This window comes from Acomys minous, assembly GCF_964271855.1.
Source record: "Acomys minous genome assembly, chromosome: 5".
Taxonomy (NCBI): Eukaryota; Metazoa; Chordata; class Mammalia; order Rodentia; family Muridae; genus Acomys; species Acomys minous.
In genome coordinates, this window is record NC_140494.1 from 97,135,761 (window position 1) to 97,206,454 (window position 70,694).

A 70,694-nucleotide genomic window follows, 5' to 3' on the forward strand; every position below is an offset into this window, starting at 1 on the left:
GGGTGGGGGAGGTGGCAGGAGAGGGACAAAGGGTAAGACAGAAGAATGTCTAGTGTCTGTAGACCCTGTGGGAAACGCTGCCAGGTGGAGCTTACCAAAGGCTCTTGTGGTGAAAGGGACCTGCGGAGGCCTTACCAGAGATCTGCCCTGGAAAGGGTGTGCATGTGTCATTTATTTAGGATTCACCAAGGCTGAGCTGAGTGGGATGGAGGGCCTGACTCATTTCTCAAATAGTGAGACAGAAATACCTTGTTTATCCTGTGACTTATGACTGGGGTTCACAACTAGGGAAGATGCTACTGGCTGAGCAGACAGCTTTTTGCTAGGTACTAGGAGAGCAGCAGCTATTCATGGAGGTGCTCTCATGGGTAGCATGACGGGTGAGGTACTGTGTCCACAAGACTGGCAGTCTCCAGTCACCGAGAGGAAAGTAGACGCAGTGTAAACAATGGCGCCGATGTTCCCAAATGACGCCTCCAGGATGAACTGGGCCTGGAACGCTGCCTCGGGGGACCCATGTTAGGAGACGGCCCCACCCCTCTGTAGGCCTAGGACAGCTTATCTACAGCTGGCCTACAGGCCAATAGGGACCCATCTGTGTGACCCTAGATACATATGCTCTCCTTTAGCTTTGCTGATGCTGGCTTGCGCTGGGTCTCTGCTGGTACACTGTCTGCTGGGGTGTCCTGAATCTTATTTATTTCCATTTTCATGCCTTGTGCTGCATGAAGCAGGCTGTGAGTCTCCCGTTTCTGAGCCCTGTACTTAGGGATCAACATGGGCACAGTGATATCAAAATAGGTAAGTCCCGAAGCACATCCACAGCATGGTGGCAGTAAGGCCCACTGGCAGCTTGGGGTGTGGCAGTGTGGTGGGCTTCTGGCACAAGTGAACCAGCTTTGTGAGAATCTAACCTTCACTCCATGTTTTCAAAATCACGATTTAATTTCTAAGTAGCAAATGTGGAAATTAAGAACAATCTTGTGTGCCGGGCGTGGTGGCACATGCTTTTAATCCCAGCACTTGGGAGGCAGAGGCAGGTGGATTGCTGTGAGTTCGAGGCCAGCCTGATCTACACAGTGAGTCCAGGACAGCCAAGGCTATACAGAGAGACCCTGTCTTGAAAAACAAAACAATTTTGCTCATAGAAAATGCCCATGTAAGATTTAAAAATTTCCTTAAAACCCCTGTCTGTCTGTCTTCTTTCCTTCCATTTTGGGACAGGGTCTTGATGTGTTGACTAGGCTGACTTCAGACTTGTGGGAATCCACAGACAGTTTCCTAATGCTGGGATTACAAGTTTGCACCACCATAATGTTTTTATAAACAAACTCTTTGACTCCCTGGGCTTATTTTGATTTTGCTTAATTCTTTTGTGTTTTCATGTAATGCATGCGAGGGTATGCATGCATGTGTGAGTGTGCTCATGGGTGCATGTGTATGGGGGTGTGCACACACGTGTGTGTGTATGTGTGTGTGTGTGTGTGTGCAAATGCTTGTGGGCATGTGAAGGACCTCGAGGTTGGTGCCACTCTTCACCTTGTTTTCTGGGGCAGCGTCTCTCACTGAACCTGGAGCTTGCCCTGTCAGAGAGAATGACTCAGCCTGTGAGCTCCCTGATCTATGTCTCTGTGCAGACCCATTCTCCTAGGTCTGGCCTTTCCACTGGTGCTGGGGATATGAACTCAGACCCTCACAGTCAACCCAGCCAGAGCGGTACCCGCTGAACCTTCTCCCCAGCTCCTGCCTTGTTGTTGTTAAAACCTTCAGTGATCACTTTTTGGAACTATCTAGGATAAAGCCACATTTTTAAAGCCTATGAGATAACATTACAGAATAAGTATTTTCTAATATGTAGACAGTAACAAGCAAAAGAGGGAAATATTCATAAGTTCTGGGTGTCACCTGAAGTATTAGAAGGCAAAATGCTCTTCTCCCCCGCAAAGTTTTACAGTATATGTTCGCCTGAGAACATGGGGAGGGAATGGGAAAATGACTTACGCAGAAAGGGCAGCCTGTGAGTGAGGCCTGAAAATGGGTGGCTTTTCTTATCTGTTGTGTTAGTTTACATTCTAAAATTGGTGATGTTCTGCTGCCCCCTTGTGTCCAGGTTCACACACAGGCATGATCTACACAGCGTACAAACTAAATAGAATGCCAGCTAAGAAGCCCAGGTAAACAGGTTAGAAGAAAGGAATCTTGCATTCTCAGTTAAAAGGATCACATGCTTTGAAATCAATTTGGTTTCAAAAAGACCTCAGGTCTTAGAATGAAGGGTACCATGTCATTTATTTTGTCATCTGTGACAGTGTCGCCTTGACAGAGCCTCAACATAGAAAATTATCTTCAAAACCGGCTGGAGCATTCTCACATCAACTAGGGGAGCCCACCGACAACGAGGACCTCTCTTCAGTATTCGATCTTCTCAATCTCATCCATGTCTTCTGGGTCGAGTTGCTTAATATTGCTGTCTGAAAGAAAGAGAGAGAAAGGAACCAGTTTCATCCTTGGTCCTAAATGGAAGTTCAGGCCAGCAGTGATGCATTTCTGAAGACAGTGACACCTTTGAAAATACACACCCAAAGCAGGGTGTGTGGCGCACACCTTTAATCCAAGCACTGAGGAAGCAGAGGCAGGTGGATCTCAGTGAGTTTGAAGCCAGGCTGGTCTCCAGAGCGAGCTCCAGGACAGCCAAGACTATATAGTGAGACCCTGTCTGAAGAAATGAAGAAAAAGCCCTCCTCCTGTGGCATTTTGTACAGAAAGGCCAAGATGAGTAACCCACACTCGCCAAATAGCTGACCCACATAAACAAAAACAGCAGCAAATGGACTACATCCATAAAGTGCATATCTGGGTCCCTTGAGCAAAAAAGAGGCTCAGTAAGAAAAGCCGGGGAGGCCCAAGCCTTCTCACTGTAGTTACTTCAGCACAGCAGTCGTGGCCTTCGTGGGTGCACCTCACCCTGCCACTCCAGGTATCTCAAGATGGGGAGCCTGAGCAATTTATTGAAGGGTCAGTGGGATGTGCAGCAGTCGGCCTGAAGACCTTTACAAATCCTGTGCCAAGTGTCCCATGAGCCAGTTCCTGGGGGCTGCCCACTGCTTCCATCAAAGATCCATTCAAGATGATGGGACTTCATGGCTTTTAGCCTTGTGCCCTGCCCATGTCTGTGCTCTCTTGGGCTTAGGGTAAATTTTTGTTTGTTTTCTTTCAATACCGACTATCACTATGTAGCTCTGCCTGTCTTTGAACTCACAGAGATCCTCCTACCTCTGCCTCCTGAGTGCCAGCATTAAAAGCATGTGCCACTACACTTGGCTTTGGGCACAGGCAGGGAGGAGGTGGAGCTATCGGGTGACACAACCCTGGATGTAGCCGTGAGTGCACTCTGCCAGTCTGGGGCCCGGCAGGAGAGCTGAGCCTGCTTGTTAGGTGTGGGGCTGGAAAAGAAGTCAGGACTGTCCTGTCTGAGAGGGTGAGACAAAGAAGGGGAAACCACACATAAAACAGGAAGTTGGGACACGATAAATCCTAAAGTGCACCATTACTTTGTGGTATCATTCTATGGGCAGAAAAGTCCACAGATTGTAGAATGCGCTCCTGTGAATTCTAATTGACACTCAAGCTTCTGTTCAGCAAGCATAAGGGAGCTGTGTAACCACCTGACCTGGGCTACGACTCTCATCCTATGAGTTAGAAGCTTTCTCCTCATGGACTCTGTGTGACACAAGCCCCCTCACAGCCCAACTGCACCTACTGTGGCCGTGAAAGCCTGCTACTTACTGAAGTGGTCCTGTATTTTCATAAGCAGCGGCAGCTTGTCCACTTCAATCATGTTGAAGGCGAGACCTTTTTTCCCAAAGCGTCCTGTCCGCCCTATACGGTGGAGGTAGGTCTCATAGTCTGGCTCTTCTGATTGGTTTACAGGAAGGTCAAAGTTCACAACAATGGTAACCTGCTTCACATCAATTCCTAAGAGAAAAAAAAAAAACTATAGCATTTTCTTCCAATATTTTCTCTAGGACAAATCCACCAAGAACTGCATTTGCCAAAGGAATTCTCACCAGTAGAGAAAATTTGAAAATCCAAACTGTCATAAAATAGCTCAGTTTGGTTATAAGCTGTGATGTCTGTAAAGCTAGTAAGAGTGATAATGAAGGTTAATTCTGCATAAATCTAAATAGGTACAAAGCATGTATATGTATACACTGAGTGGGGGAGCGGGGCCCTTCCTACTTCTGTGGGGCTATGCCCCCTGCAGGCCTGCAGGTCCAGAGTTTCCTGACTCATTACAGGTGGCAGCTCCATTCCATAACACAGCTATGTTTTCTTTCTTTTCTTTTAGTTTTTTTTCAAGACAGGGTTTCTTTGTGTAACAGTCCTGCCTGTCCTGGACTCGCTTTGTAGACCAAGCTCCTCGAATTCACAGCGATCCATCTGCCTCTGCCTCCCGAGTGCTGGGATTAAAGGCGTGCACCCCCCCCCCCCCCAGCTCACAGCTATGTTTTCATCAGGTTCTCCTTCTTCCTCTTTTTTTAAATCTCTCGTCTCTTCTCCCATTCCCCTAACGTCTCATAGGATGGTCAGCACCCAGGGCCAGAGCACTTGTGCTCAGAGCCTGGAATACATGTTCCTCAAGCCCTCGCGTTCTATCTCAGTTACAAGGACTAGCCATTTTCTTGCCTACTGAACTGCTCTACTGGCTAGTGATGTGGCTCAGTGGAAGCATATCCACCTAGCAAGCACAGGACCCTGGACTAAAAAAAAGTCTGCTGGGTATGGTGGCACATGCCTTTAATCCCAGAGGCAGGCAGATCGATGTGAGTTCAAGGACAGCTTGGTGGTCTACAATGCAAGTCCAGGACAGCCAAGGCTACACAGAGAAACCCTGTGTTGAAAGAAAAAAAAAGTCTGAACTGTTTTCCTTTCTTCAATACCTATCAGCCTTAGCGCTGCCTAGGGTACTTCCACGCTCTTGGGGCCTTCCACGCCCACTGATGGGCTGCCCACATCACGATCTTGCCCTCTCTGCTCTGAGCCTTCATCTTGGAGCATCCCTTGCACCCCGACTCTTTTTCCCCCCTAGGGCCCAGGATTGTTCAGTCCAGAAAGAAAACCACAAAACCTTATATGACCATTCATACTTAGTCAATTTAAAAAAAAAATGCAGTTCCTCAGTCATACTACAGTGTTTCAAATGCTCAAGAGCTGATACAGTTAATGGCCACCATCCAGTGAGCACAAAGTCCCTCGGGGGTAGCCCCAGGCAAGAACAGTTCCCAAGGGTCAGTGGCTTCACCCTTTTTCAGGCAGGCTACGCTTTCAAAAGACAAAGGCTTCAGATACAGCAGGCCCTTCCTTCTATTTGCTAAACTCCAAATGACCTATAGAACACGGTCCAAGCAAGGATGTGGGGAGGATGAAGAAAGAGGCAGCTCCCTTTCTTACTAAACCCCATCCCGCAACTGTAGGTTTAAAACCTGAAATAACTGAGATAACTGAGATAGTAATAATGTTGGCATTGTTTGTTATTAGTGAAATCAAAACCATGTGGAGATACTATACATGTGCATCTGAATTGCTGAAACAAACTGACGAGGTTAGTGAAGGACAAGACTGGGAAGCAATACAGTGGGAGCGCACCCTGCTGCTGGGAGGGCACAACGGCTGCAGCATGGTGGAGGAGCTGTGCAGTTTTCTTAGAAGCAGTCACACTGCGAGATACTTACCCAAGAGAAAGGAAAACGTTTTCGTGGATACAAGTGCCTGCATCTGAGTACTATAGATGCATTCAAAGTAACCCCTAGCCGCAGGCAATTCAAATGCCCAACTGGTAAATGACTATTAGTGGGGTACTATTCCCAATGAAAAACAACAAACTACTGTTGCATGTGACAAACAAAGCTAGATCAGCAGCATCATGTTACTTGGAAAAAGTCAGAGACAAAGGCTATAACTGTATGATTCAACTTAGGCGTCAGTGTGGAAGAGACAAAAATACACACAGCAACCTCATCGGCAGTTGCCAAAGGCTATGCCGAGAGGACATGACTGCTGAGAAAAAGGAGGCGAGGTTGGGGAGGAGGCAGGTGTAATGTGATTTTGCTTACAGAGGTGTTTACATGACTGTGCATGCAGCCCAACTCTACATTGCATTACACATACATTTCACGGGTAACACCCAACTTTCACATACCTCGGGCACAGACATTGGTTGTTATAAGAACCTTCTCTTTGCCATCTCGGAACCTCTGAATGATGGAAGCTCGCTGCTCCACTGTGAGTTCCCCACTTAGCAAGGACACCTGGTGGCCATCCTGCATCATCTCCACAGTCAGCCACTTGGCATTCCGGCGAGTCTATGAGAGAAATAAAAGCAGTGGTCAAAACAGACTGGCTCTTCCTGTTATGGTCATAGGCGCAGGGCATTCGCTGACTGGAAGTCTTAAGAGTCATGTTCTCTTAACCCAGTCAAGCTTTGGCCTTCTCTTCCACAAACTGATGACAGCAAACCAAACCAACACACACTGCCAGAGTTCTTTGCATGACCATTTGACTAACATCTTTATGTACACAAGAAGATGGCTACCCAATTTCCATTTCTCCCTCTTCTTTTTTGTTTCTGCTTCCGCTTCCTCCACCACCACCTCCTCTTCTTTCACTTCCTCTCCTTTTTCTTCCTCTTCTTCTTCCATTTCCTCTCCTCCTTCTTCTCTTCCTTCTTCCTACTTCCATTATCATCGTCCATCGTCGTCATCATCATCATCTCTTGGCCAGTTTACATGGCTATCCTGGGCAGAGCTCATCTTGTTTTCATTCTACAAAGGATTTCAGTTCTGTCCACATGCCAGTAGATGCCTAGTTCAGGGGATAAGTCTCAAGACCCTGCTCATAATGTTTAGTATGTTTACATGGTAGGGACGCAAATAAACCATATGTGCATGAAAAGTGTCAGAAAGAAGCAAAACACAAACCCACATTAAATAAGCACAGTGAGATATCAGTATTGAGTAACATCATAGATGTGGAGAAGCTGCAGGGAACTTTATGGTAGGAGCAGGGCCTCTAAGAGGAACCTTGTTTAACATCACACTTAAGGTCCTACCCCATCATCCAGCCCTCCTAAGTTTTACCCCAGAACTGGAGACTCCATTCAGAGATGTCTGAGGATGAAACTGATCACAGTGCCCGGCTAGAAGGCATTTATTAACAGTAGCGTCTCCCCATCCACTTGTATGAACATCTGTCCATGGCAAAGACACAGGCAGCAGGCTTACCTGGCAGAAGATGATGGCCTGGCCAATGGTGATGCCACCATAGATGTTACACAGCGCTTGGTATTTGTCTTTCCTGTTCTCACACAGCACATAATACTGCCGGATGTTGTTCAGGGTCAGTTCCTCTTTTCGCAACTTGATAACATTGGGGTCAGGAATGATTCGCTCAGCAAACTGCCATACAGAGTCCTCAAAGGTGGCTGAAAAGAGGAGCATCTGACATTCGGAGGGTAAAGCTCTGAAAGAAAGAAAGGAAGATGGCCATGGCCCAGCTACCCGACTGTCACTCTTCAAGCACTGCCATCAGCTGCTCTGTGCATACTTGTACATGTGCAGTACTGTGTGGCGTGATCAGTTCCACTTTCATGCAAAAGCCAAACATCCTGACTGTGAATCTCAGAGCAAAGCTTAGGAATACATTCTGGAGGGTCAACAGTCACTCAGGTCAATCTCCTGCCACTGTAAGATTCAGCAATCTCACACTGGATATATATCGAAAGGGAATGAAATGAACCACTTATTTAATTGTTTTAACTAAAAGAAAGGAAACGGAATCGAGGGAGGTATTGAGCAACTAACACAAATGCTCTAATTAGGATATAGTATTTTCCTGAGTTGGAAATAAAAGGGTCCTTTAAGAAGCTTCCCTTTGCCTCCTAAATTGTTCACTCTAAGACATAAACACATTAACTTGCTGGTTAGAGGCTGGCAAGAGGGAGTCTTCCTTGGCCTCTGGCCATAAGGAACAGTTGGATCCATTAACTTCAGGCAACTAAGCACATACTATCAGGAGACTAGGGCAGAAACTCCAGATTTGGAGATACCTTAATGGTAGGAAGAGATAAAATCACATGGCTGAAGGGAATGAGTCATAGGAAAACATGCATATTTCCTGGAATCCTCCTATCACCCCAGTCTGCCAGCAGCCAAGCCTTATGTCCTGAAAGGAGATCAGAGCACCACATAGTTCTAATGCCCCACCTGACAATCATCCTGGGATAAAGCTTCCAAGTTACATGTACACTGGGTTGTCTACTGGGATCCTCAGATTATCAAAGAATGGGCAAGCACTGCCAGATAGGAAGAAGTGGGGTCCACCTTCTGTGAAATACAGACGCAGCAGCAGCAAACAAACAAAACAGGAGAACTGGGCTGGAGAGACTCAGAGGTTAAGAGCACTGGCTTCTAAAGGCCCTAAGTTCAATTCCCAGTAACCACATGGTGGCTCACAATCATCTATAATGAAATCTGGTGCCCTCTTCTGGCATGCAGGCACACATGCAGACAGAATACTGTATAAATAATAAACAAAACTTTAAAAAACAAAACAACAACACAACAACAACCGGAGAACTGGCCAATTCAGAAATGATGTTGAAAATGGAGGGGGATAGCTAAACCAAGACACCAACAACATGGCCCTGCAAAAAAATACTGAAATTAGCATCCTCAGAAGGGAAGGCAGATGTTGTATGTGTAGCACAAGAAAAGGAAATGATGGGAAAGAAAGAAGTAGAAAATGCCACCAGTAGGATCCAGGCAGGAAAGAGAAAGCTAAACTGCCATTTTAACTACAGACAGAAAATGCACAACAAAACAGATTAACATAGCACCCGGACTAACAGGCTTTAGGATGAGGCATTACAGACAGGGCCAATGTAGAGACAGACGTGTAGGTTTAGGGAAAGGAAGGCAGTGCTTCCAAAATTCTAAATCTGGCTTCCCCAAGACGCCAGTGCTGAGGGGAAAACAGTAGTCTGTCAGTTGTCTCAGCCACCGCACCCAAATGAGCATGCGTGACTGTGCTGTCCCTAGTCTCTATCTCCGTAACACTTTATAGCACAGCTTCCTAAACTGTGGGCTGTGGCCCCATCTGGGGTTGTGTCCTGCATGTGGGGGATGTGAAATAGTCTGCAACTCAGTAAAAGGTATATGAGCAGACAAAGATCAACAATTAATTCAAACTCAAGCACATGTTTCTATCAGAGCTTGCCTGGGCTGCACAGTGACCTCACTCTCGTCTTGTTTCTGAGCACGTGGCATGTGCACTTGGTGCTGTGCATGCCACCAAAGCCACACAAAATGCTGACAAATGCTGCCCGGGACACGTGGCTCCAATTGGTCTCCTCTGTATGCTTTTGAGTTCCCTACGCAGCTTCCTGCTCTTATGGACACATCCCTTCGTTATGTTCTTATCACATTAGGGTGTTATAATTGTTGCACTGTTTGATTTTTAAGACTGCTGAGCTTCTGACTTGAGCTTGATTTAAAAAAAAATATTAACTGTGGCTTGGGGTTAGGAAAAAAATTTCTAGAAATTTCCAAAATGGCACGAGACATATTTGCTATTTGTATTACATACTTATGCAAAGTGGTATTCTCAGCATTGGCAATTAAAAAATCAATCAATTTCGGAAAAATATTGAATATATTTTTAGACAAGATTTAATTCTTAATATAAAGACAAAAGGCATATCCATCTCATCACTATGCAAATTTGTTTTATATGCATACTAACACACTGTTTTTTAAATAAATCTGTTTATGACCTATTTTCAGTAAATGCTTGATATATATACTTATATCATGTACCTAAATATCTGGAGTCATGTAAAAATTTCTTCCATGAAAATGAGTCCCAAGTAGAGAAATTTTAGGAGCTGGTTTATACAACTCTAAATGGGATGTTGCCATCAGATCCTTCACATCAGAGCTCAGACAACAGGAAAGTAGATGCAGAAAGAGTGTAAATCCAGAGGGGACAGAGGACAACAGGAGACCAAGGTCCTCTTGAGTAAGGCTCATATGTACTCACAGAGACAGAAGCAGCAAGCACAGGGCTGATATGGGTCTACACCAGATCCTTTGCACATATATATATAAAATAGCTTTCAGCTTAGAATTTTTATGGGAGTCTGAGTGTGAGAACAAGTGGGTCTCTGATTCTTGTGCCTGCACTTGGGACTCTTCCCTCCATTGGTTTGCCTTGTCCAGCCTCCATGTGATGGGTTTCACTTTATCCTATTATATTTTATTTTGTTCTATTTGGTTGTTATCTTTTAGAGGCCTGTTCTATTCTAATGAGAGACAGAAAGGGAGTAGATGGGAGGGCAGGGAAAGGGAGGAGAGGAGGAACAGGGAGGAGTGGATGGAGGGAAAACTGTCATCAGGATGTACTGCATGAGAAAAGAATCTATTTTTAATAAAAAGAAAAAAGAGGCCTCATCTATGGATCTAAATAAAATGTCTTTCAAGTAAACAAATGCAGAAGTGCTGGTAACAGGTGACACATTTCTTTCAGTGTGAGAACTGACTGACTCAAATCTATGATGATTTCGACCACCCTTTCATACACGCATATCCCGACCACAGAAACATGCCCATGTCAAACATGTCGGTCATGCCTGTGATCTTAGCATTTAGGAGGCTGAGCTAGGACTGCCATGAGTTTGAGGACAAGCTGGGTTATACAGTTAGTCCCAGATCAGCCTGGGGTACAGAGAAAGAGTCTTTCTTCACACACAGACAGACAGACAGACAGACAGACAGACAGACAGACACACACACACACACACACACACACACACACACAGAGTAAGAGACTTCATTTTTAAGAATAGAGATGATATTTATGAACTTTTCATAAACAAAATGAAAAACAGGTCTGCTCATGCCTTATCCAAATATAAACTAGCAGTAGAGTATAAATACAAATTCTGGCAAATTCTATTCACCTAAGGAGTTTATGAAAGTCCTTAGCAATCCAAACAAAACCAGTACCAACAGCTTCATGACTTGCATACTTTGCAACTGACATCTTACAAAGCAGCTAATATCTGACCCTCAATACTGGGCCTTTCATTATCAAATGCTCTGGCCACTTTTCAGTTTAAAGTTTGAACTTGGTAAGATCTTTGAACTGTGAAGACATGTGCTCATATGCTGACTATCACTGTTGGTGGCTCTGGCCTGGAATTGCTCTGCTTGGCCTCAAACTAACTCATCAATCTGTTCTAATCTTCTGGCTTCTTCTCATTTTCTGGTTTGTTCTATCTTCACCTGAGTTCTCTCTCTCTCTGCAATCCAACTCTCTGTTCCTGTCCTGGTAAAAACTGCCTCATCTCTCTGGAAAAACTGCCTCTTAAGTAGCTCCCTTTCCCCTCTCTTCTCCTGAGAACGGGGTGTACTCTATTCTGTCAAATCTTCTCTGATTCATCACCTTTTCTGCCACTCAATTAGACATCACTTTTAAACACAGGTGCTTCCTTCTACAGGCTAATTTTACCTTTGTTTGGGATTAAAGGCATGTACCACCACACCTGGACCTAAGCTTTTCTTTACCTGATACCTGCTCTATACCAGGCTGACCTTGAATTCAGATCTGCTTGCCCCTGTCTCCTGGATTAAAGGCGTGTTTGTATTCCAGCTGGATCACACAGACCTAGAAGAAGATCTTTGGATGTGATCTCTTGCCAGCTGGAGCACATAGCCCTAGGAGGTCTTTGGATGTGATATCTTGCCAGAACAGCCATGTCCTGAATGAATATTTTTCTGCAAAAGCCCAGAGCCAAATTGGAGGTGAAGATGGCAAGAAATTAAGCAGTGAAAGTAATTAGGAAGAGGAGACACAGACACACACACAATTCGCCACTTGAGACAAGAGTGCCCAGGAGGAAAGGATGAATGTAAAGATTACCTTTGGATACGAATACTCTGGTCCGAGAATCCTTGGGTGTCGATCATCACATCTGCTTCATCCAGGACAAACACACGAATCTTAGTCAAATCAATCAATTTTCGCTTGAAACACCAATCTAGGACAGTCCCGGGAGTACCGATTATAATCTGTTTGGTGACTTCAGTGCCTCTAGGAACTGTGGAGAAAGGGGTTTTAAGTGTTCCCATAGATGAAAACAACCACACTCAACTCTAACCGGACACAAGTCAGGGTGACATGTGCAAGCCCTGAAGGCTATGGGCGTAGTTAAATTCTGCAGAATTTTAGGATAGATTTCCAAGTTTCTAGGTTTATGGTACTAAAAGCCCTATATATTTGGTTGTGCTCTGTGGTCGTTTAAGCTATGCTTGGATACGCAGGATATAGTGGCGTCCTGTAGGCCCAGCCCCTCAGGAGGCTGATGTGAGAGGATCACTTGCTCACGTAAGTTTAGGGCCACCCTGGGCAACACAGTGAGACCCTGTCTCATAGCAACCAAGCAACCAAAACAAAACAAAGCAAAAAAACACCCACCCCCACCACCCCCACCGCCACCCCCACCAAACCTCAAACCAAAAGCAAAGCAAACAAACAGAAACCACATTTGGCATTTCTATTGTTCTATGGAGACAATGGCACAAAGGTGGGGAAACCAGTTAGGTATGGCAGTACAGGGAGGGAAGGAACAGCCAGCTGCTCTGGAGGGGTGAAGCTCATGGCCAGCCCGCTACTGCATGAGCTGAGAGACCCCATTTCAGCTACAGGGATGACATACACTGTGTGGGATACACTGAGGATGGGAGCACTCACCTACCCTGCACAAGGCCCCAGCGTTTTTCTACAGCACCCTCACCCCCCGAAATAAAACAAAACTCTACAAACTGCAAAGCTTTTCCAAATGGGAAACAAGGATAATGTTTTCAGTAACCGGCCAGATGTAAAAACCACGGGATGCTGTGAGGCTACGCAGGAGGCGGTGGGCTATGCTTCCATTTTGTGAACTCTCACTGCAGATAGAGGAGCTCAAAGAGTGAAGGCTGGCTTTTTGCCTTTCTCTGGAGGGCAAAGAAGGGCAAACTTCCATCTCCTAATCTTCCATCCTTTAAAGTTTCATTTTACATGACAAGCATGTAATATTTTAATGGGAAAAAAATCTCCAGATAAAACTTGTGTGGCACAAAATCACCAAGTTTCAAGAAGCAGACTATAGGAAAGCCAGCCTCTTGCAAGATGTGGAAATAAGGTACTGCCTGCTGTGTACTCGTTACACTTCAGGCTGTGCCAGTGCTACAGTCTGTGTCCCCGATTTACTGACACCACCCCGCTTCAGAGACGGGAAGGCAGAGAAGTTATAACCACTTTGCGAGGTGTCAAGGCAGGGTTTAACAAACAGCCAGGACAGGCTGATTGGTACATACTTCGATTTCCTCGAATGGCATACATCACTTCAACATCCACACAGAATTTCCCCATCCTTTCAACCACACGGCCAGTCTGCAGAGCCAGTTCATAGGTAGGAGCCAGGCAGAGGCACTGCGGGATAGAAGAGGGGAGGAGGAAGAGTCACACAAGCCACTGTTCACATTGGAATCGCCGTGAAATGCTGTATATGAGGAGGCATAGAAATGACACTGAGGAGTTATGCTGTGGGAAGCATTTTAATTTGAGTATGATTTGACAGCTGATAAGTACTTGTTAGGTTTGAGGTGAATACACACACACACACACACATATGAGAGAGAGAGAGAGAGAGAGAGAGAGAGAGAGAGAGAGAGAGAGAGAGAGAGAGAGAGAGAGAGAGATGGGGTGCTGAAGGACAGAGAAATAGCAACTTTATACATTCCTCTCTACAAGGCTATTCCAAAACACAAGTGTCTGGTCACTGTGTTTTGATGGAGAGAAAAAGGATGTAGGGAGCAGGGAATCCACAAGGAAGGCAAGACAAATCACAGCTTGGGCAACACCTAGCACCTCTTGCTTGCCCGTCAGAGTCTGCCTGTTTCCAGCACGCTGTGCTTAACTCACATTGTAAGTATGTACTCCCGCCAGAATAATATGGCCCCTACTCCCATTTGCTAGGCCACCTCCCACAGAAGTCGTGATCGTTGAATGAAGACGCTGATTAAAGAAACGGGTGGTATTTTGTGCGTCATGTTCAGGATCTATGGTAGAAAAGGCCACTACAAAAGTGCTAAAAATTGAATCCCAGCACTCGGGAGGCAGAGGCAGGCAGATCACTGTGAGTTTGAGGCCAGCCTGGTCTACAAAGCGAGTCCAGGACAGCCAAGGCTACACAGAGAAACCCTGTCTCAAAACAAAACAAAACAAAAAAGTGCTAAAAAATAGTTTCCACACATTTTCAACTCATGGGCTCAAGCATAGCTCTCTTGCATAATTTTGATCAATACCATATTTTAAATATAAATTTCAGCAACCTTATCTGGAAAGTACACTTTCTGTGTTTGGCTTCCATCATGTGTGTCTAGAGCTTATAGGAGTCACGGGACAGTTGCTGAGAAAGGCTTTTAGCACATATGGGAAGTCAGCCTATGAAAGAACTAGGTGAGCGCCCTCTGCAGGAAACAGGGAAAGAGTACCAGATCCTCCTGAGGCCAGGAGAACCGTGAGCTGGGTGTCTTGACCAGTGGGTGACACTTCTCCCGGGAAGATGCCTTTCTCCCCAAGAGTCTCTGATAAATGAGTGGGGTGAAATGAATGACCTTCTGGCCCTACAACTAAGTAGCCACCATCACTATATTCTTACTTATCCAAACATAGCACCAAAAGGTATGTGGTTTTGCTGTCTCCACATGCTGATCTTAGGAGAAAGACAGTCACTCACTCACTCACTCATCATGAATGGTCTCTACAATCCAGGCAGTCTGCCGGGTGTGATGAGTCAAGTGTGCGCAGACCAGTGACGATCTATACCTTTCAAGTGCTGCCTTTACAGGAAGGAAACAGACTCAGGGAGACTTACTAACCTGCCCCGATCCTCAGCTAGGCGGACAGAGGTGGCAAGGCTGGGATCCTCAGCTGGGTGGACAGAGGTGGCAAGGCTGGGATCCTCAGCTGGGTGGACAGAGGTGGCAAGGCTGGGATCCTCAGCTGGGTGGACAGAGGTGGCAAGGCTGGGATCCTCAGCTGGGTGGACAGTGGTGGCAAGGCTGGGATCCTCAGCTAGGTGGGCAGTGGTGGCAAGGCTGGGATCCTCAGCTGGGTGGACAGTGGTGGCAAGGCCGGGATCCTCAGCTGGGTGGACAGTGGTGGCAAGGCTGGGATCCTCAGCTAGGTGGACAGTGGTGGCAAGGCCGGGATCCTCAGCTAGGTGGACAGTGGTGGCAAGGCCGGGATCCTCAGCTGGGTGGACAGAGGTGGCAAGGCTGGGATCCTCAGCTAGGTGGACAGTGGTGGCAAGGCTGGGATCCTCAGCTAGGTGGACAGTGGTGGCAAGGCTGGGATCCTCAGCTGGGTGGACAGAGGTGGCAAGGCCGGGATCCTCAGCTGGGTGGACAGTGGTGGCAAGGCCGGGATCCTCAGCTGGGTGGACAGTGGTGGCAAGGCTGGGATTGGAGGCAGCTGGACTCTAAGGCTGGTGCTGCACATCACTATATCATATTCTACCCCATGCTCTAGGATTTTATGAAGGTGCCTATTCTGCACCTCGTTGAAGTAATCATATGTTTTCAGAAGGAGCAGATGCTGCTTACACACACTGCTGGCACTGCAGTTACAATTATTTCCACCACAGCCCTTCCTTACCTGTGGAAACAATTCCAAAGCATTCACTCTGCTTAGCATTGCTAAGACAAAGGCAGCTGTTTTACCCGTTCCGGACTGGCTCTGTGCTATGAGGTTCTGGGGACTGTGAAAAGGAGAAGACAACTGGATATAAACTGAATACAAGATTCTGGGTATAAACAGACGAACCCCCAAAACAGCCAACGTGGAGGACCACTCCTCTGTACACTCACGGGTGTGCAAGCATCATGGGGAGGGCCATCTCTTGGATTTTGGATGGTCTATTAAATCCCATTGCGTAAATCCCTTTTAGTAACTCTTCCTTTCTGTAAAATAGATGATAGATAGATAAATAGGTAGTTTCTCAAACACACAAAGCCTCTGCTGGTCAGCAGCCTCATTAATACGTGTACCAGTGGCTTTCAGAAACCCACACTTGAAAGGTGTACTTCTGAGGTAAGCCACTTTGCAACTGAGCACTGTCACTTTTCTATGATATGGTACCTGACACGTGTAAGAGATTTATTTTAGTTCATGGTTTAAGAAGGGGTAAAGACCAATATGGCGGGGAGGGCATGGTGGTGAGGGTGCAAGGCTATTGGCCTCATTGTGCCTGTAGTTAGCTGCTTTCTCCTTTCCTGCATTTTACTCAGTCAGAGATTCCCAGGAGACAGTGCCACCCATAGGCAGGGTGCTCTTTCCTCCTCACCTAAACCCCACTGGAAACACCCTCAGAGAGACACCCAGATGAGTGTGACCTAGGTCATTTCCAAACCCAGTGAACTACAAGCAATGAAAGTAACACTTAGAAATACATTATTTATGCCTCAGCACTGCCCCCCCCAGCCCCCCACCAACTACGTACAACTATGCCTCAAGTTGGACTACTGAAATAATAAGCCAGGCTAGAAGCCTAGCTTAAGGGAAGGAGTAAAGGCCTCGGGCCAAACCTTCTGTTAGGGAGATGGTGCGGATGAGGACTCATCTGATAAAAGGAGTATGTCCATTTACAACAAGTGTTATTTTTCCATAAAACTGGGGAACAAAGTGACATGTGTGGTTTAGTTTCTTTTTATAAGTGACAGAAATATTCAGAAAAGAAAAAAGTATCGAAGCAATTCTTTTAACATTTCTCTCAGATTCGTTATCTGATAATCTCATCTAGAGGATGCAGGAACCTCCAATGCGTCTTTCCTGTTCTCCTCTGCAAAATGCCAGAATGACAACAGCACAAGCAGGCAGGGGCCGTTACACCGTTCCTGAGTCACTGGGACATTTCTAAGTTCTTTTTTTTTTTCCTTTTTATTCTTTTTTCTCCGTCTCTTCCTCCTCCTCCTCCTCCTCCTCCTCCTCCTCCTCCTCCTCCTCCAAGATAGGGTCTCTCTGTGTAGCTTTAGCAGTCCTAGAACTGTCTCTGTAGACCAGGCTGGCCTCGAACTCATAAAAGATCACCTCTCTCTGCCTCCCAAGTGCTGGAATTAAAGGAACGTGCCACTGTGCCTAGCTATACTTGTTAATTTGGTATGTTGGTGGATGACTGGTGGCCACGTTTTAATCACAGGCCTCTCTACCACTTAGAAACTGTCTGGGCATCCGGATGTTAGATATTTTCCTTTATATAAGTTCATATGTTACCACATCTTCCTCTTGGAAACCAAATATTGGGTGTTCCCAATTGGGACCCTGGCAACAATTGCTAACCGAGAAACAGGAATGCAATCCTCCATAATCCATTTAATCTTTCAGATCCACAAACCATTTTTCTACTACAAAGTAAAGCTGTGCACTAAACACAGTACAGCAAGGCCTGGGATGAGCCGTCCAGCAGCTGCCCACACTCACTCACAGGCTCTTAATTCAAGTAATGGGGCCCCTGCAGCATTGGCAAAAGGTGTGTCTAGATTCACCTTTTGGGAGGTTGGCCAAACTGCTACCTAAATAGGGCCTTTCTGCCTACTGTGCATGGCAGGCAAAGTAAGCTGGGTTTGGTCACACCTATCTGCTACCTTTTCTTTTTGTTTGAATATATTTTCTTCATGTCAATTTCAGCCCTCGGGGATGAAAACTCATTTGAGAAAGCTACTCATTTTAATACCATTTGAAATACATTATGGTGAGAGAAGTAAAACTTTTATTTTTATAACTTTTTAAAAGGGGGGTAATGTTTCTCGATCACCAATGCCTGTGTCTGGATTCTGGTATGGATTGTGACAACATGGCTGTGCTTGGCTGGGTATCCCCCACGACTCCTGCAAGATTAAATATTTTCTATCAAAATGCGTTCAGTTTGCTAGGCAACTTGGAGATCCATCCAAGTGATCCTTGAGTTATATTCTAATTGCATGTAAAATTATAGGATCTGCCTTGATACTGCACACTAGAAAACGAAGGGGGCGCTGATGGTCTACAGCACGCCCAGCTTATTGATGCTTACGAGCATAAGCGTTCTCACACACCGAGAGTTAAGATACTCACAGCCGTAGCTCTTCAAACGTTTTCACTGAGTACAGCGGAGAGCTGGGATCCTTCTGTAAGACTTCCACTCTGTGGCTGGATTCTACCAAGGACTGACGGATTAGCTTGTTTAGGAGTGAATTGGCTGCCAAGTCCACTAGAAAAGCAAAACCCAAAGGTGCCATCAACCCTCCAGAATAGCATCTAAAATTGTTATCTCCCACTCAGCTTCGGTCTATAAAACAACTGCAGCTTATTCTCATCTTTTTCCTAAAAGAAAGTTCTAGAAGGAATGCCACAGCACTGAGAATTCCCTTTTCTTAGGCTCTGTTGCACCACCCCCTGACCTTGGGCAAACCAACATCTAATTGTAACAGGACCTAATCTTCCTTGCCAAACTGAAAATTCTTAATCCACTCGTTGCAGTTTTCATTTCAACTTAGTCTAAAGAAATATGCACCCTCCTAATTTAGCATTTTTTTTCTGATAGTACTCATTCAGAAGGAAAACAAAGATAGTCTTTTCCCAATGAAATCCTATTCATTAACACCATTAAAGCGATGATAAACCAAGCAATGCTAGCAGGTACATGCAAACAAACTTGTCTCCTACCTACATCATCTTCATCATCATCTTCTTCTGCGTTAAGAGAGCCGTCTAAGCGGGTGAAATAGAAATAGTAAATGTAAAGAAAAATGTTGAGCAAAAATACACAGTTGCATGCTTAAAATTTTTTTCACAGATTCTACAGTGTATGCAGACAGCCAAGTCCTGGGAGAGTAAAGTGACTGAGGAGGTGGAGGATCTTGGGTGTAAATTAAGGAAGCCAAAGCTATTTCAGCTGGCAGACACACGGTGGGGAAAGCAATGGTGTTTAATTGAGCCAGTAGGCTTTCGCCTAACAGCACTCACCTATGTTTGGGACTGTGGTACTCCTACTACCACGAAGGTTCTTCCTGGGGTGGACGAGATTTGAAAACTATTGAAAGGCACAAATTTCAACCAGTGTTAGGAAGCAGGACGTCAAGCAGGAAGTAGCCTAGTGCTATCCTTCAGCAGGGGCAGGGAAGCCCACCCCAAATGGCTTCCTTTGCAGCGTTAGGGGTTAATGATTTCATTTTAGGAATCGGTGTACTGTATGAATCATCAGACGCTAGGCTGGGAGTTTCCATGGTCTCTCTCCATAAGGTCTCTTAGTCTGAAAATGGGCATCACCTGGGTGATGGGGCGGTTTTACAACACCTACAAGGGGAAGGTAGCTATGAAAATGGAAAGCCAAACCATGAGAGAAGAGACAGGACCAGCAGCTGCGCGCTCTCTCTGGATTTCCAGGGGTCTCTGCCCTTTCAAATAAAAGGTCGCTCCTCTCTGGGAGTATCCTTTTCTGTGGCCCTTCCACCCAGCCCACACCTCCCCCCCCCCATCACTTGACAGACACCCCACTCTACACGCCAGCCGGTCGCTCCCCATCCCAGCGGACTTCCCTCGGGAGTCCCTGTTCTAGCCCCTGCCCCTGGGCCCTCCCCTGCTCAGCGGCAGTTACGTGGCCGTTCAGCCGCTCGCTCTCCGCCGCCCCAGCGTCGCCTCCCCAAAGTAACGACGCCATAGCTGCGGTCTCCGCTCTCGCCCCCGGCACGTGCAGCCACCCCCGCGCGGGGCAGGGCTCCGCTCAGCGGCCAATGGTCAGGCTCCAGGACCCGCGTTCGCCTCGCGACCACCCGTGGTGCGGCGCAGTGCGCAGGCGCGGGCCCGGCACGGAGCGGGCGGAGGGAGAGAGGTGCGGGGCGCAGCTGTGCGGGACAGCCGCGAGCTTTCCTTTTGGCCTGTCCGCCATCCGCCCAGCAGAGAGAAACTGGGCACCAAGGAAGCTCCCACACTGAGCTGCAGGCTCTATGCGGGTGTCTCCCCCACAGCTCCTCTTGTGTATCACAAGGTGTGAGGTTGCACAGGACAGTGGAAGGACAGATGGCCTTGACCAGAGGTTCGGAAAGAAAGCAAATTCAAGTGCAGACATCTGTCTCAATCCCGGATATTTGTACTATTCTATTTTTTCCTAAGGTGTGCTCTCTTTTTAAAGCAAACCGCACCACTACCACCTATGACAGATATTGCACAGCTCTGTGGTAAATCCCTTATCCTAACTTGGCACCAAAGAACCAGGATCTTCAGTTTTCCAACTGGAATTTTAAGAGTTGGGGGACCATTTCTAGAATTGGCAAAAATAAAAAATCAGTAGTGTCGCCATGATCTCTCCGTGGTGCTGAAGCAGAGTTCCTTGGCTGTGTTCTGTCACAATCTTTCAATTTTCAGTCGATAGCATTTCCCTTTAGCCTTTTCATTTACATTATACTAGTAATTTTTTTTTTTTACTCTCAATGTTAAATTTGTTAATTAAAGGATGTGCTAGATTGGGACAGGATCTTCAGTCTCTTAGTTTTCACATAGAATAGCCAGCATTTGAAGACCTCTTTTCTCTCATTTTAGATCAGAACTATAATTTCGCCATTTGTCCTTGTATTGATTGTTCCTTGAGGTGAAGAGGCTGCTGCATGAGAAACCTGCGCATGCGGTGGGCTTTGGTTTCAAGCGGACACTCGGGCATTGGAACTACATTTCCCAGAACCGCAGGCGCACCCCCTAAGGGCCGCGCATGCTCACTGGGGACATAAGGACACGGCTTCCGGATAGTGCTGTGCCGCGCGCTGAAGACCGGAAGGTAAGTGTGGACTCTCCTAGGTGGGAAGCTTTGAGTTCTAAAATGAGCAAATGGGAGGCTGAACGACTACCTCCTGTCCCGGTACTTAAGTGTTTCAGGAAGGCGCCGGTGTATGAAGTGGGATTTAAGATAGCGCGTGCCGGGTCGTGCCTAGGACTTCTTAGAGCTAAGGAAGTCCCGCTAGCGGGTCTTGGGTTCTGTAACTAGCTGGAGGGCCTCTGCCGTACCAGAATGGCTCAAATACTAACAGTAGTTCATTAAGGATGGTATGGAAGGCGTGGCGGGAATTAGGTAATTTTGGGTTTTATGTATACAATACTCTTCAAAGTAAATGATCGTAGCGCGCCCTGAACCCTTTGTCATGAGGAATTGTGTACCCACACCACTCTTCGTACATTTGAGCCTATTTTAGGGTGGATACTTAGTTGACCCAGGAATTCCCTTTTTGGGTGTTTGGCCACCGACACTAATGCCTGTCTTTTAAAATTTATCAGCAAATTGATAAACCTAGTGTGCAGGGGCAAACAACCCTGGCCTAGAGTTTTGGGGTCATCTTTTTAAAAATAAATCTGCCTGGTGACCGGATTAAAGGTAAACTACTTTTTTTTTTTTTTTTTTTAAAAAGAAAGCGTTTTGGAAAGTTAAAATACATTTAACCATGCACCTAGAATTGTTTGACTTCTTCCCTGTGCCTCTACATGGCAGATCTTGCTGTTTGGCTCAGACATACCACTGAGTTTGCAGTTAACTCTCTTGGATCTAATGTGCACACAATAAGTCACTGATTATCTTTCTTCCTGGTCTAGCAGTGGGTGGACCTGGGTAAATGCATTCTATCTGTAGCATCAAATATTGTTTAGAAAGTATATTTTAGGTATTAATTGCCAGAGCTGTTTTTCCTTCTTGAAAAAGCACTCTGATGCCAGCTTTCAGGTCAAAATTTAATGCTTGAGATAGACAACTCTGACTTTTACATATTTCTTACTGAAGATACTTAAAACAAGGTTAATTGCATCATTTTCTAAAATTCTTTAATAGATGAGCTTAATACCCACTAAGTTAAAAACAAAAACAAAACATTTTGTCGTTTCAAAATGACAAAATCCAAATTTCAGGCCGTTTTCCCTCTCCCAACTGCTGTATTTGAGAGTGGCAATTTAGACATTTAAGTGGTGTAGACAGCTATGTGACAACAAAGCTAGGGGGAACCAGAATTCCTCCATATTCCATGTTCTGCAGGCTTTTCAAGTCAGTCGTATTTAAAAGTGAGAGAAAGAACTAGGTTATCCTAAATCCCGTGGAAGGAGAGACAGGTTTAAAAAAGACTTAAGAAGGAGAAAGAGGGAAGGGAAGTTTCTTGGGCATGACACCATTTGCAAGGTCACAACGGACACCCCATCGAAGGGCAGATCTTTTCTTCTCGGTTGGTACCAGGTAGTTGTTTGGGACATACACATGCTGTGGCTTGGCCTGGGGTTCTGTTCTGGAAAGCATCTGTCCTCGGACATTCCATCGTAACTCCTTTCTATGGTCTTCACCAGGAAACCGCATTGAGTCCCAGTCCCTTTTGTATTCAAAGTATCTGGCTACTCGGTCTATCTTGCCCCGGTTTCGGCCTAACTGATCCAGCCTGGGGAGAATAAAGGACTTGGGTCTGCTGGCAACAATCAAGTCTTGCTCATAAACAGGAGGGCCCATTTCTTCTCTTCCTAGGTAGCAAATGAGCCGATCTTCTTGTGAAATTCCTTGGTATTCACGTGGCAGGTTGAATTTTTGGGAAGCGTCAACTGGGGACTCTGTGCCTTCTTGGAACTGCAGGTTCATCAGCCTGTGTCTCAAGTCCCAGAGATCCAGCTCGTTCTCTGTGCCAGATTCTGATTCACTGATAATAGATTCATCTGTCACTAGTACTTCCCCATCTGGCCTTCTGCGCAGCACCTTCCTCTTCATCACTGGCTTTCTCCATTTTTGGGAAGACTCTGAAACTGTTGATGAAGTGACCCGGTTTCCTGTAGCATGTGGGTAGTGCAGCTGCACAGGGAGAGCAGGTCTCTTTCCTGCGGTGATGGAGGCTTTGCTGTAGGGATCATACTGGCCAGCCTGGGCTTCTCTCCTTGTATCTCCTTCACCCTGCCCTGCACAGATGTGTGTAAAAGCTGTGGCAGCAGCTAACATTCGTTCTTCTGGATCCATATTGGCCCATTTTTGTCCACTAGGTGCTATCAGTTGCTCCATTGCTTCCTCTACACTATAAGGCTGCCTGTAAGAGATAACACTGGTTAGTTTGTGTGTTCTTGTCTCAAATGGAAAATGGCAAATAGCTGTGTAGGCATAAGGTTATTGTGTAGATTAAATTCTGATTTCTGTCTCGGTGTTGTATAAACATTGCTCCCCAAATGGAAAATGACAAATAGCAAATAGTTGTGGTAGGGATGTGTCTATTTCTGCTTTCATTTCTACCCCTTTCTTACACTTTCTATTGCCTTGTCAAATTTAGCAGTTCCTATGCTAAGGGCTGGAGTTCTACAAATGTAAAGGGGGAGACTACACGTGATAGAGCATGATGCTTAATGATCATTACATAACATGTTTAGAAGATGCTTTATGTATATGGCCTTACTCTTACATGTATATTGATCCATATAATCCTTCCATTTTAGGATTAGTTCCTTTCACAGGAAGCTCCAAGGCGTTAACTTGCCAAAAGCTATACAGCTAGTAAACAGTGAAGCTGGATGTAGCTCAGGCAATCTGAATCAGTCTATGTCCTTGCTTTTACTCCTAAATGATATTACCCAACCACCAAAGAGTAACACACACACACACACTCATAAATGTATACTCCAAGACAAATCTGTTCTAATAAAAATACTTGAGTGTCTAGGCTCCTAAAGACCCAATGGTTGGTTTCCTAACTGGATTTAAGGTAGGTATCTATTGCCTGTTACTTTGTTTCCCTACTCTTTCTCTTGAAATTGAAAAATCATGCATATAATTTTAAATAAGGATTCCCCCCTCCCTGGAGAAATTTCTATCTAAAAATTTCTCTTAGAAAACTGCAGTTTCTTAGCAGTGTTTTAGGATTTTCCACATTTCAAACTAACTTTTTTTTTTTCCACATTATAAAGGCGCATAGTGCAAGACCTCTTAACTTTAAAGAGAGCTGTGGTGATGTCTGTCAGTACACAAAAACTTGCTTCATTTAAAGTTTTGCCAAATTTGTCCAGTCCCTTATTGACATAATCTAGACTTAAGCATATAGCACACGTTACATTTCCAGCAGGGAATTACCTTTACTATGGTATACTGTCAAACTTTCTCATCCTTGTAGACGGTTCCACAATTAACTCTTCTCATATACTTGAACATATTTTTATAAGCCTTTCCTACTTTTGCATAAAATGGCTGGTGTTTGCTCATTTACCTTTCAGTTTAACATTTAATTGATCCTTATGTTAAAATTGGCTATATATTTACATACTAAGTTATATACAAGTTCTAAGTGTGTGAAATCAAACCCAGGCCTTGCATAGTTTAGGCCCCGTTGTGCCACACCCCCAGGTTTTATTTGTTTACCTTTTAAATTTATTCTTGCCAGCTTAAGTGTTTTATTTTTAGCTAGTCACTTTTCTTTCTCCTACAATTCCTGAGTTTTTATAGTGTTTAAATTAGAAATGCCTTTCCCTTAGGGCTACAGCTCAGTGAGAAGAGTGCTGCCTAGTATACAGGAGGCTCTAAGTCCAATTCCTGGTGGTGTTCCCCCAAAAGATTTCTCTCACAATAAAGACATTTTTCTGTATTTCTTCTAGTAATTAGTTTGACTTATTACACTTAAATATTTAGCCTTCTATCATAAGTAAACTCCAAGGATTAAAAAGAAACTATTTAGATATAGCCTTAGAATAGATGAAGAAATGCTCACCAAGTAACCACAGTCACAGGTTAGTTAGAATCACCTCAGTGTTGACACTGTGGTATCACTGCCCTTTGCTTACTGATATACACCAGAAATTTCAACTTCCAGATCCATATTATGTTAGACTAACTCTTGTAACTGTGATAGAAATCTTTTATCAACACATGAATTTGGTTGTAAAAAATTGCCAGTAATTATTACCTTTTTTCTGACATTAAAACTGCTTAAAGTAAGAAAATTTTGTCTCCAGGTTTTACTCCCAGTGGGAAATAATAGTCATTGATAGTATTTCTTCAATTAAGACAGCTTCTGTTGTCGCACCTTTAAAACAAAACAGTATAAGATAGCAAATGGGCCACTTACTTGAAATACTATAAAATAGAAACAGGAGTCATAAATAGCCCATATAAATATTTCTTACCATTAGAAATACTAGATAAATACACTAAGAAATCAAGAGGAAATGTTATAAGGAGAAAAAAAGACAACATGAATGCTCAGTTATCTTGGTTAGTGAGAAATAGAGAAATGAAATCAAAGAATTTCCCTAAATTTAAAAACAGTTGAGTTTTTTCTTTTATGAAGTAGCCAGATAGAAAATAAAAGAACAGTGAATGTTGAATCTATAATAATCAAACTGGTACCTTTGGGCACCTTGGGTGAGCAAAACCTACGTTCTTTAACGTCAGAGTAAATCTTAGCAGTTCTTTTGTTTTCTTGAGGTAGTATCTTGTTCTGTAGCCCTGGCTGGCCTGGAACTTGTAGTCCTCCTGTGTCTGCCTCCCAAGTACTAGGACTCTACACCTGTACTACCATGTTCAGCTTAGATATTTAATCATGTGACACTGACATCAACAAAGGAACCAGCACTGAAATTGATGCATTACCTCACTATCTTTTCCACAGGTGGACCTGCATGATTTCTTCCTGGGGCTGTCATGGCTGAGAACACAGACAAAAACCAGATTGAGAAGCTCCTAAACAGAGTAAAGGAATTGGAGCAGGAGGTGGAAAGACTTAAGAAAGAACAGGCCAAAAATATAAAAGATTCAAGCATCAGAGAAAGTTCTTTAGGCTCTGGAAAAGCTAAGCGTGCATTTGATTTCAGTGCTCATGGGCGAAGACATGTAGCTCTAAAAATAGCCTACCTAGGCTGGGGATACCAGGGCTTTGCCAGTCAGGAAAACACAAGCAATACCATTGAAGAGAAACTGTTTGAGGCTTTAGCCAAGACCCGACTAGTAGAAAGCAGACAGACATCCAACTATCACCGGTGTGGTCGAACAGACAAAGGAGTTAGTGCCTTTGGACAGGTAAGGCCAGTATACTGTTTCTCAGAGACAGTAACAACAGGAAATCTGAGTGTACATACTGAGCTTTCAGATCATCATCTCTGAAACCGATTCTCTCTATAATTCTTCAGGTGATTTCTCTGGACCTACGTTCTCAGTTCCCAAGGGGCAGGGATTCAGAAGATTCTGATTTAAAAGATGAAGCTGATGCTGCTAAGGAGATCCGCTATACCCACATTCTCAATCGGGTGCTCCCTGCAGACATCAGAGTATTGGCCTGGGCCTCTGTAGAGCCTAGCTTCAGTGCTAGGTTTAGCTGTCTTGAGCGGACTTACCGATATTTTTTCCCTCGTGCTGATTTAGATATTGAAACCATGAATTATGCAGCTCAGAAATATGTTGGCACTCATGATTTCAGAAATTTGTGTAAAATGGATGTAGCCAATGGCGTGATTAATTTTCAGAGGACTATTCTGTCTGCACAAGTGCAACTAGTGGTCCAGAGCCCAGGTGAGGAAAGAAGGCAAGATCCTTTCCAGTTATGCCAATTTGAAGTGATTGGCCAGGCATTCCTGTATCATCAAGTTCGGTGTATGATGGCTATCCTCTTCCTGATTGGCCAAGGAATGGAGAAACCAGAGATTATTGATGAATTGATGGACATAGAGAAAAATCCCCAGAAACCTCAGTATAGGTAAGTTAAACCAAACAAGTATATCCTTGTCCCCCGCATGACCACTAACATAACTCACCATTGACTCTGCCCCCATAATTAAACATAATTTGAAAAGATCTTATTTTTTTGTGTCTGGGCATTTTTGTTTGCATGTATGGCTGCGCACCACTTGTGTGCCTGGTAACTGCAGAGGCCAAAAAAGAGTGCCAGTTATTTTGGAACTGGAGTCACGGAAAGTTGTGGGTCACTGTGTGGGTACTGGGAGTGGAGCCCAGATCCTCTGCAAGCGCAGCTAGTGCTCTTAACCACAGAGCCATCTCCCCAGTTCCCTTCATAAACACCTCATCTGTAGAATGTTATGAACACGTAAAGAGGGGGAGCTATCTACTAGTTTTCTCTTTCCCATTAGTGAGGAATTAGATATTTGAACTGGGCTCCTAAGTCCAGTTTCTGAAATTACAGGAAAGGTAGGAAAGACTGGTTTTTTTTTCTGTTTTTTTTTTTTTTTTTTTTTTTTTTTTTGTGAACAAGCTGGCTACACAGGCACCAGTAGTTCATTCCTACGTTGTGAGAATGTCATCAACAAATATGGAAATAGAACCTGTTTTAAATTTTCTGCTATCATGGGGAGCCCTATCAACCCACCTCCTGGCAGTGTTACCACTGACACGTGACACAGGTCAAACTGACCATCATCGCTCTTCCCCCTTACTGAAAGGAGTTATGAAGTTGCTCGGGATTGAGACAGTGCTGTCTTCTGGCATTAGTGGAGCTTCCCTGCCCCGTGATCTCTATTAGACTAGCTCAGTGTTTTAAAAAAGAGCTATTGGCTAACTGCTGTGTGTTCTCATACTTGTTTCTCTTCAGCATGGCTGTTGAATTTCCTCTAGTCTTGTATGACTGTAAATTTGAAAATACCAAGTGGATTTATGATCACGAGGTTCAGGAGTTCAATGTTACCCACCTACAACATCTGTGGGCTAATCATGCTGTTAAAACTCACATGCTATATAGCATGCTACAAGGCCTAGACTCTGTTATGGTAACAGGTGGGGCAGGAACAAAGACGGATGAAGCAACCGAATGGAGAAGCATTAAGCCCCCTGTCATAAAGCACATTAGTGCCTTCATAGAAGGAGCGAGAACGCGCACATATAAGCCCCTCATGGATCGCCCTAAATGCCAAGGACTAGAATCCCGGATCCAGCATTTTGTACGAAGAGGACGCATTGAACACCCACATTTACTCCATACAGAAGAGTCAAAAGCCAAAAGGGACTGTGCTGAAACAGAAGAAGAAAATACTGTTTTAGAGAATCCAACAAAGAGAGTCTGTATAGTAGATGCAGAAATTAACAGCACTGTATAATCCCAGGAAGCTAGGATCTCTACCGGGATCCAGGAAGCAACCACTAGGTAAAAATCTAATGATTGGCCCTAGCAGCTTCTTAAGCAGTTATGGGTCTAAATATTCCCCCCAAAGAATTATGAAAGAAGCAAAAGGCACTTGTCCCCTATATGCACCTGGAAATCTGTGCTTTGCATTCAAATTTATTAAATCCCGATCTCACAAACATCATTTGTTGTTCTTTTTCAAGGCAAATCTGATAACCACTATTCTGAAAGATCTTTGCCGAAGTGTCTTACTTTTACGAACTTAGAAGTTTTAAGTTCCATCAAAGAAGAGATCAATGGGGTCAGTGGCAGGTATGAAGCTACCCGAAATTCTACCTAACAAGGCAGCGAAGTGCAGAGACTGGCAAGCTTTTCCTGCTATGGGTAACAGCAAGTATTTTGTAAGTTCTGAAAAAGTGCTATGCTTCATTTGTTTTATGACCCTTTAGAGATGGTAAAAATGTCTGTGGTTCTTGTTGACCAGGAAGGTTCAGCTTTGCAGAATTATGAAACAGAGGTGGGAAAGAAAGTTTTGAGCCACCCAGGTGTAGAGGCACACACCTATAATCTCGGCCTTTGGGTGGAGACAGGATGAGGAATTCAAGGTGATCTCTTCTATACATAGTGAATTCAAGGCTAGCCTGGGCTATTAGAAACTCTCAAAACCAAACAAGAAAAGGCTTTGAGTCTAAGGTGGAAAACACAAGGGTTGGAAATTAGCACATACTTAGTATGGCTGGAAATCAACGAAAGCTTAATTTAGGTTAGCTATTGTGTCACAGTCATATCTTCAGAAGATTATGTAGCAAAAGCACTGTTATTTTTTAAAAGTTATATAGGAGTTTATTAAATGAGCCACGAAGAGAGAAGGAAAGGGAGGGGTACCCAAGAATATGTGTGTGTGAGAGAGAAGAATAGAGAGGAAGAGGAAGAGGGCAGAGAGCGCTACACTGCTAATATTTATTCAAACATACAAAATTCTTAACTCATTGTCCTTTGTAACAAATACTACACTAAATTAACTTACATTTCTACTTTAGTAACTGTCACTGCAGTAGTGTTTTTCACATTTACTAGACAAATAAAACCCAAACATTTATTTACTAATCAACAAGTAACTGGTTCTTTTATTCAAGACTCAAAACATATTATGTCCTGAAACTGCTAAATATAAGGAACAAGTAAACAGTGAGAAACAATATTTAAAGTAATTTGGTACTAAGTGCTATAGCTCCTAGGGATGGAGTAGAGAATAAAGACTTCAAGAATTCCTGGTTTAGAAGATAAGAGAGCTTTAAAGAAGTGAGAAACTTGTGCAGAAGTGGTCTAACATAAGCTTTCACAGCCTAGCAGAAGAGCTACAACACTGACACAAAGTCACTTGTCAATGGAACATTCTGAAAAGGACTGCTTTGTCCTTTAATCTTTAAAAGGCTTAAGTATTTGTATGTGCATGTGTAACATGGGGGTTCATAGAGTGGGGGATGGCCTCTTTAGATTCCTTAGAGCTGGCATTAGAGGCACTTGTCAGCCATCCATTGGGTGCTGGGATCTCAACTCTGGTAATCTGATAGCGCAATTTCTTACCTTATTTTGAGTTTAACAAAAAGGAAACCTAAAGAAGAAAAAAATGACTTTAGGAGGCATTCTTATTTAAAAAGTCAACTTCAAAGCAATAGTTCATTAGGAGAAAAAAGCCCTAACTAAAGGGTGTTATATCCCAGGATCTATAGAGCAAGAGTTCAGGGCTGAATCAGATCCTTTCAAGATGTTGCTTGGGTATGAATATAAAAGACTGAGTGAATATAAAAGTCATTGACCTTATGATTACAGTCATCACAGAAGCAAACGAGGAGCCCCTAAATGTATTTTTACAAAATTACTTCAAAGAGGTAATATTTATGCAAACTCCAAAGAAGGACTGAATGGAGGAAAAATGTAAAGTAGGGCTTAAAGCTTACTTCCTTCATTTAGAAAGTGGAATTAGGGACTGGAGAGATGGCTCAGCGGTTAAGAGCACTGAATGCTCCTCCAGAGGTCCTGAGTTCAATTCCCAGCAACCACATGGTGGGTCACAGCCATCTACAATGTTATCTGATGCCCTCTTCTGTCCTGCAGGTGTACATGCAGGCAGAGCACTGTATATATAATAATAAATATTTTTTAAAAAGTGGAATTATTTCAGTAGGTTTTTAAAGTGTAATTGAAGTGTGTGTGTGTGTGTGTGTGTGTGTGTGTGTGTGTGTGTGTGTGTGTGTGTAGCTATATCTGTCTTTTGGAGTTGGCCTGGGGGACTTTTTACTAAAGCCAAGACAGTTTTTAATGGCATGCTTACAAGACAGTGATAAAGTCCTGTTCCTTTATGTTCAAAGTATGCCCCTTCATTTTTACCACTCAAATATGTAGAGGCTTACAAAGTGAAATGCAGCTTTTCATAATGTCTACAGGCCATGGTCAGTTCCTTTGCTTTCTAATAAAGCACAACAATATCACCAGCTAGAGAGAAACTTACAGACATGAAACCATCTTATATTTAGATAAATGTGGTTAATATTGACCAAAATATCATTTTTTTTCTTTTAAAAGATCTTATTTTATTGCTCCAAGGTTGCCTAGTTATAGCTCAAAGGATTCAGAGGTTTCTAAGTGTTAACAGCCCTGGCTGTCCTGGAACTCACTCTGTACATTCGTCTCGCCTCGAATTTACAGAGCTACACCTGCCTCTGCTGCCCAAGCGCTAGGACGCCTGGCCAGGAGGGTGGGATTTTTTTTTTAACCCTTTAAGTTCCTCAATTTGGATATAACCCAAATTCTGGTGGAATTTCTAAGCCAAATGACAAACTGCTCTCTAGAAAAACTGATTACCTCGTGCTTTTACTTACTCACTTTCATCAGCCCTACGTATTGAAAAACCTAAAAAACTTGAAAGGGCATTGTAATATTTTTGTTTGCAGTTATAACTGCACATCTTTTTATAAGGTCTCTCTCTACCTGGAGTACGCCAACCCAGAGCGGTTACCTCAGCTTTACCCGCTGTCCTAAAGCTTAAGCAAACGCTACGGACGGCTGGTTGTAGGTATGCATCTACGAAAGGTGTAACCCAAACGCGAGGCGACTTCCCTGCTCTTCCAACAATAACGACACGGGTTGCACCATCTGGCCGCGGGCGTGCCGGGAGCTCGGCTCTTTCCCCAGGGACCGGTCCCCAGCTTCAACGCTGGCCCCGAGGGCTGGGTCCGCTCGCTAGGCCGCCCTGAGCGCTCAGTCCGCTCGCTCGGCCGCCGGGCAAAAGTGGCGCAGACAGGGTACACATTGTGACCTGGAGGGGCTTGGGGGAAAGGGGACTCTACCCCGGCAGTCGGTTAAAGACGCCCCGGGCAGCGCACGCCCGGGTTTACCGTGAACGCAAAGAGCCTGGCTGGGGAAGAGAACGCGAATCCACGCGCAGCGGCCGAGAGGAGCACGGGCCTCCCCTGCACCCTGTCCCAGGACAAGCCCACCTCCCCGGTTCCCCGCACGTCACCAGACTCAGCCGCCGACGCTGCCGGTCTAGTCGTCTTGTCGCCGCTCGCCCCAGAACCTTGCTTCCCACTCGCGCACGCGCACAACTCACCCACGCTCACCGAAGTCGTTAACGGTCCGCCGTTCAGTTTAAATCCCGGAGCGAGCCCACGCCCTTTGGTTCCGCCCACCAGTTCTCTCATTGGTCCAGAGGCTAGACCGCATCCACGCGTACACAGAGATTGGTGCGTGTTTGCTTTCGGCCCTAGGGTCGGGAAGCGGGGTTTGGGGCGTGGAGCTGAAGTGGGAACCCGCCGTGCTGTGGCGCGGAAGCCATTCCCTGGTTGTCTGAGTGATAAGTCTGGCGGAGGGGCAATAGGCTGGCCCCGCTGGGTGCCCCAGCCACCCTTGGCCGCGGTCGGCGGTGGCGAGGGGAGCGGAGGGGAGGGTTCTGGAGATGCAGATGAGGCTGCATCCTGGCGTTGGACAGCTGTAGCCTTCCCCCTCCTTTTCTTAGTGTACTCGTGACAAAAAAAAAAAAAAGTGTGTGTGTGTATGCCTGACGTTTAAATTTTTTGGCACAGATACCTGGAAAAAAAAAGCACTCTAGTGCTTTGGGAATTGCTGAGGATAAGATTGGAAAGGAGACCCTCCCCCCCCCCCCCCTTAGTTCAACATTTCAGTCACTGGGATGCATCAAATCCAAAGAAGTTTGTCCAAAACCTGACAGTTGTATTTTCTAACACAAATAAGCAGGTGTTTATTTCTTAAGATCTGTTTGCTTTGGCTGGTGAGATGGTTCAGGAGTTGGAGTTCAATTCCCAGCAACCACATGGAGGCTCATGGTCTGATGCCCTCTTCTGGCAGCAGGTGTACATGCAGACAGCACTCATACACAAGAAAAATCAAAACAAAACAAAACAACCTAGAATGCCTGACTCTTCCAAACAGTTCTGTCGCTTACCTACCTAGCTTTTTCTCAAGGCCTTTGCTCTACCTCTGACACACTTGATGATTTATTGAAGAAAATGGACGACTGCCCCTTGCCTGACATCACACTACTTTAGTGCACACATTCTTTTCTCAGGAAGAGATATCTTGTCTTCATGTTATGCTTGAATGAATGTTTCTTTGCATAGAATCTCCAGTTAACGTGTCTCAAGAGTAGATGATTAATTTTCGTACCTGCTTTTGGACATTCAGTTTTACCCTATACCTAAAGTTAGGGGTTTGCCATGTAGCCCTCGATCTCAATATTCTCCTCCCTCTGGTAGGATTGTCCTGCAGCTTGGCAAATGAAGATAAGTATAACCATAGTACTACAACTGTATTTGTGTCATACATGATAGTTAATATGATTTAGTGCCTAGTGCTTAATTTTTCACTTGCTTCTCCAAGTCACAATTCAGAGTTGCATATTGTGATTGGCCCATCTATCTTTTGTTTTGTTGGTTTGGTTTTGTTTTTGGTGTTTTGTTTGTTTGTTTGTTTGTTTTATCTCTGCCTCCCAAGTGCTGGGATTAAAGGCGCACGCCGCCACCAGTACCTGGCTTGGTCCATTTATCTTAAGTATCATTTATTCTAGAAATACCTCAGTGGCCCGGCGGGGTGCATTCCTGTAATTCCAGCACTCAAGGAGGCAGAAGAAGGCAGATCTCTCTCTGTGAGTTTGAGGCTAGCCTGCTCTACAAAGCAAGTCCAGGACAGCTAAGGCTACACAGAGAGACCCTGTCTCGAAAAACCAAAACAAACAAACAAAAAAAGAAATACCTCAGTTTCCCTTATAGTTTACTTTTAAAAAAAGGAATATAAAACTATTTATTGACCACTATTCACCATTATTTACAATAAAGTAAATATACAATTGGATGACAGTCTGATAGTACAAAGTTACTTTTCTGGCTCATTGAACCAGAACCAAACACTGAAAAGATTGATCCTACCAATAAGGAACTAGTCAGGGAAAGAAAAGGCATGCAGATCATTAACTGATATCCCCAAGGTTTGTTTACTTGCTTATGTCACCAGGCCGTAAATTGCCTAGCCATAATTTCATCTCTATAGCAAACAGATTCCATGAATCACAACCTTTTAGTACAGATTTCAACTTTCTACAAAGGAATGGTTCACCAGAGGAACCTTGACACACCCCGGCTGACCTAGAACTTGCTTGTAGCCCAGGCTGGCCTCTAAATCAGAGATCTATCTGCCTCCAGAGTGCTGGGTTTAATGGCAGGCATCGCCACACTTGACTTAAATCTTGTCATTAAATCCTACTACTACTTTGTCTTATTCCGTTTTCTGTAGGGGAGTTGGTATGGACAAAATTTTGTAAACCACTGTATTCCAGTGATAATACATAAATTCTGACATGGTTGCTTTTAAAATTGTCAAATTACAGAATCTGCTTAATTTGAAAGGTTGTGGTTTCAGGAAAATGTTCACAATGATGGAATCTCTTCAACCTGTGCTTTCATCTTTAGTTTTTTGAGTATTTAAAAAACAAGACAAAACAAAAAACAGTGACATGTTTTATGTGAATAAATGCATACAAGCGAAAAACCTGGAATGGTCCTTCTGTGTCCCCGTTAAAATTAAGTTCTGATCAAGTAATGACTGTTGATTCTCCCCAGCATTTAAGAAAAGCTGTTTTTCAAAGCCAAGGAGATACAACACGGTATCAAACATTGTATTGTTAAAGGAAGCAACTACAGAAAGCTCTTATTTGTTCAAGGAAGTGAGTGCCTTTTGATACAAACCTAAACCCAGTAAGATCCCAACCACTGTCAATATTTTCAAAACCAGCATAGCAAACTCGATTTTTATTAGAACTCTGTTTTTCACACTAGTAACTCAAAACCCAAGGTCGATCTATGTGTGTATGTGTGTGCATGTGTGTGTATGTATGTATGTATGTATGTATGTATGTATGTATGTATATGCAAACAATTATTGTGCTTCATCTTCCGGACAAGAATGCCAAGCCAGCCTCTCCTCAAAGAAGGCGATGGCGATCAGAGAACACTTCATTTTGTCTCCTTTGCCAGCCCCAAGCCAGCCTCATCTGAGTCCCTTCCATTTCATGAGAAACGTTAATTCACCACTGCTGTCTGCGGCTCCGATTACTTGTTCAGGAGTGAGACCGCTGGCAAAACCCCATGGTTTGTCAGCAGTATCTCTTTTCCTCTTTGGTTTGCTATAATCAGATTCACTGTCAGATAAGGATTTCCTTTCTGTGCCATCTTTTTATGAATTAATAAATGCTTCAATTAATTTTGGAAAAATCTAAATTTTCTTCTGCTTCCCAAGTACTATCAACACCTGTGAACCCCGTCCACTTCAGGAAGTCCGCCACCTTCCCATTCACCGATGGTCCAGCACTTTTTCTACCACAGAGTCTTCAGGATCTGCCCCTTCAACTTTTTTACTCTTTGCATTCTTTTTCTTTCACATCTTTTGCAATGTAGTTTTATTGGAGGCCATTGTTTTTTCTTTTTTAATTGAAGATTTGAAGAGTTCACCGTTCAGATGTTCAGGGCTGTGGATCCTGCCGCATCTCCCAGCTATGAGTTTCAGCTCTATAGTTTAGTTTTTAAAGGAGCCAAGTTACTGGATTTTGATGAATACCTCTAGTGAGTGTCTTCCTTACCTTTTGGCTGCCTCATAGTTCTCAACTAGCTGTAGTTGACTTTAAACCATCATCATCTTTATTTATACGTTCAAATATTTCCAACTGGTTAAATGGTCATGTATAAGTTTACCAATCCTGTATGATGTTTGATGCTTACTCCATTGTTGACTTTTGTTTTTGTTTCTTGTTTTTCGACACAGGGTTTCTCTGTGTAGCCTTGGCTGTCCTGGACTTGCTTAGTAGACCAGGCTGGCCTTGAACTGATAGCGATCCACTTCCCGAGTGCTGGGATTAAAGGCGTGTGCCACCACACCCAGCTACCGTTGTTGACATTTTAAAATACCCTCAGTTATATGCCTCTGATTATATCCTGTCTCTACCATTTCCAGCTTTTTTCCTTCTTTGTCTTCCCAGTATAGGGAAGTAACAGTAAAGACAACAGCAAAATGAGAAAAAAGCAACTTTCTCTTGACACTGCTGTTGTGTCTGTCAGCTTGTCTGTCCATCGTCTTTTCTTCTCTCTCTAGTTCAGTTGTTCCCTGGGTTTTTCTACATTCTGAACTTCCTTTCACCTGTAAACTCAGGCTACTTTTGAGGGTTGACAGTGATTTTAATAGTCATCAACTTCAATTGTCTTGCTCAGTCCTATGAATATTTGATAATTTATACAATAAATCTTTATTGGGCAACTCATACGATTTGCTGTGGTACGTTTTGGTGATTTGATAATTTAATAAGAATTCCAGCAAATAGGAGACTAAGAATGCAGGATCTTGAGTCTGAGTCAAGCCTGGGCTACACAATGAGACTGTGCCTTAAAACACAAGAGGCTGGGGATATAGCTTGTGGCAGAGCAATTTTCTGGCGTGTACAGGATTCTGGGTTTAATCCTCAGCACCCAAACCAAAAGGCCCAATCTCAGCCCATATGAAAAGTCTTCTTTAGGAGTAGCTGACACTGGTCAATCAAAAATTGAAATGATAGTCTGTCAGCACTAAGGAGAAGAAAATTGTTCAGCGAGAATGTCTTATAACAAGGGAACTCAGGATTATGTGACAGAACCAAGAAATAAAGGATAAGAAAGTGAATGGATGTGGAGGGCAGAGATGCTATGAAAGTTACTTTGCAGGTAGCGGAAAAGCGTATGCAAAGATCTAGGCAGAACGAAGGCTTAGATTTAAGAAAGAGAAAGACGGCTAGGAAAAAGGTAGGTGGTGGAGATGAGATTCAGAGGTAGGTTATGTAGGCCAATGGGAGCAATTTCAACTTTATACAAAAAGCCGTGGAATTGGGTGTCTGCAGCAGAACTGGGGCGTGCTATAAAACACTCAGGTTTACTCTTGAAATTATTTTCTCCCATGGAGAATAATGACGGGCTAGAGGAGTATACAGTTTTCTGTAAAATCTGAATGGGAGATAATTGCCTATTCCAGGTGTAGGTTATGGTGCTTTAGGCTAGGATGGTAATGGACAGGACACTAGGGCACAAATGGATATATTTTGTGTCTATGACCAGAACATAAATCTTCTGAGGTTGTATGAAAGAGGAGGTGTGGTTTATTCATTCATGGGTTTCTGCTGTGGGCAGGCGAATGAGGGAGGTAGAGCTAATCTTTGAGTGTGTTGAATTTGGGGGTATGTTAGTAGTCTGTTGCAGTTACTGAACAGAAATGTAAACGGAGGAAAGATTTATTGTGCACCGGAGTTTGAGCTCATGCTCACTTAGCTCTTCTGTTCTCAGGTGGTAGAGGGCAGAATATCATGGTGGGTGCACGTGGCAGAACAGAGCTGTTCGATATTGCAGGATATTTGATCTCACTGTGAAGCCCCAGACTGTGAACTGCACAAACCTGTTGTTTGGTGTGGTCCAGCCCTAACACAAGCCTTTAATCCAAGAACTTTCTGTTTATTGTATACAGGTGATTATGGTGTGGTTCAGCCAGCCCTAAAACACACCTTTCATCCAAGAGTTTTCTGTACACAAAATTTAAAGTTAACACTAGCTGAGGAGGTGGAGCAAGAAATCAGCTGACAGAGATGAAAGAGTAGGAGGGACTTTGAGTTGAAGGGTTTTTAAGACAGCTTGGATAAGAAGGGGCTTTTGAGCTTTGAGCCAGTAAGTGCTTTGGCTTTTAGTTTTTTGGATTTTCCTCCTGGGCTGTCAGCTAAGCTAGTGAGTTTTTGGGTCTTTCCTCTGCTATGTGAGCTGAGTAGGAAAGTCAGCTGGGTGCTTTTTATGCCTCTCTGGGCTAGCACGTTTTCGCTCCAACATCTGGCTCCTGAGTCTTCATTGGTAAAATCAAACATTTGGGATTTTTATTTTTGTAAACATCATTTTAGTGCCCAAAATGGGGAATGACCTCACAAACAGAGAGGGCAGTTGAGGACAAATAGAAGCCATCAGATTTGGCAAGTCATCAGGGAAATCCTCAAACAGCGAGTTAAGAATGGGAAATAGATGTAATGTAAGAGAAGGCTTTAAGGCCCTGTATAGTGCGACTCTAGAGGGCTTGAAAAAAGCCAACAGAAAATGAAAAGTGAAATGGCTTAGCTGAAATTGTCCCAATACCAATTATGCTTATTATCATTTTGATATTTTATACTTTATTTTTTAATAGCCATAATGGCCCTCTGTAGTCACTAAAAAAAAAGTGGATACAAGAGAGGTTATAAATGAAAATAAAAATACACAGACACAGACAGAAGGATTTCGACAAGCCTTAGAAAGACCTATAAATGAAAATAAGGAAAATTCTCAGACACAGAGGATTTTAGAGAAGAGCCTACCGTGTCACCGTATAATGAAACTGAAATGTTGTGGCCTTTTTGGAGCAGATGTGACTTTATTGAAATATGTACATCTCCAGGCGTGGGTTTTGAGGCTTCAAAAGCCCAATCCAGGCTCAGTAGTTCTCTGTTTACAAATCAGGATACAGTTCTCAGGTACTTTTCTAGCACGTTGCCTGCCTGTGTGCCACCACGCTCAGAACCATGGTAACAGTGAACTAACCCCTGAAGCTATGATCAGGAACACAGAGCTCGAGGTCTACGTGATTACAGATACCCTAGAGCAACCGGAACTGTTAAACACCCAGGCTTTTCTTCTTCTTCTTCTTCTTCTTCTTCTTCTTCTTCTTCTTCTTCTTCTTCTTCTTCTTCTTCTTCTTCTTCTTCTTCTTCTTCTTCTTCAACAGAAGGAATTGACATCTCTTCACTCAGAAGGATGGAGTGGATGCAGTTTAGTAACCTGGTGATCTTTTGCTCTTCTGTGGAGCTAGCCTCGACCCGAATTCTCCAGACTCTGAGTGTTGTTTCTCAGTCAGTAGAACCTGTCCTTATGAAAGAGGTCCCAGTACTTTGCGAAAGAGCTTTGTTATCATCCTTATTTACAATTTTATCCTCCCTAGACCCTTATCCTGAGCATCGTGTCTCAGTCAGTAGAACTTGTTCTTGTGGAAGAGGGCACAGGTGCGGAGCAAAAGATATTTGCAAGGGAGTTCCAATGTAACCATGCATCAAGCTTTGTTTCAGGAGCTGTACTGTATTTAAACTTGTCAAGATTAAGATGCTCAGGGTCAGACTCCAGACAATTGAACCAGCCTGGCTAAGTCTTGCTGTCCTGAATTTCCATCTTACCCCACACAGTCTGTTTTCACACTTACAGGGACTCACACAACCAAGATAACGTTTTCAGCCTTATTTCCCAGCATCCCCTTTTAGGAGCCTTCTTCTGTAATCACCGTCCCCAGAGCTCTTGGGTTATTTAACTTGGAGTTCCACGGTGACTTCTTGGTCTCTTATCTCCTCTCAAATCTTGTGCCCCTTTAGAGATCAGTTCCAGTTCGTTTCGCCCCCAACCAAACCTCTCTAAACGCTCTCAAGTTTCTAAAATCTGATCCACTTTGAAAATCCTCATTGTCAATGAGCATGCCATTGGACATCTAGAACACGCAGGACAGGGGTGTCTTGGCTTCTTTGGGCTACATTGGATGAAGGATGGTCTCAGGCCACCCACTACCTACACAAACACTAATGTAAGCTGATGAGAAAAAAAATATTGGCGTGCAATTTTCACGCTATCCCTCAGCACAGATAAGCAATCACTCCTTATATCTGAGTTATGTGACTCCTGCTTGGAGACTCATTTAAAAATCATCGAGTTCAATTCCCAACGACCACATGGTGGCTCACAACCATCTATAATGTGATCTAATGTCCTCTTCTGTCATGCAGGTGTACATGCAGACAGAGCACTGTATATATAATAATAATAAATAAATATTTAAAAAGGAAAACAAAACAAAACAAAAATGGCATTTATCAACCAAGGGGATTATAATTGAGATGTAATCTGAATAAATTAATAATAATAAAAAATCGAGCAGGTCCTGAGTCTGTGATCACCAATAAAGAAAATGACCTAAGTAATAAAGCTTCATGGATTTTAAAAGATTAAAAAATTATATAATTAAAATAATATAACACAAAGCTAGAGGGATGTTTGACAATGAATTGAGAAATGTCTGCATCCACATCTCTCTGGTGGAAACGCCTCCCTTCTCTGTGGGTTCTCAAGTTGTGCACTTGAGAGTTGCCTCCTAGTTTTACTCTTCGTGTGCTTCATTCTTGAAAACAGTTGCTTATGGTTGCAGGCACTGCCATCAAGTGATGACACGCAGACAGGGGGATAATGAAGCAAGAGGCGTCTGCCTCTGCCACAGGGCACTTCAAACATGAACACATCTTTTTTTTTTCTTTAACTTGAAGTCAGGTTGCAGCTCTGTGAATTCTCTTTGAAAATGTGCAGACAGGGAACATAATTATTTGCTTTGACTAAAAATGTGATTGCAGATATACTGAAATATTGATTATTTCTCAAGGCATCTTGAAACCCAGTCACATTCTTTTATCAAATTGAAAATATACTCCGTACTTTTCACCATTCAGAGACTATGGTGAGTCAGCATAACAAAATGCATAGAGTTGTGTCTTAATTTGAATTTCTTCTAATTTCAGTTTTATTTGGAACACTGTTATGATTTGAAATGTTTCGTCTTGAAAACTAATGTTTTAAATGAGTGGTTAAAGTAACTAGCAATGCTAAATATGTAAGTCAGTTTTCTTTGCCAAGTTCTAGCACAAGTTTTGTTTGGGGGAAAAATAGACATGATAAGATGTCACAAATCATAAAATCTCTTAAACATTTGTCCTAAGCTTAGCCATCTTACTTTTGAAAAGTAGATGATGTTGCCATAGTGATCATCAATCCTTTGAAAGACTTCCTGGATTGGTGATGATTTAATCCATTGGCTTTAAGAAATTCACAGTACTGTTGACAATTTGTGCCAAGTTATGCGCTCATGATGCTTTTGTGCATATTTTTTCTTGTTATGCTATGCAGTGATACTTCAGTTAGTACCAACTTTGGGTAGCAATTGCATCATCTATTTTATGAATTTCCCTATTTTACCTTCAGTTGTTGGAACGCCATTGGTAATTATACCCCAGACATGCTGATAATGGACAAAGGAAGTCATTTGAAAATATTTATGATTTATATAAATTTATTGATTTAGTTGTGTCTTTTATTATTTTTATTTTTAATTTTTTTGGTTTTTCGAGACAGGGTTTCTCTGTGTAGCCTTGGCTGTCCTGGACTTGCTTTGTAGACCAGGCTGGCCTCGAACTCACAGCAATGTGCCTGCCTCTGCCTCCCAAGTGCTGGGATTAAAGGTGTGCGCCACCACTGCCCAGTGTATCTTTTATTTTTATTTAAATTTTAAAATTATGTGTTTCTGGGTATGTGCATTTGAGTGCAGGTGTCCACAGAGGCCAGCAGAAGAGGTTAGATCACCTGGAACAGAATTACAGGTGACTGTGTGCTGCCCTACGTGGGTGCTGGGAACAGAACTCAGGTTCTCTGTGAGAGCAGTATGTGCTCTTAACCTCAGAGCAGTCTCTCCAGCCTTGAGCTGTGTCTTTTCATGGTACTAAAAAGCTTGTGTGTGTGTATGTGTGTGTGTGTTTCAAATACAAGAGTGACATTGTGTTAATCAGTGATCCTATAAAAATGGAAAACAAGCAGCATTTATAGCTTCACTATCATCCATTACCACAGCATAAATTAGTAGATCTACTCTCCAAATTTTGTTTGATAGGTTTTCCACCTTCCTCAATTCATCTGGCTATAGTCAGGTGAGATAAACTATTTTTTATGAATATTCCTTCTTTTTTTAACTGGGCACACTGTCTTAGATTGGCTTTTATTTCTGTGAAGAGACACTATGACCAAGGGAAGTCTTCTAAAGGAAAACATTTAATTGGTGCTGGCTTCTTACAGTTCCAGAGGTTTGGTCTATTATTGTCATGGCAAGGAGCATGGCAGTGCGCAGGCTGACACGGTGCTGGAGACAGCTGGGAGCTCCACATCTTAATCCACAGGCAGCCAGGAAAGACTGCGTCCCTGGGTGTAGCTTAGGCATATATAAGACCTCAAAGCTGGCCTCCATCGTGACACACTTCCTCCAACAAGGCCAACCTACGTCAATAGGCCACACCTCCTAATAGTGTTCCTCCCTACGGGCCAAGCATTCAAACACACGAGACGATGGGGTCATACCTATTCAAACCACCCCACACATCACATCTGCTACTCTCTCCATTCATATCTTAGTAAACACCATCAGTATGATTTTCTTGCTCTCAAATATACTATTATATAACTAAATTTCATAATCTGAATTGAATAATTAGACTTGATATAATTAGAATCTGAATTGTAACTCCTTTTTAAACAGGTTATTGTGGTTGAGAAGACAAATCTACTTTTCCGTTCTGCTGCTTTGTCTTTACGGCACAGCCTTTGATTCACCAAATCTGTTATCATGTTACTGCGTGATGCAGGTTTTCAAATGACAGTGCACAAATCCCCGCCATACTAAGCAGAGTGCCTTCCAATTCGCCTTGGAAAAAAAGTAGTCATCTGCCTGCTTTTTGTTAAATAATCCTCCTCCACCTATAACTTTTCCTTTGTTTGAGTTCTGTTTGTTTCTTCACACAAGTATATATTTGGAAAAAATACAAGTGAAGAATTACGATTTTTAAGGTAGAAGTTCATTCAGTGATAATGCACATTATATAATACAGTTTGTGGTAGACTTTGTATTTGATAGTTTTAGCAAAGCACAATCCTATGCGGATTATAGTATAGGGCTATAGCGATGGGTCAGTGGTTAAGAGCACATACTGTTCTTGAAGGGGGCAAGGGTATAGTTCCCAGCACTCACACCGGGCAGCTCACAGCCACCTGTAGCACCAGTTCTGGGGGTCCCAATGCCCTGCTCTGGACTCCTCAGGCACCCTCACTCACAGGTACACAAACTCACATGAACACATGCATACATATACATAAAAATTTAAAAATAACATAAATCTTTTTTTGAAAAGGAATCATGTTAGAAAGTGCACCTAAGATTGAATTAGAAAATTCATGGCTCACAAAAAAAAAAAAAATCATGCATTGTGTTGACTGCCTGAGAATGTCATCATACGTTTCCTGAAGGCACAGAACAAAATTTACAGGCTTGGCATTTGGTGTGCCAAACATTTGCACTGCATCTACAGATACTTTGGATCTACTCATTCTTTGCCTAATGAGTTGCATTTGAAGTAACTGATTACATTTCTCAGGGAACTGATATTTTATCTTGTAGCCAAAAATCTGTTGGTTTTACACTATGACTAGTAATCAATTATTATTATTATTTTATATGATTATATTATATCATCCTTTACCTCATGTTATTTCTTTATCACAAGAAAATAACAGGTCCAAAGTGAAGGGACCTTCTGGCTTAACACTTACATAGTTTATGTAACTGATGGTTACATACCTGATTATTTCAGAGAAAAATAGAAATCCTATTTTGTGTATGCTCCCTCCTATCACCAGGGAAATCTGACTGACACAGACAGCAGGTACACAGGCAGGCAGGCACTATTTCTTGGAATGCGCCACACAGAATCGTCCTCTGTTTGCGAGGCATGTGATCAGCTCAGGGGACAAGATCCGTTTTGTCCTCTGGCCTTCCAGAAAGAGGATGTGGGTTATGCACGAAGGAGATTTTTTTTTTTTTTTTTTTTTTTTAGAGAGAGAGAACACTTCTCTCTATGAGATGAACTCTATGGGAAATGACAAAGGGATTGTGTCTTCTTAAGATCAAAGCAAGTTCTACTTCTTAATAAATGGGATATGGTGGTAGTCACAAAAGCACCACAATACCACACATTCCTGAGTGCCGCCTGTTGAGGCCCTGGAGGTGCAGGTACCTTCTTAGGCCTTTGGTTTCAAAGAAAGTGGGTGGGTGGCAGAGAATACAGTTTTACGTTTCTGTGAAAAGTCTGTAGAGTGGATTATTTCTAGGGAACCTTGACAAACACGGCGGAATCATAAGGTGATCTTGACAGACACCATAGAGTCCTACGAATCAAGGTGTCCAGTGTCATGAGCTGAACATCTATCTGCACGGTAAATCCGTGGGAAAGGGGGAGAGGATGGAGAAATCGCCACCAGCTTGGCTGGAACAACACTATTTTTTTTTTTTTTTTTACAGTCTGAAGGGCTCCCCCTTGCGGCCGCAGGGGAGATATTCCTCGCATGGCCTAAGTGCTGTGTGCTCCCTTGGGGACTGCAAAGAGAATACAGCCTTCCTTCAGTTCTTCCTGGCCTTACCCTAACTCAGGCAGGCTGCAGGAGCAGTTCTGGTTCTTAGCGTATCTGTGCAGCTCGTTTTGACTGTTTTCACACAACCTTTGCCTCTCTGTGTAGACTGGGTATGCCTGTCTGTACGTTTTATTTTATTTTGCATTTTTTTTGAAGTGACTATTCACTGTAGTGAATTACAAACATTTTGTCTCTATTTCTCTATTGAATCTTGGACTTTACAATCAGCTAGTCAAAAAGTATTAGAACAGGGTTGGGTGCAGCAAAGTGCTTGGTGTTAAAGAAGTTGCATTAATTAGATAATTAGATTATTAGGGGATTAATTAGAATATTATTTTCATCTGTAGCACAAAGTTCAGCGACAGTCTCCAGGTCTATAAGATGTGTCTTCTTAAATATTCTAAGGGCATTTGTTATTATGATATAGGTCCACCCGGCTAATCATTTCTGCAAAGACACTGGTTTCCCCCCCCCCCCCCCCCCGAATAAAGTACCTTTTACAAGATACAGTAATACATTTATCTCAACTCACTCTCCCACTCCCCCCCCCCCCCCGTTGTTTTAAAAACAAAATCCCAAATGTTCGATTTTACCAAGGAAGACTCAGGAGTCAGACGCAGGGGTGAAAACCTACTAGCTCAGAGTGGCAGAGAAAGCACCCATCTGATCTTCCTACGCAGCCAAAGTCCCAGAAGGAAAAAGCCCCTTCTCCGTGCTGTCTTAAACACCCTCCTTTTCAGTGGCCCACTGTAACGGCACTGTTTGGAGCTTTGAATCTGATTGTTAACTATGTTGCTCCCCGAGCAGCTGTCTTTTACGAGCAGACACTCACGTATCCCAAGTAGTGCTATGTAACCTCGCCTCCCTGATTGGCTGAATAAAAGGCCTATACCTGGACGGGGCAGCAATGAGAAGCAGAGCTAAGGTTTGCGGGCTTCGGGGAGAGAAGGATCATGAGGAGGAGACAAGCAGAGGATGTAGGAGGAGGCAGGGCCAGCAGGGGTTATCCTGGAGAGAAGAACGTGGCCGGATCGGTGTGGATAGAGGAACACAGCTCATATGAGGAACATACGCAAGTATTTATGGATTATGAATGGAGAGATAGCAATGATAAGCCCAGATAAGCAACTGGCTTAGGATGTTGCCCTGGGAGATAAAGGGTAGTTTAGGAGGATAGTATCTGCCCTGCCCCAGGTAAACTAAGGCTTATAAAAATCTCTCAGGTGTCTGTGTCTTTTGTTGATTTGATAGCAGGTTAAATGAGACTGCCATAATAATTATAGGCTTTTAATACTAAACATTATTAGCTCATATTTATGACCGCATTCCCCCCTTTCTGTTTACTTATATTCACTCCCAGTGAGCTAGTTGCTTGCACTGCCTCTCCACCTATGGGTGACTGTATTTAGTTCTTGGATTAAAGGTGTGTGCTAGGGCTGAGCCATATCACAAGTACTTGTTTACAGTAAACAGAAAACTCTAGGGTCGAAGAATGAGCCATATCACAGTTAGAAAAAGGTTTTTACAGCTCACAATCTCAGGGTTGACAATGGGGTCAAATATCCTGCACCTCTGAAGTTTCTGCAAGGCCAAATTATAGGGACAAGAGTCTCCAGGAGATGGTTTTGTGCATCCACACAATAAGAGGGTGAACAAGGGGAGGGAATCAATGAAGATTCTGCAAGCTTGGCAGCTTGAGACAATGTTATGTTAATGACTTATTATTTTCACACCCAGCAATGGCTGTGTTTCGTCACAGGATGTCACTCGCACACTGTCTCCCCTCCTTGTGACCACTCAGGTGATCCCACTGGATCAACCCACCAAGTCAGCTGACTAGCAATTTTAATTCCGCTTTCAATGTTAATGCTGCCTTTGCCAAAAAACAGGAAACATCCACAGGTGGTTGCTTTATGCCTTTTTTCCTTCTCCTTGATTCTTTCAGTAGAAATATATCTGGCTTATGGTCTTTTCCCTCATGGTGGCGCATGCCTTTAATCCCAGCACTTGGGAGGCAGAGGCAGGCGGATCGCTGTGAGTTCAAATCAAAGTGAGTCCAGGACAGCCTGGACTACAAGAGAAACCCTGTCTTGAAACCTACCGCCCTCAAAGAAAAACAAAAAAAAAAAATTCCCCCAAATCCAGCTTTATTGATTTAACTGTAATTTGTTTCCTAGTTTAAAATGAATTTAATTTGTTATACCACTTTATTTTTGTACTTTTCTGTCTCTATGTACAAGTATATGCACGTACGTACATACATACGTATGGACATACATACATTTATGTACATGTGTGTTCACATGCTTGTGGAGGCAGAGGCTGATGTTGATTCTCCACTTTAGCTTTTGAAACAGGCTCTCTCACTGAATCTAGAGTTCCCTGTTGTAGATAAGCTATTAATATCTACTATTAATACATATAATTATTATGGCGGTTATTATTTAACCTGCTATTATGTCAATAAAAGACACAGACACCTGTTAGATTTTAATATGCCTATACATTGGAACTGGGCTATTCTTTCTAATCCCAGCCAAAATCCCATAAATACTTACACATGTTTTCCATCTGGGGCTAATGACGGATCCTCAGAGCAAGCTCCTCCCAGCTATGTGTTTCTAGTTCATGCTTACCCCAAGACAACTCTGCTTCCTTATTGCTCCTCTCCAAAACAAACAAACAAACAAACAAACAAACCCCAAAACCAAAAAACCAAAAACCAAAAAACATTTAATTTGATGCTTCTTAAAAAAACAAAACAAGGGAGACAGAGGCAGGCAGATCATCACTGTGAGTTCGAGGCCAACCTGGTCTACAAAGTGAGTCCAGGACAGCCAAGGCTACACAGAGAAACCCTGTCTTGAAAAACCAAAAACCAAAACAAACAAACAAAAACCAACAACCCCCAAACAAACAAACAAACAACCCCCCCAAATGTAAGGCTCCTTAAGTTATTTTTTTTTGGCCTTTCTTTTCTACTGTACACATTGTAAACATTTTTTAATTTTGGCTCTAATTCATAGGTAACACGCTTTTTCTATAATATGTCATTTTGATTAAAAACATTTTATGTGTATAGATGTTTTGCTTGTGTGTATATCTGTGAACCATATGTGTGCCTGGTGCACATGGTGGCCAGAAGAGGATGTCAGATCTCCTGGAATTGGAGTTACAGATGTTTGTGGGCCGACACGTGAGTGCTAGGTCTCAAACAATGGTGCTCTCCAAGAGCAACAAGTTTTCTTAACCAATGAGCCATCTTTCTAGCCCCAGATTTAAAAAAAAAAACTCTTTTGTAGGGAACTCTGAGCATGTAAAGTCATGAATGAAAGTGTGGCTGTTGACATGAGCTGGCCATGTCAAGGACCTTAGTCTCAGACCTATGGGGAAGTGAAAAAGCCTCCCTACCCCAGCATAGTGGTTTGAATTAGAACAGCCACCATAAATTCATAGATTTGAATACTTGGTCACCAGGGAGTGGCACTATTTGAAAGGATTAGGAAATGTGATCTTGTTGAAGGAAGTGTATCACTAGCTTTGAGGTTTCAAAAGCCCATTCCAAGTTCAGAGTCTCTCTCTTCCTGCTGCCTTCAGATCTGGATGTCCCTCAGTCTCATGCCCTTCTCCAGAACCATGTCTGCCTGTGTACAACCATACTTCCTTCCCACCATGGTTACAATGGACTAAACTTCTGAAACTATAAGCCACCCTGACTCAATGCTTTAAAAAAATTTCTTTTTTAAATAAGAGTTTCTGTGGTCATAGTATGTAGTGAGAATTCTGGAATTTTGGTTTCTTTAGAAAACCTGGAAATATAAGAACATGTTTTTGTTTTAATACCAGGTATGGGGACATGAGGTTGCTTTACAGCAGCTGACTATGAGCTGCCTTGTGCTCTAGCAGAGGTGTGGTATTGCCAGCTGCAGATGGCTTCTGTGATTGTGTGACATTGGAAATTTTGAGGACTTTTCAGGGGGTATATAAATGCTGGAGCCCTGATAGGTGAGGTTGGTTGATGGTTGTTGGTCGTTTAGGGAGGTTGGTTTCAGATTGTTAGTAGTCGTGCTCAAAGAAGAAACAAGAAGAAACAAATTCGAATCAAGGCTTTCTAGCCCTCTTTCTCCCCTCTATCCTCCTTTCTCTCTGATCCGGCGATAGAAGTTGAAACCAGAGAGATAAAAGGTGGGAAAAAGAAGAAGCCACAGAGTAGTAAAGATGAGCTACAATAATGTAGCTTCATAACAATAGAACACTGACTAAGACACCCAGGGTGAGGCTCAGGAGGATGGCAAAGCCTTCCTCTTGTCCATATGTGGATGTTGACAGTGTGTACAGAAAATACCCACCACATCCTTCTCTCCCAGGATGTTTACAGCCTAAAGACTGCTCCCTTCCAGAGATTGCTCCTACAAGCTTAGCTAAAGCTGTCTCCTTGTTCAGCTGTATTTTTATTTGTTAGCCTGTTGTGTCTAGTAAAGGCATTGTTGGCCCATTATAGGACAACTCACAACTCTGTTTAAACTCTGGCTCTTTATGTATCTGTCTGTCTGTCTCTGTCTCTCCCCCTCCTTCTCTCTGTCTCTCTGTCTCTCAGTCTCTGTCTTTGTCTCTGTCTCTCTCTCTCCACACCACCCCCCACCACATATTTTAAAGAAGATTCTATGGTAATAGGTCCCTATATGGCTTTTCCAAAAGGCCTTTAATGTTAGTTACTCCTCGCCTTAGAAAATGTACTTGTTAGGCATCCAGTTCCATGTAATTAAGAAGAGAGCAATAATGGGCAGGAAGTAGACTATTGTGATTTGAATAGGAAATGCCCTACACAGACTGATGTATTATATTAAAGCCTTGGTACTGGGCTGGTATGCTATTTGGGAGGTGCTGGAGACTAGGTTATAGGGACAGGTCCTTGGAGGTAACTTGTCGCTTGACTCTTCCTGTCTCTTGTTCTGCTTCCTGTCTGCAATGAGGTAAAAAGATCTCTGCTACCACATTACTCATGCTGCCATGATGCTGTGCTTTATATGGTTCCCACTTTAGTGGAGCCAAGTGACTGTGGACCAAATCCTCTGAAACTGTGAGCCAAGGTAAATCTTTCCACCCTTAAGTTCCTATCACACATTTTTGTCACAGCAGCACCGAGCCTGACAGTAGACAAAGACATGTCACACTGAATGGGTGTTTCTAATCAGCTATAGATGTCATCCTCAGAGCCCCAGTTATAAAATGGTATGGTAGTCATTTAAAAAAAATTAAAATTATCTTAAACAGCTTGGGGATCCTAGTGCAAGAATATCAGCACATATGCTGACAACACACATTTGCTGTTCTCAGTGATGGAGGCTGGGTAGTCCAAGATGAAGGCACAGTCAGGTTTCAAACCTTCCCACAGCTCACCCTTTTCACAGGTGATGCTTTCTTGCTGAATTCTTCCAGATTGGATAGGGCAAAAAGCACTTTCTGAATTCTTCTATAAGGCCATCCTTCCTGTTAATGAAAACTCAACTCTTAAGAAGTAGTCACCATGGGCTGGAGTGATGGCCCTGAGGTTAAGAACACTGCCTGCTCTTCCAAAGGCCCTGAGTTCAATTCCCAGCAACCACATGGTGGCTCACAACCATCTATGATGAGATCTGGTGCCCTCTTCTGGCCTGCATGTGTATATGAAGGCAGAGCACCATATCCATAAGAATAAATAAATAAATCTAAAAAAAAAAAAGAAAAAAAGAAGTCGTCACCTTCTCAACTATTATATTACAAATTAAGTTTCAACATATGGATTTTGACACACTTAGGCTGTATAGGCAATGAAACACAATAGCATGTTAAGTGATACAACATATGGATTTTGATACACTTAAGCTGTATAGGCAACGAAACATAATAGCATGTTAAGTGATACAACATATGGATTTTGACACACTTAGGCTGTATAGGCAATGAAACACAATAGCATGTTAAGTGATACAACATATGGATTTTGACACACTTAAGCTGTATAGGCAATGAAACACAATATAGCATGTTAAGTGATACAACATATGGATTTTGACACACTTAGGCTGTATAGGCAATGAAACACAATAGCATGTTAAGTGATACAACATATGGATTTTGACACACTTAAGCTGTATAGGCAATGAAACACAATAGCATGTTAAGTGATACAACATATGGATTTTGATACACTTAGGCTGTATAGGCAACGAAACGCAATAGCATGTTAAGTGATACAACACGCAATCCATACAAATAGTTTCCTCCCGATCATGGCTCAACTTAAGACTTTTTGACTTTATGACAAGGTCAGAGGATGCCGTTTGATAGACACCAAACTTTGAATTTTGACTTTTTACCCCCCCCCCCCCCGGGTGAATGACACAAAGTTTAATGTTGTTTTGTAGTGTTGAGCTGTAGCAGGAAAACATAGCCCCCAGCTATCACCATGCTCAGGAAGTAAATGTTGAGCACTTTCTATGCACTGTGCTGCTGATCTATGCTGATCTCTAGGCTACGCATATTCATTTTTATCCGCATGGTATTTTCAGCTTGCAGTAGGTTTGAAGGGGGTGGGGTGGGGGTGTTTCCCACCATAACTTGAAGAGCAGTTTATTTTGTATTTATGCATTGCTTCTGGCACAAAATAAACTGCTGTGATTTCCTAAGTAATAAAAGTAACAGGAACACCTTTTGTTATAGTATTTGGCATTTTGTCTCAACTCCTGAACCATCTCTTTCGCTACTTATAATAGACTTCAGCCATACCTGAGTTTACACTGGGAAGATGATTTTGGGGACACTTGAATAACTGGGACTGGTCATTGCTACTGCATGGTCTATATGCTTTGTGGTTGTTAATTGCTTGCCCTCACCAGCACCCCCAAGACCGCAGATCATCACGTACCCCAAGTATTCCTGTGTAACCTCGCTTCTCTATTTGGCCAATAAAAGGCCCACACCTGGGCAGGGCAGAAGTGAGGGTCAGAGCTAAGGTTCATGGGCTTTGGGGACAGAAGGATCATGGGAGGAGACAGGCACAGGAAGAGGAGAAGGAAGAGAACCATGTGGCTAGGAGGAATTATTTCTGAGGCACAGTACGGAGAGAAGCAGCTCAAATGGCAAGAATGTGCAAGTATTTTGGGATTACAGATGGGAAGTAGCCCAGATAGAAATGATTAAAAAGTAGATGGCCTGGGCTGGGGAATTGGGAGATGAGGTAGCTGAGCCCAGATAGAAATGATTAAAGTAGATGGCCTGGGCTGGGATTGTATTGGGAGACGAGGCAGCTGAGGGCCAAATATCTGCCCAGCCCCAGGTATACTAAGGCTTATCTAAAACCTATCAGGTATCTGTGTCTTTTATTGATACTGACATTGGCATTTAAGGTAGTGGGTTAATAATAATTGTAGGCATTTAATAATAAACATTATTAGCCACTTTTTCATTTACTGCAACAGGTCATGAGAGAACCAACTAATATGTGATTGAGATGTAGAGCTTTTAGTCTGCTTCCTCCATTCCCAATCTCTGGGAAGATAGGAGAGGGACTGGAGGTTGAATTCATCACCAGCAGTTGATGACTTAATTTGCATCCCTGATGTATTACGAATCTTACATAAAAATTTCCAACGAAAGGAGTTTGGGTGCTGCTGGGCCAGGGAATAAGAGTGCATTTGTGTGCTGGGAAAGTGGCTTGCCCCGTGCTCTGTAGAATGGAAACTGATGCTTTACATCAGAGGTGAGGTAAGTTGTAGGACACTCTGCAGTGTCCAGTGGAGATGCAGAGGACCCATGCCTTTGGTATCAGAAATCTTGTGTGAGAGAGATTAGTAGGTAGCAGTGGATTTTTCTTTTTCAATCTATTATAAAACAATATCACAAAGAAGTGAATAATTTAGAAAACATATTAGAAAAATGTACTCCATGGAGAAAAATAATAATGGACATGTGTCCTCAACAGTGCATTGTTGACTTCCCACAATAGAGTAGGGGCCTGAATATAAAAACACCAGCACATTAAAACCAAGCCAAAACTCTGTGCACAGACACTAACCTGCAGGAGAGCTAGAAAGGCACAGCTTGTATATGAAACTGCAAGTTCATCTGCTAGAACACATATTTGAGTGCGTTCGAAACTGGTAAGGGACTATTAGCTTCAAGGTCACATCTGGGGGTTGTCTGCATCATGTGAGGTTGAACTTTAAAGGCTAACCTTTCACTCACTCACGGCAGCTACTCCTCACACATTTCCACTTGCAGGTCATGCTAAGTCTGGAACAAAGGATTCTAGATTGTTCCCCCGCTCCCAGTAGGGGGTCAGGAATACCAACACTTTTAATTTCTAGACGCTTATTGGGATTGTATTAATTTCCCATCATTGATATGACAAATGACTACAAACTTCACTGCTTAAACAACACACATTTATTCAATTTGTAGAATCCCGAAGTCAGAAATAAGAGATACATTTAAGGAGCAGTGTGTGGCTGGTTTCTGGAGGCATTGAGGAAAAAATAATTTCATTGACCTTCTCAGCCTTCTAGTGGCCTTTTGTATTTCTTGGCTCATGACCCCCCCCGCCCCCAGGTTCATATTCAAGGTACATCACTCCAATTACTGCTTCCATCATTACACAATGATTGTCTCTTTTATAGTCAGCCACTCTACTTTATAAGGACATTTGTACTTGCAATTAGGACCCATCCTGACAATTCAGGAATAGCCTTCCATCTGAGATCATTAATCACATCTCCAATGTCTCCTTTGCCACGTATAGCAGTATTCGCATTTTCTAGAGATTAAAATAAATATCTTTGGGAAACTATAGATTAGACATTGCAAACTGGAAGAGTAAAGTAATATGGTTTATTTTGTGAGATTGTTTTTGCAATGGTCATGATTTTAAGGGTCTAATGGTATGTTCAAGGAGCCCCTCACTGAAGTGAGGACACAGCCTCTGTTACTCTCTGGGATCTCAGGCCAGAGTGGAAACAGCATAGGAAAGCGAGATCCTCATATTGGTTGGTTTGTAATTTTGGATCTTGAATAGAAGATGATCTTCTTCAAGAGACTTTTCTCCATCTAGAAAGTATTACACAAGTTTTTGTCACAACACATTATGTAAGTCAATTTCACTCCGTTGTAGGTCTGCATTTCCTTGCAGCCAGACATACACAATTGCCTTGAGTACACATGCTTTGATCCTAAAAATAAAGAAGCCCATTATACATATTGGAGGAGATTATCTTAATACAACTTTCTTTTCTTTTTCTTCCTTTCTTTTTCTTTTCTTTTTCTTTTTCGAGACAAGGTTTCTTTGTGTAGCCTTGGCTGTCCTGGACTTACTTGTAGACCAGGCTGGCCTCGAACCACAAAGATCCACCTGCCTCTGCCTCCCAAGTGCTGGGGTTAAAGGCATGCGCCACCACACCCAGCTTAATACAACTTTCTAAAAGCTACTGCCAAGAGAAAAACCCCTTCATGGTAGATCCCCTTCTCAGTCTCCTTGAGAGTCATGTGCCCCCAACCGAGGACAATACATACGGTATACATTGAACCCCAACCCAGATCTAGCCAAGGGATAGGACATTCTCTACAGATGAGTGAAGAGTGGGGACTGACTTTCACATGAACTCTGGTGCCCCATATTTAACCACGTCCCCTGGATGGGGAGACCTGGTGGCACTCAGAGGAAGGACAGCAGGTTACCAAGAAGAGACTTGATACCCTATGATCATATACAGGGGCAGGAGGTCCCCCTCGGTCACAGTCATAGGGGAGGGGAATAGGGTGAAAGTGGGAGGGAGGGAGGAATGGGAGGATAGAAGGGATGGGATAATAATTGAGATACAGTATGAATGAATTAATAAATAAATAAATTTAAAAGAACTAACGACAACAAAAAAAAATGAGAGTCACGTGCCCATATTGACTCTGACTCTAGATGTCAAGCCTCTCACTGGTAAATTTGAAAGTGCTCTTTTCCTCCCTCCACATCTCTTATTCCTGGCCTTATGGCTTAGCAAGGCTAAACAGTGCGGAAGTTCCTTCTCGCAGGCACCGACAGGACCGATAGTCTTTTGAAGGCGTGCTGGAGTCCGTCACAGCACCACTTACCGTAGAAGTAGGATATGGTAGAACATCTCTGACCAAGCTTTGCTAAGCACGTGCCCCGGGCAAGTTTACATCTTGAATTTGCTGATCTCTCACAGACATTGCAGATCAGGCCTGCATTTGTTGAATAAGGAGAGAATAGGATGCTGAGGAGGAACTCAGGGCTATGGGCACGAGTGAGTCCAAGATCAACGGGAGGCGTCAGAGTTACACGTAGACTATAGACACCGTTCATTTGCTCCATCAGCTGGCGTTCAACCTGGCTTTGTGAATTAAGCTGGAGGATGATTAAAATAACGGTGGCACTGTTTGCGCTACCTGACGAGCACCTGCTTATGCTTGAAGATGAAATAAAAACGGAATCGAATATGTTATATATAAAAACACTTCATTACAATATAATGAGGTTGGTCTGGAAGGACAGCTCAGCTGTTAAAGGTTAGGCTCACAACTGAAGTACAGTATGATGTGGTTGTTTGAAAGCAATTTCATTTACATGTGGTTGTATCTGTAATACAATTTCATATAAACAGAATTTCTGGCTAAAATTTGTTATTCTGATAGATTTGCAAGACACACTCTAAAGGAAATGAAGCTATATACTCTCTTGTTATCAATCTCTAAACAATTCTTATTTCTCTACAACTAGGACGCTGTATCATGTTAGTCAATAGCTTCTTTTGTACTTTTCTTGCTATATAAGGAGTGAGATTGAACAATTTTTGTATATTTAATCCCTATCTGTATTTACAGTGAATGTTGATTTTTTAAAACTTATTTTTTGTTAGATTATTAGTGTATTAGATTATTTTTACTGGAAGTCATTATATATCAGGAATGTGAGATATTTATTCACAATATGAATTGACCTTTTGTTTTTTGCCATAAGGACTTTAAAATTTTTCTTTGTATTATTTTTTATTTTTTTGAGATTATAACATAATTACACCATTTCTCTCCTCACTTTCCCCCTCCAAGCCCTCCTGTACAGCCCTCCTTGATCATTTTCAAATTCATGTGGTCTTTTTTTTTTTTTTTAAGAACTCTATGTTTTTGAGGTATGTTAGACAGGTCTCTCCCTTACTGGTAAAAGAAGAGTCCTACATTTTCTTGAATATTTTATGGCTTAGCATTTCTTAATATCAAAATGGTGACAAAATAGAAATTCCATTGTACTTTGAGTGCATTTAATAAGTAGAAAGAATAGGAACAGGCTGTTAATTTTCATTTAGTCATGGGGGAGAGTTATGTGTCAAGGCTGACTTTCAAGGGAGGTATGCATTCACTAGAGACTCAGAAGAGAGATCTGCCTGAGGAGTGAATCTGGGTATTTCCAGCTGTAAACTGTAATTGGCGCCTTGGGAGTTGAAGGGAATCTGTATGAGTAGTATTAAGCTTTGAAGAGCCTGGGTGTAATCAGGTAAATAAAGATTCCTGCAAAATACATGGAGAAGAAGTTACCAGAGGAAAAAAGGGGGAGGGAGTGTTGTGTGGAATACAGCATAACAGTGTTTCAAAAAAAAAAAAAAAAAGGAAAATAAAATGGAAACTAATGAATAAAAACTCAAAAATGGAAGGTCTGAAAATCCTTGTTCTGTTTCTTTGCAATTGCCACTTTCTTCTTGATTAGTATGCTGCATGTGGTCTCTCTAATGCCCAGACCCTCAGTCCTCAGGTGTGAGCTGCAGTGTCCTAGTGAGACTGAAGGGTAGTGGTTTAGTGACTAGCACCCCCAAAACCTCCCTCCACTCCCCTTGTGGACACTTACCCTCCACGGAGCAGAGAACAGATAAGGTCAAGATGAGCAGTGTGCCGATTTTTGTCACTGGATTCATGTTGGCTGATAGAAGGTGGTTTGAGATATTGTAAAGGATCGTCACTTGCTCCCTTTATAAAGCTGGAGAACAGGAAGAAATCTCTCAGATAGGTCCAAGGCGGAAATGCCGTTTCTATTTACGTTTGAGAAACCAGATGTATGATAATGTGGGAAGCACAGGCTGCGCGGTGTCCAGCTACAGCTGATCAGATAGCTTCCCCTCCCTTATCTCAGCTTCTATGTATGCCAGTGTGTGACGATGTTCTCTGATCCTTCCAGAAGCTTCTCTGTACACTAAGTGGGGAATGCCTGCTCATCCTAGGATTAGGAAATGAGAAAAGGTGGCTCGGAACTGAAAAGACTCCAGAGAAAGAACACGCAACATGAAGGTTTCCTGCACAGGGTATTTATTCCAATGCTGGAAAAGTCTCCAGTTTGTCACTGGGAAGCAGAGGTTTTGCTCCTGAGAGTCCACATGCAATTCCCCAGGCTCCTGTCTTCCAACATCTCCATCTTTCCTCCTTAGGAAGCTCTACATCTCATCCTGCTGGAATTCTGGGATACCTCAAGGTTCCCAGCTACTCTCACAGTTGGGGCATTGAAGGGTGAAGGAAGAAATGGGGGTGCTTCTTCAGAGGCATTTCCAGTGAGCTCCTTCTCGGGATCTGAGCAGTGTCTGGGTATTCCCTGCCCTGGCTCTTCGGGGACTACAGCTGGGACCATGCCTCCTCCACACTCAGCCTTGTCTCACAGAGCCTGCCTCTCTGAGGTTCACTCTAGGAAAATGAACTGGCCTGGTCCCAACCTCACTCTGACCCATTCAGCTCCATTCTAGAGCAAAGTTCTAGAAGAAAATTTAATATTTGTTACATTTGTGGCCACCCTAACTTCTCAGAGAGATTTACTTCCTTCAGGGATCCTGCCATCCCTGGTGGGGTGCACTCTTCCCACCCCCACCCCCCATTTTAGTTAGCAGGTCTCATTACCTTTCTTTTGTTGTCAGCCTTGTCCTCTTGTGGGAATTAAGTATGTGGCACATTCTAAGACCTTAACAGACCAGCTCCAGCACATAGGGTAGCAGCATTTCACCCCTTATAATTAATTGAAGTGTGAATCTCTCTCTGGGTAGATCATACAGAAGATTTAAACACTTATAGACAGTTGAAGATGACTGAGACTATAGTGTCCACATATTAATAGCAAGCTGTGAACTATGTTAAACACCTCATAGGTGTGCTTGCATTTGATCTCAAGACACCTCTGACTCATTATAGGGTCAGGAAGTAACATAAATCTATTTATAATTAGCATGACATGAGGTAATTAGACATATCTCGTGTTTTGAATCTGAGTCCCTATGTAGAAGATAATTTGCTCTAAAGCATTAATTGCATTTTTTAAAACCTTAATCATTTCTATCCTGAGTAGTCAGTGCTAAGGGAATATTTGAGTCACGGAAACTACATGGGGCTAAGAGTGCGTTTCTCTTGAGTTAGAGAGGTATCTTAAGCTGACTCATAGAACCTTCTATCTAGAATAACTGCAGTAGTAAATCTCTCTGACTGTAAAAAAGCAGTACCAACCCATTCTAATGCGTGCATAGCAAAGTCCTCATTTCAAAACTGTGAGAATAACAGGTAGTAATACACACAATGACAAAGAACATTAGGGATCATGGTGAAACATGCACTATAGTTAAATAACATTTTTTTAACAGAAAATGTTATACATAGAGCCATATTAAGTGATTTTTATATCCCCTGTAACCCCAGGGTGTAGAATAGCAAAAGTTGCAATAACAGGACCAGAGTTCATAACAGGTAGAGGATGCAGGTGCCGGTCCTCAGGGTCTTCTTTTAATGAAGTATCTGACACAGGCTGGAAATGTTGATGGCTGAGGCAGGAGACAATCTCTGCCTTCAAGCTGGAGGGAGTGTCCTGGCACAATCAATTGGTCTGGCATCCATAAAGGTGGATCAGTGTCCTGTGGAAACGTGCAAACAAAGCTTTCCCGGAATGATACATCGGGTTCCTTTTATTGTCCAGTTAGTGGGGCTTTTATTTTGACAGAGGTATAAGGCATGAATTAGGCTGTGATGAGGAGATGGGTATCTCTATTCTAGATATCTGTGCCCTAAAAGGCCAGATGAGCTTGTCCCACAAGAGCCTGTTCCTGCAGACACAGAGGCCCGTGGAGTGTGAAACATTAAAAGTTAAATATCATTTAAAAAAGTCTTTTGAAGTACAAACAGCAAACAGTTTCTAATGCTCTTGGCATAGTCAGCATTGTAAAACAGGTGCTGCTCCATAGCTTTGAAAGCCTCCCCAGATGAGACAGTGGTGCAGATACATGAGAACGCATGGCTCTGCTGAGCTGCCTGTCTTTAGACTTTAAAAAGCAGTGACTACTGCTGTCAGCTCAGCCCACAGTGTAGAAGTTTCTTGCGTGGGGAAAGGTTCTTTATGACCCTCAGGAATCAAAGCAGCCTGACCTGAAGCTGACCCATCAGTGAAAGCAAGTGCTGCTGTGGAAGGCAATGGCCCAAGCTTGCAATTTATTCTCTGGGATCAGGAGAGAAAACATCATGTTAGTCTGTAGCATAAAGGATATTGGACGATATAGTTTAATTTCTTGAACCCAGAAAAGTTTGTCATTAGAGTCAAACCTTGCAGCTCCAGGTGGAGCCTGGGTAGCTGGGCTGCCTGTGACCTGATAGGACAGCAGCCATAGCGGCTTCTCTGAGTGAGAGCCAAAGGTACACATTGTCATGGATAGCAGGATGAGGCTGGTTCTAAGCTGTAACTTAGCTGTAGATAGTGTTAAAGACAAATCCAATTGATATTTTAAAGACGTTTGGGATAGGCATATATATACATACATACATACATATATGTGTGTGTGTGTGTGTGTGTGTGTGTGTGTGTGTGTTCTTAGGGGGTTGTGCTCAGAGGCAGTTATTGACTAGCAGGTTTGATTTAAAAATTTTGAGATCAGGGGTGAAGAGCAGCATTCAACCTGTGCTTTCAAAGCCCCTCCCTTAGCTGTAGAAATTGAGGGGATCTAGTTAAGCAATAGTCCTTATAAAGCCCCTTCATTCCAAGTAGCTCCATTTTGAAGTGACATATATAATATTATATCAAAGTAATTAAGCCCAGGAGCTGGAGAGATGGCTCAGTGGTTAAGAGCACTGATTGTTCTTCTGGAGGTCCTGAGTTCAATTCCCAGCAACCACATGGTGGCTCACAACCATCTATAATGTGATCCGATGCCCTTTTCTGGCCTGCAGGTGTACATGCAGGCAGAGCGCTATATACATAATAAATAAATAAATAAATAAATAAATAAATAAATAAGCCTCTGATTTTGGGGGCTTAAGGTCCCTACCAGTCCCGTATTAGCTTTTCAGAGCTATGTGGCTCTGGGAAGGCAGCAGTCCTTTCAATCCTAGGGAACTGGATTAGTCTGAGCTGCTGTACCTCCTTCTCCCTCCCTCCCTCCCTCCCTCCCTCCCTCCCTCCCTCCCTCCCTCAGTAAAATGACCTGGTCCTGTAGGGCTAGTTTGAATTTCCCATCCTAAAAGTGTATTAATGTGTGAGGGCCCAGTACAATGGCAGTAAATCTCATGAGTGTCTTTTTAGTTTCTATTTACACTTCTGAATAGGTTTCAGGGAGTGGGGGCAGGGAGGGGGTGTGGGGAGGCCAGTTAGAATTAGGGTACTTTGTTGCCTCCCCTCTCGAAGTTAGATTTCTCCTCCTAGGTTAACCTCTTTCCCCATACATTATTATCCTTTCCTGAGCTGTCTTTTTTTTAGGCGTTTGTACCAAGAGAAAACACTATTTTGAGCTACAACAAGGAAGGAGGGGCTGAGGGCTCCCGAGCATATAGGAGCTTCTATTGTTATTTGTTAGTGTCTGTCTGAACAGGCTGTAAATAAAATTATGCAGCAGGAGGCATGTTTTTACCTCTATTTTTTTTTTTTTTTTTTGCAAATCAGTTCTTTTATTTATTTTTACTTTTTTCCATGTTTCTTTATCTAAGACAGTCTAGAAGGTGGGGGCTAACTACATAAAATGAGATTGTATCTGAACATTTTCTGGTCCCTTTGAAGTCCGTATGAGCTCAGCTGCTCCACTATGAATTGCAAGGTCACTTGTAAATAAGCTCAATCTTTATAAGAAAGTAAAATATCATCCATATGGTGAATAAGATACATATAAAAATAAACTTTACAGACTTGTAAGATAGCAATATCCACATTTTCTAACAAAGGATAGGGCTACCTTTTTTATATATTTTTATTTTTATACCCTAAGGACTCACTTTTCATTAGTACCTTTAATAAGGCCTCTGAAAGTTAAGTGACATTAAACAAAAGGCAAAGTGTTGGCAGTAAGAAGGATGCAGTGGAATGGTAAAAAGGAGATTATGGAGACTTAATGACAATAATATTATCATCTTTGGAATGACAGAGAGTGACAGTAGCCCAGGCTGAAGGGTTCCCATGCCTTCTAGAATGTCAATTACTTCTATAATGTCTTATAAAATTCTCCACATGCCTGATTTCTTTCAATAACAAAAATTGGTATGTTCCAAGGGCTAGTGGAAGGCTCAATGTGACCTCGGTAAGCTATTTCAATGTTTGTTTGTTTGCTTGTTACTTAAGGCCCTGATATGGGAGTAAAAGCAGCTCAGCAAATTTCCGTTCTGAATGGACTTAAACCGTTTTGGTGGGAGGTTATATAATGATTTCAATTTCTCCAGTGAAATCAGAATCAATCACCCCAGGGACCATATTTATTTTCTGTAAAGAGGTGAAACAGAGGTGCAGTCTCAGTTGCCCATTGCAGTTGCTGATTAGTTTTTTGCTGACAAGTGGATTGGTTGTCCTAGGTTATTGGGTCACCTTTGTTATTTGGGGGGACCTGGGGTGGTTTCCTCACCCAGTTCCTCTGGTTCAATGGTGTTCTTACATTTATAAGGTATACAGTGGTATCAGATAAGGAGTGCCATTCTTATGAAAGTTGGGTCCATGTTCCCTCTTCCTGTGGGATCTTCTCATGCAGCGAGGGCATAGCGAAGGAGGTAAGCTTGGATTTGTGCCTTGAATAAAGTTCGTGGGGCCTCCTGTCCTATTGGGACATTGTCTGCTAATATGTCCAGGCTTGCCACATGAATAGCATTTGTTTTTTTTTAAAAAGATTTATTTATTTATAATGTATACATTATTCTGCCTGCATATATGACTGCATGCCAGAAGAGGGCACCAGATCTCATTCTAGATGCTTATGAGCCACCATGTGGTTGCTGGGAACTGAACTCAGGACCTCTGGAAGAGCAGACAGTACTCTTAACTTCTGAGCCATCTCTCCAGCCCCTGAAAAGCATTTGTAAGCCATGTCCCTCTGATCAGATTTTCCTTTCTCTTGATTAGGTAGAAACTGGGTAGTAGACTGTTAGGGTTTAAAAATGAGATGGCACACATTTATGGAGAGATATATTGTAGAAGCATGGGAGAAAAGAAAGTGGGGGAGGGAGGAACACTCCAAGGGAACAGAGACATAGAGACAGGCAGAGAGAGGGAAAGTGAGAGAGAGAGAGAGGGAGAGAGAGAGAGAGAGAGAGAGAGAGAGAGAGAGAGAGAGAGAGGGAGAGAGAGAAGAAGAAGAAGAAGAAGAAGGAGGAGGAGGAGGAGGAGGAGGAGGAGGAAGGGGAGGAGGAGGAAGAGAGTGAGTAAGAGACATAGTAAGAGAGCGATGGATGGCGGGCTTGTCCTTTTATCCTGGGACCCTGGCACACATCTAGTGGTAGGCAGGTGATGATGTCAGAGGTTGCTAAGCAACCTAGGGGCAGGCTGCTTATATGCCAACAGTCTGGCCTTGCAAAACAGCTGTAGTAGTTATATCTTGGGGATATGAGGGAGTGACTTTAGTACATGTTCTAATAAAAATCACAAATATTTCCAGATTCTCTAATTGGTCTCGGTAATGACTGATGAGCAGGCATAGCATTTTCAAAGGCTAGTTGCTTTAAAACGGTATCTTTAACCTCAGAGCTCAGAACTACCTTTCCCACTGTCTCCATTAGCCAGGCAACATTTTTCAAAGGGCTCCTCCAGTTTCTGTTTCACATTAGCAAAACCCTCTAGTATTTGTGTCTCCCATAGGTAAAAAGGACTACCTGTCTGTAGATTCACCTTGTCCCATTCTAAGGGATATTAGAGGATGTATGCAAGGATGTCAGGGTTGGTGGCTCCTGAAAGGGGTTAGACACAGCTGGTACCCCAGTAAACACAGCTAGGTGCTGGTAGCACATTGCTTATCCATCTGTGCTGGTGGATACAGGTGGTTTCAACTCCAGCTGCTCACCTATCCTTTTCCAGCTTTCTGCTAGAGGCTCTGCAGCATCCCAGGGGAGATCCTAGCTACAACTTATCTTCCTCAGGCCCCTATTTGAAGGTGCCGAGATTCTAGACACCATTCATCCACATGTACATAAACACACACACACACACACACACATATATGTATGTATGTGTGTACACACACACACACACACACACACACACACACACACACACACACACACACATTGATGGCAATGGAAGGAACTAAAACACTGTCCACTACATACTCTCAGAATCAAGATCATGACACCATCTCTGTGGGCCCCTCTGATTCCCCAAATGGTATTCTTCAATAAGATGTGTGTCTCTCTCCGCCTGGCTTTCGTGGATGCTCACACCCCTGTATCCTCTTCATTTAGGCAGCCGGGAATACCTGCTACTTCAACAGTCTATCCAATTATTTAAAACCTCTATTCTTTGACATTTGCTATTCTTCTGGTGCTTTCATTAACTGTCTTTTCTTCCTTACTGGTTTTCAAAGTGCCCCCCCAACTTTTTTCCTGTTTGTTAAATTTTATTTTAATTAAAATACAATTACAACACCCTCCTCCCCTTTCCTCCCTCCAGCCCTTTTCACATCCTTCCCATCACTTTTTAAATTCATGACTTCACCCCTTGTTCTTTGATTATTATTGTTACACACATATAAATACACTTTACTGAATCCTTTTAATGTTGCTTGTGTGTATGTAATTTCGGGGTGGCTAAGCTGTATACACGATACCTCAACAGTATGGCTGCCAATAGAAGATGTGAGCGATGAGAACACCAGTAGACATGCTAAGGTAGAATGGGGTGGAGGGGGGGGGAGAATGTCATGGGGACTCCTAGACAAAGCACTATAGGCGGCTAATGGCTGATGTGAGAAGGCTGATTAGTCCTTCACAGGGAGGAGCCCCTTACCAGGCCATCCAATACTGAGTGGCCATCATGGCTGATGTGAGAAGGCTGATTAGTCCTTCCCAGGGAGGAGCCCCTTAACTGGCCATCCAATACTGAGTGGCCATCCAAAGTCCTTCTTTTCGAAAAGAGGCTTCCCTGATAAGATCGTCTAATCTGATTATCTTCCCATCCCCAACAGCCAAGTCTTCGGGACACACTTGTCTGTGAGGGCCTCAACTAGTGGCTTAGTTTAGCGGGAAGCCTCACATTTAGGAAAGGGATCAATGAAAACTTCCTGAGTGGTAGAGGTGGGAAATTAGTGGATGAGTAGAAATGTTAAGGGCAGAGACTTAGCTTGACTTTAGAGAGAATTTTACAACAACTAGGACAAAGACACAGTAGTGTGCTCTGTGCAGTGACTTTCCATTAACTGTGGGGTTAGGGTGAGCACTCTCCTGGGATTGCATGAGTAAATCAGGCAGGGATGTTGTGTTCTTGGAAACATCCTATCTGGAATGTGATCTTATGATCTGTAACATTAAGTGACTAGTCCGGGAACACATCACAAAGGGGGACGGTGAGCACATTTCCCAGGTAGCCTCACTTGATGAAATGCCTGATAATGCTTGATCCTTGTCTCTGTCCATACTGAGTACAATCACGCTGCTTAGTTTGTTTGTAAATAATCCCTGTAAATGGAGGAACACTTGGTGATTCCTGAAAGAAAGAATGCTAATGTTTAAAGTGGCACACAAAGAAATGACTATAGTTGAATTTGAAATTGTAAGAATTTTCTTTTGCTCTCAGGAGGCTTATTGAATGCCATCAATAGCAAAATGCTTGGATAAATCTGTTTCCCTGTGGAGCCTTTGAAGAGTGCCTACTTTGGAAGATGGTATGTTTCACCCACTCATTCTAAGTGTCTCCATTCCCTTATTCTCCTATGGTGCTCAGTCTGTTGACTTCTCCCCTCAATCCCTCTTCCACTGTAAGGCTTACTGATAAGTGAGAGCCGGTGACTTGTGGCCTTGGATAGTCTTTCATAGCAGCTCCATTCACATGGAAATACAACACTGCTTTTACATTTGTGAAAATCATCACATGAGAAGACAGGAGAACCACAAATTGTAAAAGGGCAATATATTGGGTAATATCAATGAAATGGAGAGTGAAGTATACTAGTCACAGATTGGGGCTCTAAAAGTTCGACCAAACTCTAATAAATTTCTTGAAAAGTATAAATAAGGACAAACGCACTGCTTAATGTTTTAGCTAAGAGCAATAAGGCAAAAGAAGGAAATAAAGGGGACACAAATAGAACTATGAAGTCAAAGTCCCCCTACTTGATGATGACATAATTCTATATCTAACCAACCTTAAAGATTACATCCTAAGCTCTTAGAGTTGATAAACACTTTCAGCAAAGTTGCAGGCTACACAATTAACGCATAAAAACCAGGATATAAGGGTTTATGTTTTTTTCTCTGCATCCTTATCAGATGTTTGTTTTCTTAGTGATCAACAATCCCATTGCAGGACCAGAGAGATAGCTCAGCAGTTACAAGCACTGGCTGCTCTTCTAGAGGACTGTGGTTCAAGTCTCAGCACCCATCTGTAACTCCAGTTTCAAGGAGCCTCTGTGGGCACCAGGCATGCATGATACACAGATGTCCCTTCAAACAAAGCACCAGTACACATAAAAAATTTAAGAAATTCCAATTGGGATGAGGTGGAGTCTTAACATAGTTTTCATTATCAGTTTCCTGGAGGCTAACGTATGGTATGGTATGGTCAGTGTTCTGAATTGTTACTGTTCTAATAGATGATGACATCATGGCATGTTAATAGTTGGATTTGCATTTTTGTGATGGATATAATGTGGGTCGTGTTTCATGTGCTTATTTGACATCACGTCTTTGTTGATGCTTCCTTAGGTAGAAGCTTAGATAACTGATGCTGGAGCTTCCTTTTCTTTCTTTCTTTTTATTAATTTATTCTTGTTACATCTCAATGGTTATCCCCTCCCTTGTATCCTCCCATTCTTCCCTCCCTCCCATTTTCCCCTTATTCCCCTCTGCTATGACTGGTCCTGAGGGGGATTACCTCCCCTTGTATATGCTCATAGGGTATCAAGTCTCTTCTTGGTAACCTGCTGTCCTTGGAGCTTCCTTTTCTATCTTGCAGTTGAGTGTATGTCTTGTGTGAACTTGAGAAGACTGTGCAATATATTTGACTTTCATTTTATGATTAGTTGTGAGGTGCACACATTTAATGTTATGTTTCATTGCAAAATTGACCTCTATATTTTTATATAAAACTTTATTCTTGCTTTGTCCTTTGCTGTGTCTGAAATTCAAGCATAAGCCTGTTTTGTTCAGATCAGTGCTAGCATGGGATACCTTTCTTCACACATTAATCTTAGATATCTAGGCTTAGTTAATGTATCCCAGTGGTAAAATGCTTTTTAATATGCACAAAGGATTGAACCCAGCATAGCAATCAGGAATTCAGTCAATCAATCAATCAGCCAGTATGCTTATGAAGAGACATCATATGGACAGCATACAACTGGGTTTTGCATTTTGATGCTCTCTGGAAATCTTTTAGTTCATTCACTGAAATCATTGATATTTGAGGTGACTTATGACAGAATTCGATTAATACTTACCATATTTATGTTATTTTATTTATTTTATGTGCTTTGTTCTTATTTTTCTTTCTTTTTTTTGTGACTTTGTGGGATCAAACTTTTTGTATCATTCTGTTTTCATCTTAGCATATTAGTTATTTTCCTTTTTCCTTTTTCTTTTTAAACTTTTAAAAGTGTTTGTCCTCATGTTTCTGTTATGTATTTAGAACTAATCCATGTCTTATTTCTAATAACACATATTTCACGGGTAACATGAGTATCTTGTACTAGGAAAATGATCCTCGTTTTTCTCATATCCCCTCATATCAGTGCTTCCATACACTTCACACATGTAATCTGAATATTTATCTATTACATGTGATAGATGTAAATGTACATGTAATTGCATACATTGTTGGTGTTATAATTTCAAACAAATTGTTTGATATTAGATCAACTATGAAAAATCAGAGTTCTTATTTTATCTTCTCTTATTCCTTCATGAATACTTCTTGCTTTATGTAGTTCCGAGTTCCTGGCCATATAGCTTTTCTCCCTTCTGAAGAACTTTCCTAACTTTTCTTGCAAAGCAGAACTACTTGCAAATAATTTCTCTTAGTTTTTATATGTTTGAGAATATTTTGAAAAAAAATCTCTTTATTTTTGAAAGATCATTTTGCAGACGACAGAATTCCAGGTTAATGTTCTTCTCTCAACATCTTAACTGTTTCCCTCTTCTTGCCTGCATGTTTTCTGAAGAGAACTTCACTGTAATTCTCAAACCGTATCTTTTTACGTAATTTGACTTTTACCTCTGACCTCTTTCAGGTTTTCATTTGTGCTTCAATTTTGTGCACAAATACCATGGTGTAACTAGATGTAGCTTGGTGCTGTTGCTGGCAGTGATGGGGAAATATGCTTGGTGTCCTCTGGTCTCCCTGGGACTGTGGGTTGGCATATACAATTAGTTTTGCAGGACTCTCGGTCCCTACACTCTCTCTTCCTCTTCCCATTACATAAAGTGTTAGTAATTATCATGGAGTTATTGAACATTCTCTTCTTTCTTCATCACTTCTCTATTTGCCTTTCAGTTTTGGAGTTTTCTATTGACGCATTTTCAAGCTCACAGTTCCTGTAGCTGTTCAGATTTAAAGCACCATGACAATAAAGCATGACTATGTAGTCTAAGTGGATAGAGTGTGCACATTCGAGTCTGATGTGACGCCCTCTTCTTTAGTCGACGAAGTCATTTGTTTACTTTGTCTTTTAGGAAAAGGATCAGTAGCTAATTCTGAATTCTTAGCTATTATATTTGAAAGTCCTTTACAGTGGCATGTGTTTTTCTTTTACAAAGATGGCTTTATAGTTTCCATTTCATTTTATAGAATATCAAGTAGTAGTTATTTTTTTGAGATGATGGATCTTTCCCAAAAGGGATAGATTAGAAGAAATTCAAAGCTTTGGTCAGTAATTAATTAGTATTCTGCTTAGGTAATGGGTCATATTTTAGAAATATACTTAAAGGTTCTTCCAATAAAGTAAGTTTCATTATAACTGCATATTTGTCAGGAACACTCCAAGCAGGAATAATTCTTACTAGTAAAGCAGTGTTTATCTAACAAGTGAAGGCTTGCCCAATGGAAAAACATTAAATAAATAAATATAAAACCTAATCAGAAGGCTTAACTGTCTTAATAAAAAGATAAAAACAAATCCTTGTCTTTTTCTAAGCCAGCTATTTTTTGTAAAATTACTAAGAATTTTAAGAAGATTACTAAAACCTGACTATTGTGGAGAATCAAACATTACCTTTATCTTGGGTTTGAATTTTGACTTAAAATTTTTGATATTCTTTTTATTATAATCAATTTAGTTATAACCATATTTACTTTCTTTAAGTTTAATATACACAATCTGTAACATTCCTTAATATTTTAACTTTGTTCTCATTTATTTCTATTTTGGAACAATCTGACCTTACTATGCAAGATCCTATCTCACCCCAAAGCATTTCTTTTTTTTCTTTAACCCTTTACCAAAAATATATCTCATATCTATAACCCTTATAGCTTTTTTTTAAAAAAATATTTATTCACTTTGCATCCCTATCATAGCCCCCCCTCCTCTCCTGGTTCTACCCTTCCTCCTTTTTCCTCTCTCCCACCCCCTATTCCTCAGAAAAGGGAGCCCCGCCTAAGCTCACCAAGTCACATCAGCACTGAGTTTGTCCTCTTCCCCTGTGGCCTGGCAAGACAGTCTCATCAAGGAGAAGTGGTCAAAAAGCAGGCAACAGAGGCTGTGACAGAGACACCCCCTGCTCCCATTACTAGTGGACCCACATGAAGCCTGAGCTGCCCGTCTCCTACATCCATGTAGAGGACCTTGGTCCAGCCCATGCATGATCTTTGGCTGGTGCTTCAGATTCCACAGGGCGCCCCTGGCTCTGGTTAGTTGGCTCTGTTGGTCTTCTTGTGGAGCTCTTCTCACTGTAGGTCCTTTTATCCCTCCCCCAACTTTTCCACTGAATTTTCCACTAAATTTCCTGATGTTTGGCTGTAAGCCTCTGCTTCTGTGTGTATCCACTCCTGGGTGTAGCCTCTCAGAAGGCAGCTATGCTAGGCTTCTGTCTGTGTCCATAGCAGAGTATTGTTAATAGTGTCAGGGGCTAGCTCTCTCCTATGGGGTGGGCCCCAGGTTAGCCCAGACATTGGTTGGACTTTCCCTCCAATCTCTGCTCTATCTTTATCTCTGCACATCTTGTAGGCAGGGTAAATTTTGGGTCAAAATTTTGTAAGTGGGTTGGTGTTCCCTCTCCCTCCACAAGGAGTCTTGTCTAGTTAGAGGGTGTCCTTTTCAGTCTCCACGACCGCTGCTACTAGGAGTCTCAGCTAGAGTCACCCCCATATCTTCTCAGAAGCCTATCCTGTCCTAGGTCTCCAGCTTGTCACAGAGATGACACTCTGCCCATGGTTTCTCTTCTCTCTCCAGGCCCTCTGTCCTTCTGTCCCCACTCTTCCCAAGTCTGATCTCTATCCTCATTTCTCTCCGTGTTCCCACTCCTAGCTTGTTCCCTCTTTTCAACCACTTCTGCTGTCTATTCTGTGGCTTTAATTTTATTCCATTCATCAGCCAGTCTATTTCTATGCCAGTACCATGTAGTTTTTATTGGGAAAAGATCTTCACCAATCCTACATCTGATTTAAAGTTGTACTACAAAGCAATAGTAATAAAAACTGCATGGTATTGTCATAAAAACAGACAGGTTGATCAATGGAATCAAATTGAAGACCCAGAAATAAAGCCACATTCCGATGGGCACTTGAATTTTGACAAAGAAGTCAAAACCATACAGTAGAAAAAAGAATGTATCTTTAATAATGGTGCTGGCTTAACTGGAGGTCTGTATGTAGAAGAATGCAAATAGGTCCATATTTATCATCCTGCATAAAGCAGAAGTCCAAGTGGGTTAAAGAACTCAACATAAAACCAGAAACAATAAATCTAATAGAAGAGAAAGCGGGGAAGAGCTTTGAACTCATTGGCGCAGGAGACCATGTCCTGGACAGGACCCCAACAGCTCAGGCACTAAAACCGACAATTAATAAATGGGACCTCATGAAATCAAACACTTCTGTAAGGCAAAGGACACTGCCAGTAGGACAAAATGGCAGCCTATAGATCAGGAAAAAAACCTTCACCAACCCCACCTTTGACAGGGGGCTAATAGCCAAAATACATAGAAAACTTAAGATATTAAACACCAACAAACCAAATAATCCAATCAAAACTGGGGTACAGAGCTAAGTCGAGAATTTCTTTTAATGGCTGAGAAGCACTTAAAGAAATGTTTAATGTCCTTAGTCATCAGAGTAATGCAAATCAAAACAACTCTGAGATTCTATCTTATACCTATCAGAATGGCTAAGATCAAAAAACTCAAGTGATAGCACATGCTGACAAGGATATGCAGCAAGACCTACACTCCTCCATTGCTGGTGGCAATGCAAACTTGTACCACCACTTTGGAAATCAATCTGGCACTATCTCTGAAAATTGGAAATAGTTCTACCTCAAGACCCAGTTATAGCTGGGCACACACCTTTAGTCTCAGCACCTGGGAGCCATTTTATTGTTTGCTGATTGAAGTAGACAGATCCAGCCCACTCTGGGTGATACCATGCCCAGGCAGTTGGGTTTGAGTTGCATAACAAAGGTAGCTGAATTGGGCCTGAGAGCAAGTCAGGAAGCAGTGTTTCTCTGTAGTTTCTTATTCAGGCTCTTGCCTTGGGCTCCTGCCTTGGCGTCTCTTTATAACCTGAAAACCGAACAAACTCTTTCCTTCACCAAGCTTCTTTTGGACATGCTATTCATTACAGCAACAGAAATTAAATCAGAACATATTCTCTCTTTTGTATCTCTCCATCTCTCTAATTAATTAGTGAGACAGGTAGGGCTGTTGCAGTTGGATATTTGTCTCTTAAAAGTCCAGTTACAGTAGAACTGAAAATAATTTGTGTTTCATTTATCAATTATAATTCACATGGCATTTACTTACAAATTAATTTGATACCATGTAAATGATATAAAAATTTAAACATATGTAGCAGTAGATAGATAGATACATACAGTCATGTGTAAAGGTGTATTTTATAGTCATTTAGATTTTTCGTTATCACAGAGCTTTTCTCCAATCATCTTGTCATTTTATATTTTATACTTTCTACCACTATTTGTTTGTTCATAATCACACATTATAATTACTCCTCTTTTTTTGAGCTAAGGTATAACTATTATAGCCCAGGCTG

The 70,694-nt window shown here is 42.6% G+C and overlaps 4 protein-coding genes and 1 pseudogene across 17 annotated transcripts in view; 1 reads left to right on the forward strand and 4 right to left on the reverse strand.

Annotated features, from left to right (window-relative positions):
• Positions 1–2,270: 2,270 nt before the first annotated feature.
• DDX25 (DEAD-box helicase 25) lies at positions 2,271–19,920 on the reverse strand. The gene is made up of 12 exons (XM_084781130.1): positions 19,736–19,920; positions 19,105–19,171; positions 18,805–18,849; positions 18,214–18,349; positions 15,972–16,064; positions 15,760–15,862; positions 13,416–13,530; positions 11,977–12,154; positions 7,281–7,518; positions 6,200–6,362; positions 3,787–3,975; positions 2,271–2,471 (listed from the first exon to the last, which is right to left on the reverse strand). Exons 1-12 carry the CDS (start codon positions 19,796–19,798, stop codon positions 2,410–2,412), a joined length of 1,452 nt encoding a protein of 483 aa, XP_084637256.1. The 5' UTR covers positions 19,799–19,920; the 3' UTR covers positions 2,271–2,409.
• Positions 19,921–20,042: 122 nt separating this feature from the next.
• On the forward strand, positions 20,043–29,290 carry PUS3 (pseudouridine synthase 3). Of its 4 annotated transcripts, XM_084781134.1 has the most exons (6): positions 20,043–20,173; positions 20,677–20,908; positions 25,731–26,137; positions 26,248–26,810; positions 27,660–28,208; positions 28,391–29,290. In XM_084781134.1, exons 3-5 carry the CDS (start codon positions 25,763–25,765, stop codon positions 28,159–28,161), a joined length of 1,440 nt encoding a protein of 479 aa, XP_084637260.1. In that variant the 5' UTR covers positions 20,043–20,173; positions 20,677–20,908; positions 25,731–25,762; the 3' UTR covers positions 28,162–28,208; positions 28,391–29,290. The 4 variants fall into 4 exon arrangements, with proteins under 4 accessions (XP_084637260.1, XP_084637257.1, XP_084637259.1 ...); XM_084781131.1 differs by having other exon boundaries at positions 20,044–20,173; positions 27,660–29,290; XM_084781133.1 differs by lacking the exons at positions 20,043–20,173; positions 20,677–20,908 and adding an exon at positions 20,920–21,499 and having other exon boundaries at positions 27,660–29,290.
• HYLS1 (HYLS1 centriolar and ciliogenesis associated) lies at positions 21,836–31,806 on the reverse strand. Of its 10 annotated transcripts, none has more exons than XM_084781139.1 (5): positions 31,711–31,801; positions 29,775–29,802; positions 25,712–25,766; positions 25,026–25,145; positions 21,836–23,168 (listed from the first exon to the last, which is right to left on the reverse strand). In XM_084781139.1, exons 4-5 carry the CDS (start codon positions 25,037–25,039, stop codon positions 22,235–22,237), a joined length of 948 nt encoding a protein of 315 aa, XP_084637265.1. In that variant the 5' UTR covers positions 25,040–25,145; positions 25,712–25,766; positions 29,775–29,802; positions 31,711–31,801; the 3' UTR covers positions 21,836–22,234. The 10 variants fall into 10 exon arrangements, with proteins under 10 accessions (XP_084637265.1, XP_084637266.1, XP_084637261.1 ...); XM_084781140.1 differs by lacking the exon at positions 31,711–31,801 and adding an exon at positions 31,207–31,678; XM_084781135.1 differs by lacking the exon at positions 25,712–25,766 and having other exon boundaries at positions 31,711–31,806.
• Positions 31,807–34,637: 2,831 nt separating this feature from the next.
• Positions 34,638–36,038, reverse strand: LOC311597662 (chromobox protein homolog 3-like; annotated as a pseudogene). Its single transcript has one exon. The product of its transcript is annotated as a chromobox protein homolog 3-like (transcript).
• A 16,660-nt stretch (positions 36,039–52,698) lies between these two features.
• PATE4 (prostate and testis expressed 4) overlaps positions 52,699–70,694 on the reverse strand; it is a 172,319-nt gene continuing 154,323 nt past the window's right edge. The window contains exons 2-4 of the mRNA XM_084782220.1: positions 55,926–56,054; positions 54,161–54,271; positions 52,699–53,125 (exon numbers count right to left, since the gene is read on the reverse strand). Coding sequence (XP_084638346.1) covers positions 53,019–53,125; positions 54,161–54,271; positions 55,926–55,992 — 285 coding nt within the window. The 5' untranslated portion in view covers positions 55,993–56,054 and the 3' untranslated portion in view covers positions 52,699–53,018. The remainder of the gene's footprint in view (positions 53,126–54,160; positions 54,272–55,925; positions 56,055–70,694) is intronic.

Excerpts from the sequence above, each read along its gene's own strand:
- PUS3 (XM_084781134.1), top strand. The coding sequence starts at position 25,763 with ATGGCTGAGAACACAGACAAAAACCAGATTGAGAAGCTCCTAAACAGA. Across the intron at positions 26,138-26,247 it reads GAGTTAGTGCCTTTGGACAG|GTGATTTCTCTGGACCTACG; the intron begins GTAAGGCCAGTA and ends ATAATTCTTCAG. Across the intron at positions 26,811-27,659 it reads CCCCAGAAACCTCAGTATAG|CATGGCTGTTGAATTTCCTC; the intron begins GTAAGTTAAACC and ends GTTTCTCTTCAG.
- DDX25 (XM_084781130.1), bottom strand. The coding sequence starts at position 19,798 with ATGGCGTCGTTACTTTGGGGAGGCGACGCTGGGGCGGCGGAGAGCGAG. Across the intron at positions 19,172-19,735 it reads GCGAGCGGCTGAACGGCCAC|TTTTCAAATCTCGTCCACCC; the intron begins GTAACTGCCGCT and ends GCCTTTCAATAG. Across the intron at positions 15,863-15,971 it reads CCCATGATGCTTGCACACCC|TCCCCAGAACCTCATAGCAC; the intron begins GTGAGTGTACAG and ends TCCTTTTCACAG.